The 72,089-nt window shown below is 48.6% G+C and overlaps 1 protein-coding gene across 1 annotated transcript; it reads right to left on the bottom strand.

The window, feature by feature from the left end:
- Positions 1-16,778: 16,778 nt before the first annotated feature.
- On the bottom strand, positions 16,779-70,786 carry PRKAR2A (protein kinase cAMP-dependent type II regulatory subunit alpha). The gene is made up of 11 exons (XM_083155593.1): positions 70,274-70,786; positions 42,747-42,782; positions 36,975-37,027; positions 33,537-33,620; positions 33,334-33,440; positions 32,409-32,562; positions 25,086-25,187; positions 24,899-24,973; positions 24,757-24,822; positions 20,413-20,551; positions 16,779-19,800 (listed from the first exon to the last, which is right to left on the bottom strand). The coding sequence occupies exons 1-11, from the start codon at positions 70,536-70,538 to the stop codon at positions 19,667-19,669; spliced, it is 1,215 nt and encodes a 404-aa protein (XP_083011719.1). The 5' UTR covers positions 70,539-70,786; the 3' UTR covers positions 16,779-19,666.
- Positions 70,787-72,089: the final 1,303 nt, after the last annotated feature.

The raw sequence follows: 72,089 nt of genomic DNA, 5'->3' as shown, positions 1-72,089 counted from the left end.
GCGAATCGTGGGAGGGGTGTTTTGCCGCGAATCGCGGGAGGGGGGTCGCGGGGGGGGGGTGTTTGCCGCGAATCGCGGGAGGGGATCTTTTTGTCGTGAATCGCGGGAGGGGGGGTCGCGGGGGGTGTTTTTGCCGCGAATCGCAAATCACGGGGGGGGGTGCGGCGGGGGCGCTCACCTGGTGGCTGTGGAGTAGCAGTGCTGGGCAGCATGGAGAGGCAGAGGGTGTCTGGCACTGTCTGTGGGCTCACTGGGCTGGTTCTCTGTCATGTGAGTCAGAGGCTCCACCCAGCGTTATACACACACTCACACATTTTGAGTGACAGATGTAGCCAAATATATAAGAGATTGGTGCGGTGTGAGTGGAAGCGGACAAGGGGTGAGATTTAATAGGATGAGAGACAGGGCCGGCGCTAGCCACTCAGCAGCTCCTGCAGTGCAGGGAGGCGCCGAGCTGAAGAGGCGCCGAGCTGCAGTGACTGCCACTCTGAGAGCAAACTATGCTTATTCATCATAGGAAGAACTCGGGGCAGGGCTTCCGTTGCTGGTGCACTTGCCTCCCTCCCCCGGCAGCAGCCCCACCACCTCGTCCTGCTGCTGGAGGCTGTGCAGGGAGGAGGTGTATACGAGACTGAGCACACCCTGCGGTGCGCATGCGCGTGCATGCGTGCGCGTGCGGGGGGGGTGACAAGTGAACAGGCTGCGCTTCCGGGAACACGGACTGCCTGCTCAATCAGGAAGGAGAAGCTAGGCAGGCTGGGGAAAGGGGGAGGCTTAGGAAGGATCAGCGGGTGCTGGAGGTCAGACCTAAGAGGTAGGAGGAGGAGAAGACCCCGGGCTGCAGTGACTGAGAGCTGGCCGCCAGCGTCTCAGGTAGGAGATGCTCCAGCCATGGATGGGGTTGCCTGGGGATATATAATAGAGTATGTCACACTGCCTTAGACTTCCTGGGGACTAGCTCCAACATTGCACTGTAGAACCCAGTTAAACGGATTTAAGCATGAAATAATTAATAATTACAAAACATATAGCAGGCAGCCCACATAGATCAGCAGTTATGTATGTGCAACTGCATGTAACTGTGGGTGTTAGCAGCGCTACTACTGTCGGTAAGTGTGGGAGTTATGTATAAGCCGCACTACTACTGTGGGTATATGCAGAAGTGCTCAGGGCATTACGTGTAGAATAATGTGTGTCATAATGTCATTATTGTGTGCAGCATATTGTGTAAGGGGCATCATGATGTGTTGCATAATATATAATGGGAATTACTGTGGGTTGAATAATGTGTGTAGCATTACGGTGTTATTGGTACTTTTATATGGCCACGCCGCTTCCCCATAAAGCCACATTACTAAATTTTTGCCGCGCGCCTTAGGTGAGCACTCTACCAGTTTTTACTGTAGTGGTGGGGCAGTCACCAATTGCCACAGGGCACCACAATGACTAGTTACAGCACTGGTAATGTGAATAAGATTGTGCTACTGTGTGGTGTCATTTGGAATGGGGTACTATTGTGTGGCCATGCGCTGTCCCTTTGTGAAGTATGAGAGGGCGCAAATTTATAGTTTTCAGGAAGGCGCCGAACACCCTAGCACCGGCCCTGATGAGAGATTCAGAAAGTGAGAGATTTGGGGGGTTATTCTAGTCCATTCTTTCTGACAAAATCCTTCTTAGATGGACAAAACCATGTGCACTGCGGGTGGGGCAGATGTAACTTGTGCAGAGAGAATTAGATTTTGGGTGGGGTTTTTCTTCAAAGTGAGATCTATATTGAAGTGTAAAATCATGCAGTCAGTATTTTCCCTGCACAGAAACAAAATAACTCACCCAAATCTAATTCTCTCTGCACATGTTACATCTGCCCCCCTGCAGTGCACATGGTTTTGTCCATCTAAGAAGGATTTTGTCAGAAAGAATGAACTAGAATAAACCCCTTGGTGAGAAATCTCCAGTTTTTTTTAAAGCGGCAATCATTTACACTGCAAAACCAGTTTGATTTTGCAGTGTAAATGATTGCCGCTTTAAAAAAACTGGAGATTTCTCACCAAATCTCTCACTTTCTGAATCTCTCATACTATTAAATCTCACCCAAGGGATCTACAGCAAAAAGGTTGACAACTATTAGGTCGACAAGCAAAAAAGGTCGACATGCAAAAAGGTCGACATTAGCATTAGGTCAACAGTGTCTAGTTCGACGGTCAAAAGGTTGACATGGGTTTTTTCACCCGAACGTCAACACAGTCAACATGGACACAGTTGGAAGCGAACCACACTATTTTATTCTCCCACCACGCCCTAGTGGATGGTAGGGCATGAAATACCGCCTGTCGGCACAAGAAACAGTGAAAAACCCCATGTCGACCTTTTGACTGTCAACCTAGACACTGTTCACCTAATTCTAGTGCCAACCTTTTTGTATGTCAACCTTTATGCATGGCGACCTTTTTGCTGTAAACCCATTGTCCGGATCCCCTGTGAGCCCCCCTCTGAGGCCCCTGGTAACGTAATACACACCAAACAAGCATTATTATAGAGACACATAGAGCCGTAATGGTAGAAATGAGAGTTGTAGGATCCTGTAGGGCCACACGCTGAGCAATGTAAGTGCCAGTTATACAGCAGCAGCCGATGTACAGACTGCAGTCAGCGAGTTCAGCGCCCCTCCCGTCTCTGTCCTGGCTCAGTGATGCCGGCTCTATGTACTGACACACACTGTGCTCCCTCTGCTCTGTGTGTACAGGCCACGGGCTGCCACTGCCCGGAGGTGACCTGGGGACAGCTGATCACAGACAGTGCCTAGGTAGACAGTGAATAAGTCAACACCAAGAGGTCAACACTGATAAAAGATCGACACAAACAAAAGGTTGACAGGTTTTCAATGTTGACACCTGAGAGCATGGTGTGGTCAAATTTGAGATGTTGACGGTTTGCATGCTTACCTGGCACCTCAAATTTAGGGGTGAGATCCACCAAATCTTGGAGAGGGATAAAGTACCAAACAATAGCTCCTGTCACTTACAGGTCGTGTTTGAGAAATGACAGTTGGTGGTTTATCTTTCCCTAAACTTTGATTAACCTCCACCATAAACACAAAGGGGGAAATGTACTAAGAAAGGAGTCCTATGGAAGATGTGATGTTGCCCATAGCAACCAATCAGATTCTATCTATTATCTTCTAGAAGGTGCTAAATAAATTAGAAGTAGAATCTGGTTGGTTGCTTCAATAGAAGCCCCAATAGGATGGAGGTAAGTGTGTAGACAGGTACAGTAGTTGGGTGCGGTCCGGTTACTATTTCTTAGCGTCCATTAAGTTATAGAGCTGGGTTTGGCTTACAATTGATTAATTTAAATTTAAAGGGTCAAAAACTGACAAAACTGCACCAGTTCTGTAACCCCTGGAATCTGTCGCATACAGGAGTGCCGACACAGTGGCATAACTATGGTGTGGCAGCCCCAGCTGTGGCTTGGGGGAGCCAGCGGTCTCGGGGCGCACTATAAAATCCTGCTGTCCTTACGAATACACAGTTTGCTGTCACTCAGTAGTAGTGGGCAGCGGTGGCTGTGTACTGTATCTGCGTACTGTAGGTGACAGCGCCCCCCCCCCCCAGTATCCTCTGCGCCTGGGGGCAGCCGGTGTCACTACCCGCACACACTTCCGCTAGTATCCCCAGTCGGTCCTTGGAAGCTGAGGCTGGTGATAGAAGGCTACAGTGAGGCTGTGTACACACGGGGGCGATTATGTCTAATATCGTGGGCAATAATGCCCGCGATGGGAGTGTGCACCGGCGATATATCGCCGGGTGTGCGCTCCCGTTTTCTCCCCCGTAGTGATCGCTGGTCGCAGGAACATGCTCCTGCGACCAGCTGATTACCACGGCCGGGCTCCCCCGGCAGTTTCTTTATCATCAGCGACCATCTCTGGTCGCTGATGCAAATGGGACACTGAGCAATATATCGCTCATCGTGTGTACGGGGCTTATGTCAGCGGACGGGATGTCCTCCCTGTTACGCCGCATGGGCGCACGTCACTCCTGGAGAGCTGCAGCACTACACATGGCGGTGCACAGTGGCCCAGGTAACCAGTCTGCATCATTGTCATGTTTTACAAAAGAAGGGGGGCACACATTTTTTGGCAGGGGGGAGCTAAATTTATAGTTACGTCACTGTGCCGACAGGTCGACCAGGCCCCAGCAAAATGGAGGGGTGTGGCCACCTGGAAGGTCGTGAACTGTGGGAGAGACATGGTCACACCCCTGTGAAAAACAATGAAGGAGAGAAAGAGAAGGCAGGCTGCCGCTGCAGGTGTCTCTCTCCCCAGCTCAGCACATGGCACTGGGCAGCGTGTGCTGGGGAGAGAGGCTGTGCTGCCGCTGCAGGTGTCTCTCTCCCCAGCGCTCAGCACATGGCACTGGGCAGCGTGTGCTGGGGAGAGAGGCTGTGCTGCCCCTTCAGGTGTCTCTCTCCCCCAGCTCAGCACATGGCACTGAGCGGCAGCGTGTGCTGAGTTGGGGAGAGAGGCTGTGCTGCAGCGGCGGCCTGTCATCTCTCTCCCCAGCTCAGCAAATGGCACTGAGCAGCAGTGTCTGCTGAGCTGGGGAGAGAGGCTGTGCTGCAGCAGCATGTCCTCTCTCTCCCCCACTGCCCAGCTCCCTGCAACGGAGGAGGAGGGAGCAGGTCCCGTGCCCCTCCAGCAGACCCAGGCTCGGGTAAAATGTCCCCACCTACCTCTCGCAGTGAGGCATAAGGCATCTCTTCTGCCACTATCAGCTGAAGCCTTTGTACGACTTAATAAAGGAATACACTAAATAAAACCTGCAAATATTTGAAGAGTGACTGTCGGTGTAGGATCTATACCGTCACCTGATAGGAGAGGCGGCTGTTACTGAGCGCGGCCTGCAGATTAGATTTCGCTTGGAGATTACGAGGTGAGCTGTCAGTATGTCACACCACCAGATAGGCTGGCTATTAGCATTGCCCTGTACACAGCAATGAGTAGATTATGGGCATGAGTCGGATACGTTTTTTGCCGCAGATGCATTTATGACTTATGCAGAGGGCACCACAAAGCCCCCTCTCAGTGCACATCTGCATGCCCAAAATTGCAAGGGTGAGACACCCGCTGTGAGCATCCACAGATTCCAAAATTCTCCCGGATTTGGTGGCAACCCTCCCGGAGGCTGTGTGCTGCATGCCGCCGCTGCGGAGCTGCCTGCCATGCCAGGCGCACTTGCGAGATGATGATGTCATCCCACCGCTGGTGATCGGGTGTGGCTCCCAGCGGGTCTATCTCTCACTCTGGTCCGCATCCTCCTCCTGCCAGCTGCCCTGCCCAGCGCGTGTGCCATAATTGCTTAGGTAAAGCAAGCAACCCATGTTCATGTACAATGGCAATCAATGACTGAAGATATATAAGTATATAGTATAACAGTAAGTGTAATGGACAATAGGTTCTTTCAGACGATCCGGGATCGTGTGCGCATTAGGATGAGGGATCTCCAGGAATCGATGATGAGTGAGGTGGCAACCCTAACCCCGGGGGTATGCAGTGGTAGCCCCATGCTCAGCAGCTTGACTTAGGGAGCCCATAGACTGCACTGATGATCCTATGATCCCCATAACCGCTGACACCCTCATTCGGCTGACTGGATGCACCAATAGGCGATCCGTCAGCAGATCGGGGATATTAAGCATGTAAAAATAATCCCCAATTTCGCAATCCTCACTAGGATCGGGAAATAGGGATTTATAAGCATATTTCCAATCCCCAGGTCAGGTAGATCGGAGGATTGCCCCGATACGCTGTAGGTGTATGGGCCCCATTACTGTTAGTGCAGGGTTCCCCTGTACCCCTATGGGCCAGTCAGGCGCTGCATACAGAATGGTTTCAAAATCCTTTTAGATTTTCTTTTTAGAATTTCGAAAGGTGCAATCCCAGATGCTAAGGAATCAATTCAATTGTTTTTTTGTTTTTTTTAAATGACGGGAGATGGTAGGGTGTAATTCAAATAGGGGTTTCATTTTGTGCACATCGATCCCAAAGAGATCCAGTTTAGCCTTGTAAACCCATCGGAACTAATAGGTGAGATATAGAAAGTTCTGTCCGGGCGCCAAACAGACGATTATCTTTACACATTTCCACTATTCATGCCTGAAATAAACAACAATTGAATTGCTCTATCGGGTGCCACATACATACAAACAAAACAAAAACTGTTGGAAGCCAGGATTATCCGAAATATTCTATTTCCAAACAAATTGGTAATTAAGTAAAATTGTCCAAAATAGAAGCGATATCCTACTTCTATGTAAAACCTTATTTTCCTTTGATGCTCTCATTTCTGGTTAGCTACGGGCAAATCTAACAGCATTCCTCCACGTAGCAAATGTCGTATACAAAAACTACCAAGGTGGATATGTAATTTGCAGAATTATAATTAACGGAATGTTAGGAAACGAAGCGTGTGAACACCAAAACGGCTCTGTCCCATAAACAGCATCATGCGGCGCGGCAGAACAGCTGCAGGGCCCTCGGCCTTTCTTGTGGTGGGAGAGCCGGGAGCTTCTACTGGGAAGGCAACACGAAGATAACCGGATAAAGGCGGTGAAACTCGTCGCTACGGTGGTCATTCATCAAACGTATTAGCCATGGGAAGGATTAAACAAGCAGGAAGTGGCATTTGGATACTGATGAAAGCAAAAATTTATTCACTCATGAAACGCAAACAACCTTCAAAAATATAAAGTAAAGTTATAGCACAACGCAAATAGAAACAGTATCTATAGAAACAGCGGCAAAATAACTACCCAGGAATTTGATTTCCAGTCAGAGTGTTCTGGTAATCAGCACAGAGATCTCTAATTATACCAGCAAGATGCCCATGCTTTGCAGTGATGTGATTGTGTATCAGGATGGCCATTTTGTTGCCTTTGCCATTTGATGGTAGGAAACCATTTGGTTCTCCCCCATCGATGTCAAAACTATTTGACATCGGCCATAAACCATCAATGATTTCTAGTCATCGATGGTCAATGGCCATCCCTAATTTTATGTAGCTGGTCCCCTACAAGTCAGGTCAGCGGTGCCTGTGTAGGTCCCCAAGGGGGTCCTGACAGAAGTGCAGCAATGTCCCCTGCAACACTGTGACCCTACGTCCGGTTACCAGAAAGCTCCCACTCTCTGAGCATTTGTCCGGGCCCCTGAGCGCGTGACAAGGCCCCCGGGCATTTATTGTGAGCGTGTGGTGGTGGCGGTCACAGGCGCCTGTAGGTGTCCCCCAGTTTTTGTACAGGGAGGAGACAAGGTCCCCCCTAACCCTCCTTGTAGCAGTCTAATCGTACCGCTCCTGCATGCCGGCTGTTGGTATTCCAGTGTCAGCATCTCATGTCTTCTGAAGACAGTAGGGATGCTGGCATCGGTATAATGACTGCCAGCTGCCGGAGCGCACCTAGATCTAGCATTACCTCATAAACAATGATCACCGCAGTGCTACGTGAGTCTGTCCTCATTAATATTTTGTTTCTGGGCATCGTCGAGTTCTTTTGCTAGCTCATCTTAGCCAGGTAACCACTGGTTCTATGCAGGAAAGCAGAAGAGATTGTGTTGGACATGTAACAGGGGGGGAGGCGGATTTAGCAAGAGGAGCATTTGAAGGCCTCACATTTCTCACCAATAGATTCCACCTTCCAAAGTGAGGATACATCATGATATTAGTCTGAGTAGATGGTGGCTGTTTTTGTGGCCAAGACTGGCCATGTAGCTACCGTACCACTAATGCAGCAGGGCACCATCACTGGGGACTGATCCGCTAATCAGTGCCTGACGCAAACGCTGGAAGCCATTTGTAAATAAGTATATTATTTTGTGCCTCCGGAAACGTATTGAACACTCCTCGTATTTTGCTTGCGGGAATTGAATTAGAAAAACTAGACTAACTCGAAAATGTTACCAACGGCACAAACCGTTCACTGAAATACGAAATATATAAAGAATGGCAAAGTTCAATCACATTTACCGAAAGCAGCATTTATATAGTTTTGTCTGTGAAACGCTTCGGATCTTTACCAGGAAATCCCGCGGCTTGGCCATTAGGCAGAGACAGGGCCAGTGGTAGGGTGTTTGGCATCCCCCTGCTTTTCTGTGACAATTACTGTGCAGGGCCAAAGTGAAATCTTTCAGTGGTCTCCAACCTTCTAATGTTTTCTTTCCCCTTTGATTCTATCATTATAGCGCACGCAATAATATACCTTGGTTACATAGTGATGGAATAGCGCCACCTATTGTTCATAAAATGTATATGCGCTTGATTCATTTAGTGACAAAAAAAATCTATTGCAAATAGCATCGTGCATATATATCTATATCTCCGGCATATTCCATGGCACTTTGCAACAGTGAATCAGGATTTTTACGCATATTTAATATCACCGATCCCCTGGCACAACGGTCTGAATGACCCCGACTGTTGCTTGCAGCGATAAGGAGCTGAGAGTAGTTTTATGCAAATGTTGTCGCTGTAACGAGAGCAATTCACCTGTCATTGAATTGATTCCTGTGATGATTAGGGCACCTGCCGCAGGATTCTCAGTTAATGTGTTTATAAAAGGGGTGATTTGTTGTTTTTTTGGGGGGGGTTCTATTTCCTAACAAAGCGAACTACTTCTCTAAGGCTTCTCTATGCTGGATATGAAGTGATGGGGAAAATCTCTGTACCAAGGACGACTGGACACTTCAGCAATCAAATGCACAAAGCGCGCAAATATGGGTCGCACAAAACACAACAACCCTAATGAGCGGCCATCCTAAGGCACAAGTGTGAAATCACTGGGTAATGCTGGGTACAAACTAGAACGATTTGGGCTCAATTCACCCGAATTTGATGCAATTTCAACCGATTGTATGTAAAAAAAAAATTAATAAGCAGAACTGGGCATGTTTTCAATGCGGTTCCGATCCAATGCTCATGGTCATTGTAAGAGGCAATGCCAGTGCTGGTGGCTGCCAATCATAAAATATTTGTATAAACAGAAGCAAATCTTGTCCATCGCCATATAATGGACCACATAAGGATGACATTTAAACACAAGTTACTTAATTTAATATTTGTTTCAGAATTTTTCTAAAAGAAATATTTGGCCTAGGGGTGCCTTGCCCAAATTTTGATGCTCTAGGGTGCAGTGAATAAAAAAAGTTTGGGAACAATTGTTGTATAGCAGTGGTAGCCAACTACGGTCCCTGAGAGCTACCAACAGTTCACATTTTCCAGACAACCTAGCTGCTGCAAAGGTGCACTCATTACTAGCTGAGACAGTTTCAAAGATCCACAGGTGGAGCTAATTACTTCACTTGTGATTCTGTGAGGAGACCTGGAAAACATTAACTGTTGGTAGCTCTCAAGGACTGGAGTTGGCTACCCCAGGTGTATAGTACCCTGTTTCCCCGATAATAAGACCTACCCTGATAATAAGCCCTACCCTCATTTCTGGACAACGATCTAGAATAAGCCCTACCCCTAAAATAAGCCCTAGCTAAATCCCCATTTTTGGGTCAGTGGCTCCCCACTGGCGGAGGTCACGACACAGGAAAACAGGAGGCTGGGTAGTAATAGGGGTGTGTGGGCATAAGGGGGACTAAAGAGGAGGGTGGGAGACACTGTGCAGCTTCTGCCAGTGGGTGAGGGTCCAGCGTGGCAGCACAGAAGTACAGGGCGGTGGCCCTGAGTCAGTGTCTCCTCCTACTGCGTCGGAGTTGGGGTGCATGAGAGCAGGAGGCTGGGCTATGAGGCACGATAGGGGTATGTGGGCAACACAGCGTCAGCAACTCCCCAGTGGTGGAAGTTACGGTTCAGGAGAGCAGGAAGCTGGGTAATGATAGGGGTGTGTAGGCATAAGGGGGACTAAAGAGGAGGGTGGGGGACACTGTGCAGCTTCTGCCGGTGGGTGAGGGTCCAGCGTGGCAGCACAGAACGGTGCCCCTGAGTCAGTGTCTCCTCCTACTGGGTGGGAGTTAGGGTGCATGAGAGCAGGAGGCTGGGTGGTAAAGCATGATAGGGGAATGTGGGCAACACAGGGTGAGCGGGTCCCCACTGGTGGAAGTTACGGAGCAGGAGAACAGGAGGCAGGGCAGTGATAGAGGTGTGTGGGCATGATGGGTAGTAAAGGTTTTTGCCTGTTGCAGAGTAGGGATGGGCATTGGTGCAGACACCATCGATGGTTGGCATTGATGGCGATTTTGCACCCTGCCATCGATGGTTATCCAAGTAATATTTTATTACTATCGATTGTTGTAGCTATCGATGGTCATCCATTATATCTGACTGAATAGGCCGTGGGACAATCAGAACTTGGTGGCAGGACTGTCGGGTGTGGGGGGCGGAGCTACGCTCGGTCACGGCACCATAAAAAAAATTGAATCTTGATCAGTTCTCCTTTGCCATCGATGTAGGGAAACCATCTGGTCCTCCCACATCGATGGCAAAAGCATTCAGCATCGGCCATAAACCATCAATGATTTGAAACCATTGATGGTCGATGGGCATCCCTAGAACTGGAGGAGGGTGGAGGACAGTATGCAGCTCCTCCCACTGGGGGGGGGGGGGAGTAAGGGGGTGTATGAGAGCAGGAGGCTGTATAATAGTGGTATGTGGGCAAGACATTGATAAAAGTTGTGGCGCTGGTGCAGAGGACCGTGGGGACACTTCTGGCAGTGGGGAAACCTGCAGTGCGGCAGCCAGGGCCAGATTTCCCACCTAGGGGCGGCACCTACTTGTGGCAGTACAGGATCCCCCATTTTCACGGGGGTATGTGAAATGCGGGAGAGGGGTCACGGGGGTCCGCTGGGGGGTGGAATTGCTGGAAGGGGGTCAGGGGGGGAATGCAAATTGTGGGAGGGGGGGCGCGGGTATCCACAAATTGCGGGAGGGTGCAGGGTTCTGCAAAACGCGGGAAGGGGGGTTGTGGTGTTCAGTGAATTGTGGGAGGGGGGGTGCAGGCAGAGGGGGGGGGGGGGGGGGTGTGCAGGCAGACCTGCCGCTCACCTGGCGGCTGTGGAGTAGCAGTGTCTTTGCCTGGAAGCATGGGGAGGCAGAGGGTGTCTGGCACTGTGGGCTGGTTCTCTGTCACTATGTGAGTGTGTGTGGGCGGAGTCAGAGGCACCACCCAGCGTTAGACACACTCACACATTGAGTGACAGATGTGGCCAAATATAGGAGATGTAGCACATTTTGAGCTTGAATCAGTTTGTTAGCAAAGAAAAAAGTACACAAATGAGCAAATCGATGCTGCACTGCAGGAGGGTAAGATGTAACGGGTGCCAGTCAGGATCCCAACGGTCAAAACACTGACAGCTGGGTTACCGACCGCCGTCGGCTATTTTCCCTCGTGGAGGTCCATGACCCCCATAGAGGGAGAATAGAATATGTGGCTCGTCCGTGCCCGCAGCGTGGCGAGCCCGCAAGGGGCTTTGTTGCGCTCGCCATGCTGTCTGGGTCCGGCCAGTCGGGATCCCGATACCACACCCGATGTAACATTTGCAGAAAGTTAGATGTGGGTGGGGTGTGTTCAAACTGGAATCTAAAGTGCTGTGTAAAAATAAAGTTCTGTAACCTGTGGGCTACATGCAAAAGCAGCCAGTATTTACCCTGCACAGGAACAATAAGTGTTTTTGCTTCTCTTGCCTAGAAACATAGTTTGTTCCAGACAGGTACAGGTGAGAGATGTGAGGAAAACATTCCTTAAGTCAGTGGTTTACAAACTACAGTATCAGAAGCTTTTCACAAAACCTAGGCCTAAAGTTTATAGTAAAAAATGGGGTCAGTTATGTGGTGAGCAACTGGATTCACTTGTCGCCTACATATTTTATGATGGGAAACTACAAGCACTGGGTTGCCTTTTAATTTAGCCACAATTTATTGAAATTATAACATATTGTAGTAACATAGTGATTAAGACGTTAGTCCATCGAGTTCACCCTATCTGACCTGTAACTACTGACTGGAGTAAGTCATATCTATAGGATTCCCTTAGTGGCCATTAATGTATCCAGTTTTGATGTATATTCAGTAACAGTAGTTGCTGTAATCACCCAATCAGCAATTTTACCTATAATGACCCGCAAGTCATTCTCTACAGCAGAATTTACTATAATAACTCCATTTAGCCTATAAGTAGCTTTTTTAATTTGTTCCCATAATGAATTATGCTGCTTTCCCACTGCCTACACGGGTAATGACCCGTTTTTTTTAAACGGGTCTTTAAACGGGTAAGAGCCATAAAGACTCTTTCCCACTGCAGCTTTTAAACGGTAAATTACCGTTTAAAAGCTGTTTTTGTCACATTCCCACTTACCCGTTTAAAAACCCGTTTAAGCAGTGTAAAGATAGGGGGGGGAAGGGGGAGGGGGGGGGGGGGGGGGATTAAAAAAAAAAACGGCGTGGGATCCCCCCCACTGCCGTAACCAGCACCAGGCTGAAAGAGCCGGGGCTGGTATTAAAAAAAATCAGGAAACCCGACAAATAGGGGTTCCCTGCTTTTTTACAACCAGCCCCAGGCTCCAGGTCCGGGGCTGGTTCCCAAAATACGGGGGACAAAATGACTAGGGGTCCCCCGTATTTTAAGAACCAGCCAGCAGGGTAATGCCACAGCCGGGGGACACTTATGATATAAGTTCCCGCGGCCAAAGCATTAACCCTACCGACCAGTCAGCCTGGCCAGGGGCCCTGGGGGAGTGGGGACCCCCCCAATAAAGGGGTCCCCCCCCTCCAGGACTTACCTGACCAGGCTGAAGCCTGGTGCTGTCCTCGATGCCCCTGGGCGGTGGGCATCGAGCTGATGGTATGGTGTAAAAAAATAGAATAAAAACCATTGTCTTTTACTGGTGAACTATGAGTCCCAGCAAGCCTCCCCCGCAAGCTGGGACTTGGAGAACCACAAGTCCCAGCCTGCGGGGCATTAAAGGGCCCGCTGGGTCTTGTAGTTCCACAGTAAAAGAAAGAGTTAAATAAACACACTGACACACGTGAAAAATAAAAGTTTAATACATACATAACACATACATACTGATACTTACCTATCTTGAGCCCGTAGGTAGCCCTGGTCCTGATGTCCTGGTCCGTGTCGGCGTCTGTATCCATGTCGGCATCCCTGTCGGCGGTCCGGAGTCCGAAGAAATCCATTTGGGAAGCTGTGGAAGGAAACCATACTCACCTGTCCCAGCGCGACGTAGTCCAGGTAAGGTCTTTGCAAAAAAAAAAAAAAAAAACGAACACCCGAACCAAGCGGACAGCTGAGAGACGCACGGTGTGTTTACATCGTGCGGCTCCGCCCCCGAATGCCGCTATTGGCCGCCTTGCGGCCTAGCGGCCAATCAGGAGCCGCTAGGCCGCAAGGTGGCCAATAGCGGCATTCGGGAGGCGGAGCCGCACGATGTAAACAAACACACGTGCGTCTCCGTCAGTCCGGTCTGGTTTCGGGGTGTCGGTTTGTTTTTTTGCAAAGACCTTACCTGGACTACGTCGCGCTGGGACAGGTGAGTATGGTTTCCTTCCACAGCTTCCCAAATTGATTTCTTCGGACTCCGGACCGCCGACAGGGATGCCGACATGGATACAGACGCCGACACGGACCAGGACATCAGGACCAGGGCTACCTACGGGCTCAAGATAGGTAAGTATCAGTATGTATGTGTTATGTATGTATTAAACTTTTATTTTTCACGTGTGTCAGTGTGTTTATTTAACTCTTTCTTTTACTGTGGAACTACAAGACCCAGCGGGCCCTTTAATGCCCCGCAGGCTGGGACTTGTGGTTCTCCAAGTCCCAGCTTGCGGGGGAGGCTTGCTGGGACTCATAGTTCACCAGTAAAAGACAATGGTTTTTATTCTATTTTTTACACCATACCATCAGCTCGATGCCCACCGCCCAGGGGCATCGAGGACAGCACCAGGCTTCAGCCTGGTCAGGTAAGTCCTGGAGGGGGGGGGACCCCTTTATTGGGGGGGTCCCCACTCCCCCAGGGCCCCTGGCCAGGCTGACTGGTCGGTAGGGTTAATGCTTTGGCCGCGGGAACTTATATCATAAGTGTCCCCCGGCTGTGGCATTACCCTGCTGGCTGGTTGTGCCTGGGGCTGGTTCTTAAAATACGGGGGACCCCTAGTCATTTTGTCCCCCGTATTTTGAGAACCAGCCCCGGACCTGGAGCTGGTTGTAAAAAATCAGGGAACCCCTATTTGTCGGGTTTCCTGATTTTTTTAATACCAGCCCCGGCTCCTTCAGCCTGGTGCTGGTTACGGCAGTGGGGGGGGACCCCATGCCGTTTTTTTTTTTTAACGTGTAAAGGGCTACCCCTTTCCCACTGCCGAAAAAACGGCTCTTACACGTTAAAAACACTGCTTTTTACACGGGTAACAAAAACCGGTATTTGTTACCCGTGTAAAGCAACCTGGAGCTTTCCCACTGCAGCTCTAGCCGTTTAAAAAAAAACGGCATTTACACGTGTAAAGCCTGCAGTGGGAAAGGGGCATTACTTTACATTTTTCAACGTTAAACTGCATTTTCCACCTTTCCAGTTTAAGTCACTTTGTAGTGTGTCCACATACTCTCCTGAGTTAATTTCCTTACTCAACTTCATGTCGTCCGCAAATATTGAAATTTTACTCACTATGTCACTTCCAATATCATTAATGAATATATTAAACAAGGAGGGTCCCAATATTGAACCTTGCGGGACTCCACTTTGGACCTTACCCCAGCCGGAATGTATGCCATTTTCCACCACTCTCTGTCCCCGATTGTGCAACCGGTTTTTATTCCAATTACAAATTTTATCACCTAACCCTAAATTACACAGTTTCATTAATAACCTTTTATGAGGCACCGTGTCAAAAGCTTTAGCGAAATCAAGCAGTATTACAACAACAGATTGGTACTACGTTAGCTATGCGCCAGTCCCTTGGTACCGTCTCCGAGTTTTTTGATTCCTCGAATATCAGATATAATGGTAGTGCTATGACAGAACTCAATTCTTTTAGAAACCTAGGGTGTATTTCATCCGGGCCAGGAGATTTGTTACTATTTAGGTTCTGTAATCTATTTTTTACTATTTCTTCACTTAAACATATAGTTTGGGAGCCATCAAGAGCAGAGCATTTAATCAAATTGAGATCTTCTGAAGAGTCTTCCCTTGTAAATACCGAAGCAAAAAAATCATTAATTCTGCTTTCTCTTTTCCTTTCTATTACCAAGGTACCCTTTTTTAATGGGCCAATATTTTCGTTCCTTAACGGTTTCCAATTTATATTACTAGAATTTTTTGGGATTAGATTTGCTATCTGCCGCTATTTTACGTTCGGTCTCTAATTTTGCCATCTCGATTGTATTTTTACATTTCTTATTACATTCTTTATATGCGGCAAATGATTTTGGTGTCCCAACGTTTTGAACGCCCTCCTTTTTTTAGCCATTTCAAATTTGACTTTGCTGTTAATCCATATAGGTTTCCTTCTGACATTTGTTTTTATTTACCCTAGGAATAAATTTATCAGTGCCCTCCAGCTGTATTTTTTTTAAAGTTTGCCACCTTTTAGTAGTATCTATACCTCTAAATAATCCCTTCCAGTTTATATACTTTAAGGACTCCTCAAACTCACCAAACTTTGCTTTTCTTAAATCTAAGGACCTAGTTGCTCCAATATAATTAATTATCTTTGTTCAAATTTAAATAATTGTAAAGAAATTTTTTCTTCTAGATTAACAAAATCTTTCAGTCAGAGCAGTCAAACTTTGGAACTCTCTTCCTGGAGAAGTGTTGTCGGCAGACACTATAAATACGTTTAAAATAAGGTTGGATAAACATTTATTGGTTAAAAACATCTATGGGTACGAATAAGTAACATCATCGGTCTTTAAAATATCAGAACATACTATACAACAAGGGATAAGCTACTATAAACCTAGGTTGAACTAGATGGACGCAAGTCTTTATTCAGCCTCACCTACTATGTAACTATGTGATCATACTGTGATTTCCTAATGTCTCCCTTATGGTTATGTTAGTAAGAATGTCCCCATTGTTGCTTATCAAGAGATCCAGGATATTGTTATTTCTGGTCTGACTTTCAATAAATTGATACAAATCGTGGTCATTTAGAGCATCCAATAAAACATTTCCCTTAGTTGTACTACTTGACCTATCCTTCCAATGTATTTCTGGGTAGTTAAGTCACCCATAATAATAATGTCCCCCAAGCTGGCTGCTTTTCCCACCTGTAGCGAGAGGTCTTTTTCCTCCTCCGTATGTATGTTGGGTGGTTTAGAACATGTTCCTACTATAAGTTTTTTAGCCCCTGTAATATTACCTGTGATTTCTACCCAGACCGTTTCTACTGACTCCATTGCGCTCTCGTTTATGTCATGTAAATATACCTCCTCCCCTTCTACCTGTGTTTTTTCTAAACAGACTATAACCTTCTATGTTAGCCTCCCACTCATGTGATTCATTCCACCAAGTTTCAGTAATACCTAGGAGATCAAAATCTTCCTCCTAAACTAGGGTCTCTAGTTCCCCCAATTTACCAGTTAAACTCCTAGCATTCAGATAAAGGCATTTCAGATCTCGTCTTTCCTTTGCCTGCGTCATGTTACCTGTTACAGTTGCAGAAGGTTCCTGAGACGATAAATCCGTATCAAGGACAATATTTGTACTTGGATGTGTGTCATAAGATTTGGTAACTCTTCATTTATTAACACAGTAACTGCGATCAGAACAAACACCAGGCAACATCTAGATAAGAATCTTGTCATTTATTAATAATAAAACATCAGTTTAAATAGGTGAAATCCCGCTGGAAGGAGTCTATCCGTGTAATGTGACAGGGAGGCTTCAGTGAAATACTGTTGGAGTGTCTAAGAACAAGGGAATCCCAAACAGACAGAAACAAAAGCTTGCGCTGTGCGCTAGTCACCTACACCCAGGGCGCAATGTCATTCCGCGGGCTGATAACACTATGAAGGATACATAGACTCCCTAGGGAGCTGCCCCTAATGTCTAATGATTCAGCACACAGAATGGCACCACTGAGTGTAAGTGACCGGCACATTTCAACATAACAGAGAACCAGTAGTAACACGTGGAGAGGGGAAAGGGGGGTTCGCGGGTAACAGGTGAAAGATCTGCAAAGCACTTAACACCTTGAGGTAGCTTCTTCAGGCAGAAATACATTGGTGTTGGTGTAACGGGGTAAAAACGTGTGCGCCTTTAACGCACACCGGACTGCTTGAGACGAAGGGCATCTCAGGCGTTCCTCAATATAGCCCTGTAGCGTGAAATAAAACATTATCTGTATAAACCAAAAGGAAGGCCTCAAGGGAAAAAAAGGGAACAGGATGCATGTGACAACACAGGAAGATCAGACCTAGGAATCCCGCAGCAGGAAGCACGCGAGATCTTCTGCCGACTAATGAGTAACAGAAAGCAGAAATACAGGTCATTATTTGGGGGGGGTGGGGGGGGGGGGGGGGGGGGGGTGGGCTTTTAAAAAAACAAAACTGTATTTTGGCAAAACTGCTTTACATACACATGTCAGTAACAAAAGTCACAAGTTCAACTGCAAACAGAGGAAAACAATGGAAGGTGACATTCAAAGATATTTTTTTTGTTTAGTTTTTTTGTTGAACTGTGCAGAACAGTTGTGTGTTATAACAAGAGCAATTTTTATATATACTGTATATAACTTTTAAAATGTGAAATTTGTGCTGTGACATAAAAACAAAAGAACGGTCGGCCAGGATGCTTGTGACCATTAGGAAACTCTCCTGTCACCAACAGCACGACTACAAAGCGAGACTAGGAAAGGGACGTACAACCCCAAGTGTCTCACCGGACGTGGCCCCATCAGGCACTGTGCTGCTGAGCTCTCTTATTACACCTCTCTGGCTTGGGTTTCACCCACGCGCGGCCTAATTGATTCATAATTTACTTATTACGGCTGCAAATAAAGACGTGAAATTACTAATAATGGTCCTACACGTATCATCTGGTGGTAGCATATGATATTTGATAAAAAAAATCTAGGAAAAGGAAGGCAGATTAAGATGTGGTACTAGGGAAAGATCAGCAACGGATAATTGTACCTACAAAGAAGGGTTATACGTATCCTGATGAGGCGGAGGGGGGAGCCACTGACACCAGGAACCTCACCCCAAAGCATACGGCAGTCCCTGCACAAGTTCACAAGCAATATCCACTAAATGGAGATCTCCTTTAATTGTCCTATTAAGAGGAGAATAAACATAGATCAGTAATGACATTTAATGTCAATCTGTGCCTGTCATTATATAACCCGTGTTACGGATATACAGGGGACGCAACATTCAGAGAAATAGAGGGGGTCAGGGCTGCTATATAAATGTAATGTAATTGGGGCAGTGGAGGGGCTGATTCTAGAAATGGAATGAAACTTTCTCTAGAAAATCCTGAAAAAAATGTGTGCCATATATAAATAATATCAGGATAGAGAAACCTACGGGAGCAACAAATGTCAACTGCATAAATAAACTCTAGATAAAAGTGTTCTAGAGCAAGTATACCAACCACCAGGGGGTAGGGGAGACACGCTAGCAGCCACCCTGCTGTTCGGAATGGTGGAGCAGCCACCCAAGCAGCAATTGGCTCACTCAGTTCGCAGGTGCAGCCATTGCACAGTACCCAATGACAACCTGAATATATGTCCATAGTTACAGTCCCAAAGCTCAACAGGTCAAGCAAACCAGAGCGGGGCCAAGGTATTAATACTTCCAGCAGAGGCGTTTGGCCGGGGACTGGTAACATTGCTGATGGAAGGTTTATGTTTCACATGGTACTCAATTTAGTATTGAGGAGGCTAAAAAGCAACAACAATAAGTGATGTAAATATCTACAGCATGAAGGTGTCAGTCAGAAATCAAGCGAAGAGACCTTATCTCGCCAAAAAGCAAGGGGAAAAACCGAGAGGAAACCAAGGTCGGATATTAAAGTTAGAAAGTTTCAAAAATACTACAAAAGAAAAGAAAACCCACAATCATTATCGGTCAGGCTTGCTGCATATTCCAGGTCTATTATTTATCTTTCTAAAGTTGTGTCCACCCAGGCCGATCCGGCGGCAGCAGGACCGGCCGTTAGGATGGCGGTGGCCCTTGATCTGAGATATTACAAATACACTTTGCTGCACTGTCTACTTTGACATTGGATTCCGATGCTGCGGGGCAGTGCATGGAGATCGGGTGCTGCATAGCACGGTGCTATTTGCACTATGAGATGTACAAATCACAGCGTGTGGACACGCCATAAGAAAGGGGAGGTCAATGATGAATATGTTATTCTAGGTGTACTTCGGAGCCTCTTATGCCAAGTATGCCATTCTTAACCAGGAAAGTATAAAAGAAAGGCACATTATTATATTTAGAAGGTCTAATAATGGGATCTCAGCAGCAAGCCGATGGCATACATTGCATTTCTACCTGGCCTCTGGTGCTGAATACTTTATTCATTTACTAAAAAAAAAAAAAAAAAAAGAATTTTCCTCCAAGACAACAGCAGCAGTGACTGTTCGGCGCCCCCTTGTGTGCGCTGCGTACATGACAGGTGGTGCCTGGCTGTGTCTTGGACAGAGAAGGCACTAAGGTCACAAGGTGCCTACTTTCCTGGATCTCTAAGGTCCATGCTGGAACCAAATAACGCCACCAGCTGCTCCTCATAATGGGTGATGTTTCGCTTCATAATGTCCATGCAATTGCCCAGTAGTCGCTCAAAGGCTTGTACATCCATAACTGAAATAAAGCAGAGGAGACATAAGTGATCTATACATCCTCTCAGGTGCCCCGCCACACCCGTCCTGCATAGAATAGGAAGAGCTAAGGGCCTTTGCAGAGTCCATCAGTCGTCCGCTTTCTGCACAAGTTGTTAAGGTTAATGTACAGGAATGTATGCGTCAGCTTCACTCTCTAGCTGCAACTATAGCGCCAATTTACTTGCATACGTCTGTAGTACCCAGACTCTGCTCCTACAGACATGGAACGGTGGGGAGCTCTGCTACAGGATGTGATGCACCCCAGGAGCAGGAGAACCACCGGTCATTTCTACCCCTCTTACCTGAAAACTAAACCCTAAGCACCAGGCATTCTGCTTATCCGTTCCCACCACCACAGATTTATCACACAAGCCAAATACTTCATATCGCTATGTAGCTCCAGGACACAGGGGGCAACAGGACATCAAATAACAATGTCATTAACTCAACCACCGTTCAAAATAACCTTCAAACAATAAAACAAGGGGCAGCCAACAGTTCATATCCAGTCACACAACCTGCAGGTTCTACCTGTAGTCCGTGGCACACATAGGGACTGTCCGCTATGGGGGAGCATGAGGAATATTATTACCTAAACACTTTACATCCTGCACTGCATATGCAGATGCCGCTCTGGGCTTGTTGGTAACAAGAGCGAGTTCTCCAAAATACTGTCCACGTTTACATCGCGTTATCTCTACTTCCTGGTTACTTTCGTGGCCGGTCTTCGTCTACGGAGCAGAAGAGAAAGTTACAATAATATCAGTTCAAGAAGAGCTGTAGCACAGGGTACTGGAGCGGTACAGGGTCTTGTGTCTGCCATGCTCAGTGTGGCACAGGGTACTGGAGCGGTACAGGGTCTTGTGTCTGCCATGCTCAGTGTGGCACAGGGTACTGGAGCGGTACAGGGTCTTGTGTCTGCCATGCTCAGTGTGGCACAGGGTACTGGAGCGGTACAGGGTCTTGTGTTTGCCATGCTCAGGGTGGCACAGGGTACTGGAGCTCTGACATACAGGGTCTTGTGTTGGCCATGCTTAGGGTGGTACAGGGTACTGGAGCTGTACAGGGTCTTGTGTTTGCCATGCTCAGGGTGGCACAGGGTACTGGAGCTGTAGCACAGGGTACTGGAGCGGTACAGGGTCTTGTGTCTGCCATGCTCCGTGTGGCACAGGGTACTGGAGCGGTACAGGGTCTTGTGTCTGCCATGCTCAGGGTGGCACAGGGTACTGGAGCGGTACAGGGTCTAGTGTTTGCCATGCTCGGGGTGGCATAGGGTACTGGAGCGGTACAGGGTCTAGTGTTTGCCATGCTCGGGGTGGCATAGGGTACTGGAGCGGTACAGGGTCTTGTGTCTGCCATGCTCCGTGTGGCACAGGGTACTGGAGCGGTACAGGGTCTTGTGTCTGCCATGCTCAGTGTGGCACAGGGTACTGGAGCGGTACAGGGTCTTGTGTCTGCCATGCTCAGGGTGGCACAGGGTACTGGAGCGGTACAGGGTCTAGTGTTTGCCATGCTCGGGGTGGCATAGGGTACTGGAGCGGTACAGGGTCTTGTGTTTGCCATGCTCAGGGTGGCACAGGGTACTGGAGCTGTGATGTACAGGGTCTTGTGTTGGCCATGCTTAGGGTGGCACAGGGTACTGGAGCTGTGATGTACAGGGTCTTGTGTTTGCCATGCTTAGGATGGTACTGGAGCTGTGATGTGCAGGGTCTTGTGTTGGCCATGCTCAGGGTGGCACAGGGTACTGGAGCTGTACAGGGTCTTGTGTTTGCCATGCTCAGGGTGGCACAGGGTACTGGAGCTGTACAGGGTCTTGTGTTTGCCATGCTCAGTGTTGCACAGGGTACTGGAGCTGTACATGGTCTTGTGTCTGCCATGCTCAGGGTGGCACAGGGTACTGGAGCTGTACAGGGTCTTGTGTTTGCCATGCTCAGTGTTGCACAGGGTACTGGAGCTGTACATGGTCTTGTGTCTGCCATGCTTAGGATGGTACAGGGTACTGGAGCGGTACAGGGTCTTGTGTTTGCCATGCTCAGGGTGGCACAGGGTACTGGAGCTGTACAGGGTCTAGTGTTTGCCATGCTCAGGGTGGCACAGGGTACTGGAGCTCTGACATACAGGGTCTTGTGTTGGCCATGCTTAGGGTGGTACAGGGTACTGGAGCTGTACAGGGTCTTGTGTTTGCCATGCTCAGGGTGGCACAGGGTACTGGAGCTGTAGCACAGGGTACTGGAGCTGTACAGGGTCTTGTGTCTGCCATGCTCAGGGTGGCACAGGGTACTGGAGCTGTGATGTACAGGGTCTTGTGTTTGCCATGCTCAGGGTGGCACAGGGTACTGGAGCTGTACAGGGTCTTGTGTTTGCCATGCTCAGGGTGGCACAGGGTACTGGAGCTGTACAGGGTCTTGTGTTTGCCATGCTCAGGGTGGCACAGGGTACTGGAGCTGTATGGGGTCTTGTGTTTGCCATGCTCAGGGTGGCACAGGGTAGTGGAGCGGTACAGGGTCTTGTGTTTGCCATGCTCAGGGTGGCACAGGGTACTGGAGCGGTACAGGGTCTTGTGTTTGCCATGCTCAGGGTGGCACAGGGTACAGGAGCGGTACAGGGTCTTGTGTTTGCCATGCTCAGGGTGGCACAGGGTACTAGAGCTGTACAGGGTCTTGTGTTTGCCATGCTCAGGGTGGCACAGGGTACTGGAGCTGTGATGTGCAGGGTCTTGTGTTTGCCATGCTCAGGGTGGCACAGGGTACTGGAGCGGTACAGGGTCTTGTGTTTGCCATGCTCAGGGTGGCACAGGGTACTGGAGCGGTACAGGGTCTTGTGTTTGCCATGCTCAGGGTGGCACAGGGTACTAGAGCTGTACAGGGTCTTGTGTTTGCCATGCTCAGGGTGGCACAGGGTACTGGAGCTGTGATGTGCAGGGTCTTGTGTTTGCCATGCTCAGGGTGGCACAGGGTACTGGAGCGGTACAGGGTCTTGTGTTTGCCATGCTCAGGGTGGCACAGGGTACTAGAGCTGTACAGGGTCTTGTGTTTGCCATGCTCAGGGTGGCACAGGGTACTGGAGCTGTGATGTGCAGGGTCTTGTGTTTGCCATGCTCAGGGTGGCACAGGGTACTGGAGCTGTGATGTACAGGGTCTAGTGTTTGCCATGCTCAGGGTGGCACAGGGTACTGGAGCTCTGACATACAGGGTCTTGTGTTGGCCATGCTTAGGGTGGTACAGGGTACTGGAGCTGTACAGGGTCTTGTGTTTGCCATGCTCAGGGTGGCACAGGGTACTGGAGCTCTGACATACAGGGTCTTGTGTTGGCCATGCTTAGGGTGGTACAGGGTACTGGAGCTGTACAGGGTCTTGTGACTGCCATGCTCAGGGTGGCACAGGGTACTGGAGCTGTATGGGGTCTTGTGTCTGCCCTGTTCAGGGTGGCACAGGGTACTGGAGCTGTACATGGTCTTGTGTCTGCCATGCTTAGGATGGTACAGGGTACAGGAGCTGTGATGTACAGGGCCTTGTGTTTGCCATGCTCAGGGTGGCACAGGGTACTGGAGCTGTGACGTACAGGGTCTTGTGTTTGCCATGCTCAGGGTGGCAAAGGGTACTAGCGCTGTACAAAGTCTTGTGTTTGCCCTGTTCAGGGTGGCACAGGGTACTGGAGCTGTACAGGGTCTTGTTTGCGCCCTGTTCAGGGTGGCACAGGGTACTGGAGCTGTGATGTACAGAGTCTTGTGTTTGCCATGCTCAGGGTGGCACAGGGTACTGGAGCTGTACAGGGTCTTGTGTTTGCCATGCTCAGGGTGGCACAGGGTACTGGAGCTGTACAGGGTCTTGTGTTTGCCCTGTTCAGGGTGGCACAGGGTACTGGAGCTGTGATGTACAGGGTCTTGTGTTTGCCATGCTCAGTGTGGCACAGGATACTGGAGCTGTGACGTACAGGGTCTTGTGTTTGCCATGCTCAGGGTGGCACAGGGTACTGGAGCTGTACAGGGTCTTGTGTTTGCCATGCTCAGTGTGGCACAGGGTACTGGAGCTGTACATGGTCTTGTGTCTGCCATGCTTAGGATGGTACAGAGTTCTGGAACTGTGATGTACAGGGTCTTGTGTTTGCCATGCTCAGGGTGGCACAGGGTACTGGAGCTGTACAGGGTCTTGTGTTTGCCATGCTCAGTGTGGCACAGGGTACTGGAGCTGTACATGGTCTTGTGTCTGCCATGCTTAGGATGGTACAGGGTACTGGAGCTGTGATGTACAGGGTCTTGTGTTTGCCATGCTCAGGGTGGCACAGGGTACTGGAGCTGTACATGGTCTTGTGTCTGCCATGCTTAGGATGGTACAGGGTACTGGAGCTGTGATGTACAGGGTCTTGTGTTTGCCATGCTCAGGGTGGCACAGGGTACTGGAGCTGTGATGTACAGGGTCTTGTGTTTGCCATGCTCAGGGTGGCACAGGGTACTGGAGCTGTACAGGGTCTTGTGTTTGCCCGGCAAGGGCAGACACATAAATGAATGACAGACATTACAAACAGCAAAAAAAAGAAAAAAGGTACTGGTGTAGTTTCATGGCGGCAGCTCTATGCTACGTTGACAATGTAGCCGGCGCCGTGAAACAAAACAATGGCTCCCCCCACTCCCGGCTGTGTACCGCCGGCCGCATCTCCCCCTGCTCCCGGCTGTGTGACGCCGGTATCCGCATCCGCTCGCCACACTTTATAAAATCAACTCCACGCCGACGTGGACACTGGGGATAGGACGTGGATACTGGGGGTAGGACGTGGACACTGGGGGAAAAGATCCCACTCCGAACAGAAATAATTTTTGCACTTGGATTCTATGTATAAATATTACTGTAGCCGCTACTAAAAATGGATAATACTTTTTTTCATTAAAACGCTTAAAAGAAAACCAAAAAAATGAGAAAAATTAAATAAATATACATACCTTGCTTTTCATCATGATTTTTACTTCTCCAGATTCAACAATGTAAAAACAGTCTGCCATATCCCCCTAAGGAACAAACACCACGTTACAGTATACACTACAGCTACTGTATACGCTGCACCACCACCCCACACTTTCTTACCTGCGCAATTATACGATCTCCATCCTTATAATTCTTTTCGCCTATAACATCGACAATTTTCATTCGCTCAGAAAGCTAAAAAACACAAAACAGCATCTGGTCACACAATACGCCCCCCACGTACTACTTACAGTAACAGAATATTCCAACCACACAGCAAGCTTAGGAGTCAGTCCCCCGGCCTCACCTCTAAGGACTTCAGGACGGGTACAGATTCTATAAAGATCTCGTACATCTTTCGTTTTTTGGCATTGTTTTTAAGAATTATTCTTCTGAAGGTGACTCGGTCCTGAAACACAGAATGACCAGTGATGGTGAGAGCATACACACAATGACAGATATACATTATGCATTAGGGGTTAGGTTTCTAGAAGCGAAGGGGATTCCTAGATGTATTGTACACTCCTCGTCTACCTCACTGCCTGCCTGTTGGTCTAGCAGCATTTCCCCTATTCCAGTGATGGCTAACCTTGACACTCCAGCTGTTGTTGAACTACACATCCCAGCATGCCCTGCTACAGTTTTACTATTTGGCCATGCTAAAACTGATGCAGGGCATGCTGGGATGTGCAGTTAAACAGCTGGAGTGTCAAGGTTAGCCATCACTTCCCTATTCCCTCCTCCAAAAATTCCCCCATTTCTAACTCAAATCCTTATCTAGGTCAAGCACTGACAAAACAAGTGGTCTTTGGTGCACTGCTCCCTTTTTTCACTTTCAATGCTTCCCACTAAGTGTTAACGTTGCCCATTAGGTGGCGCTGTAGCACCATACACTGCAGAACTACCACATTCCACACAGCCAATACAAACAGCTGCGACTGCTCATGTACACCGCCACAGCCACAATGTACAAGGCTGCTAAAACAAAAGCATCTCTACCAATGTACATACAACCGCCAGGTGTCTATCAATCCCAGCTAAGCACTAAGATGCCGGCACAGGTCACGCGGGGTCCTAAAAGCCCCAGTTACATTATTCAAGGTAAAAAACGTAACCAGCATGCAGACATTGATGAAACGGAACCTGACCCAATGGAGTCATAAAACAGCTTCTACTAGTTTTATCATCCCCTGTCCACAAGGGCTCGTTACATGTGAGAAGGATATTACCATTATCACTATACGGGATTAGAATCCTTCAGACACCACAATACAGATAAATATACGCACTCCTCATGCAGCAACAATGTACGTGTGGAGGGGGGGGGGGGTACAACAATTAGTGCGTGTTTTTAGTGCGCCGTCATACATTCACCACTTCACACAGGGCGATAGTCAGTGTTGTGACCACATAGACCGGGGTACAGATGCATTAAGCCAGTGGTTGCGACACTTTTTTGAATCATGGCACCCCTGAGTATCAGAATTTTTGTTCACGGCACCCCTAGGGCAAAAGCTTCCCATTGATAAAGAAAACAGAAACAAAATATTTAAGTAAATTGTATTTCTCCTCCTCAGTGCCAGGTATGTGGTGGGGGACAGGATTCACTTCTGTTTGTCCACAATTTGCCTATTTCATTTGTCAAATAATTTTTAACCCTAGGGAGCCACGGCATTAGTGCCAGCGCATCCGATGTAAAGTGTAGGACACAGAAAAGGACAATGTGCGACGAACCACACTTCTGTACACCGCATAACAATAATGGGGGTCTGCGATAGTCACAACCGATAGGAGAGATCCCCGAATTCTCCTCATACACATTCTTCATTTAAACCTAACCATACTAATGTCTATGTATTCTGTAGCAGAATAAATGACAACTCAAATGGTGTAAGCTCGTGGTTGGACGGGAACAGTTCCCTCTGGGGCTATAAAGCCATAACTCATAACAGGGTGGCAAATAATAACAAGTGGTCCAGGCAAAAGGCTTACGGGCACGTGTGGGAAGACAAAGCCACTATTATTATTATTGTGAGCCACGCATCAAGGGGAAAATACAGCTGGAACACAGAGCTGGCACCAGGAAATGATCCGCTTTATATCTACCCACCTACTGTATAAATCTTGTATACAGGAGAGACAATGTATCCACCTCAGCTACAGGGGAACCCCACACAGTGTATCCGCCTCAGCTACAGGGGAACCACACACAGTGTATCCGCCTCAGCTACAGGGGAACCACACACACAGTATATCCGCCTCAGCTACAGGGGAACCACACACACAGTATATCCGCCTCAGCTACAGGGGAACCACACACACAGTATATCCGCCTCAGCTACAGGGGAACCACACACACAGTATATCCGCCTCAGCTACAGGGGAACCACACACACAGTATATCCGCCTCAGCTACAGGGGAACCACACACACAGTATATCCGCCTCAGCTACAGGGGAACCACACACACAGTATATCCGCCTCAGCTACAGGGGAACCACACACAGTATATCCACCTCAGCTACAGGGGAACCACACACATAGTATATCCGCCTCAGCTACAGGGGAACCACACACAGTATATCCGCCTCAGCTACAGAGGAAGCACACACAGTATATCCGCCTCAGCTACAGGGGAACCACACACAGTATATCCGCCTCAGCTACAGGGGAACCACACACAGTATATCCGCCTCGGCTACAGGGGAACCACACACAGTATATCCGCCTCGGCTACAGGGGAACCACACACAGTATATCCGCCTCGGCTACAGGGGAACCACACACAGTATATCCACCTCAGCTACAGGGGAACCACACACACACATAGTATATCCGCCTCAGCTACAGGGGAACCACACACAGTATATCCGCCTCAGCTACAGAGGAAGCACACACAGTATATCCGCCTCAGCTACAGGGGAACCACACACAGTATATCCGCCTCAGCTACAGGGGAACCACACACAGTATATCCGCCTCAGCTACAGGGGAACCACACACAGTATATCCGCCTCGGCTACAGGGGAACCACACACAGTATATCCGCCTCGGCTACAGGGGAACCACACACAGTATATCCACCTCGGCTACAGGGGAACCACACACACAGTATATCCGCCTCGGCTACAGGGGAACCACACACACAGTATATCCGCCTCGGCTACAGGGGAACCACACACACACACACACACAGTATATCCGCCTCAGCTACAGGGGAACCACACACAGTATATCCGCCTCAGCTACAGGGGAACCACACACAGTATATCCGCCTCAGCTACAGGGGAACCACACACAGTATATCCGCCTCAGCTACAGGGGAACCACACACAGTATATCCGCCTCAGCTACAGGGGAACCACACACAGTGTATCCGCCTCAGCTACAGGGGAACCACACACACACAGTATATCCACCTCAGCTACAGGGGAACCACACACACAGTGTATCCGCCTCAGCTACAGGGGAACCACACACACCGTATATCCGCCTCAGCTACAGGGGAACCACACACACCGTATATCCGCCTCAGCTACAGGGGAACCACACACACCGTATATCCCCCTCAGCTACAGGGGAACCACACACACCGTATATCCCCCTCAGCTACAGGGGAACCACACACACCGTATATCGGCCTCAGCTACAGGGTAACCACACACACACAGTATATCCGCCTCAGCTACAGGGAAACCACACACACACACAGTATATCCACCTCAGCTACAGGGGAACCACACACACAGTATATCCGCCTCAGCTACAGGGGAACCACACACAGTATATCCGTCTCAGCTACAGGGGAACCACACACACAGTATATCCGCCTCAGCTACAGGGGAACCACACACACAGTATATCCGCCTCAGCTACAGGGGAACCACACACAGTATATCCGTCTCAGCTACAGGGGAACCACACACACAGTATATCCGCCTCAGCTACAGGGGAACCACACACACAGTATATCCGCCTCAGCTACAGAGGAACCACACACACACAGTATATCCGCCTCAGCTACAGGGGAACCACACACACCGTATATCCGCCTCAGCTACAGGGGAACCACACACACCGTATATCGGCCTCAGCTACAGGGTAACCACACACACACACACACACACACACACACACACACAGTATATCCGCCTCAGCTACAGGGAAACCACACACACACAGTATATCCGCCTCAGCTACAGGGGAACCACACACACCGTATATCGGCCTCAGCTACAGGGTAACCACACACACACACACAGTATATCCGCCTCAGCTACAGGGGAACCACACACACACAGTATATCCGCCTCAGCTACAGGGGAACCACACACAGTGTATCCGCCTCAGCTACAGGGGAACCACACACACAGTATATCCACCTCAGCTACAGGGGAACCACACACACAGTGTATCCGCCTCAGCTACAGGGGAACCACACACACCGTATATCCGCCTCAGCTACAGGGGAACCACACACACCGTATATCCGCCTCAGCTACAGGGGAACCACACACACCGTATATCCGCCTCAGCTACAGGGGAACCACACACACCGTATATCCCCCTCAGCTACAGGGGAACCACACACACCGTATATCGGCCTCAGCTACAGGGTAACCACACACACACAGTATATCCGCCTCAGCTACAGGGAAACCACACACACATAGTATATCCACCTCAGCTACAGGGGAACCACACACACAGTATATCCGCCTCAGCTACAGGGGAACCACACACAGTGTATCCGCCTCAGCTACAGGGGAACCACACACACACACAGTATATCCGCCTCAGCTACAGGGGAACCACACACACCGTATATCCGCCTCAGCTACAGGGGAACCACACACACACAGTATATCCGCCTCAGCTACAGGGGAACCACACACAGTGTATCCGCCTCAGCTATAGGGTAACCACACACACACACACACACACACACAGTATATCCGCCTCAGCTACAGGGGAACCACACACACAGTGTATCCGCCTCAGCTACAGGGGAACCACACACAGTATATCCGCCTCAGCTACAGGGGAACCACACACACACACACACACACACACACACAGACAGTATATCCGCCTCAGCTACAGGGGAACCACACACACCGTATATCCGCCTCAGCTATAGGGTAACCACACACACACACACACACACAGTATATCCACCTCAGCTACAGGGGAACCACACACACAGTATATCCGCCTCAGCTACAGGGGAACCACACACAGTGTATCCGCCTCAGCTACAGGGGAACCACACACACAGTATATCCGCCTCAGCTACAGGGGAACCACACACACACAGTATATCCGCCTCAGCTACAGGGGAACCACACACACACAGTATATCCGCCTCAGCTACAGGGGAACCACACACACCGTATATCCGCCTCAGCTACAGGGGAACCACACACACCGTATATCGGCCTCAGCTACAGGGTAACCACACACACACACAGTATATCCGCCTCAGCTACAGGGAAACCACACACACACAGTATATCCGCCTCAGCTACAGGGGAACCACACACACACCGTATATCGGCCTCAGCTACAGGGGAACCACACACACACACACACACACACAGTATATCCGCCTCAGCTACAGGGGAACCACACACACAGGGTACAGGGTTCGCAAAAACGCGCTATACCGCGTATTTTACCCCAAATTGGCACCCGAGGACTCAGTTTCTAAAACTGAAGGAGTCCCCGGGGACGCGATGTGCTGCAGCCGAGAACCGCCCATGAGCCAATCACTGGTCAGCGGCTGCCGGGACCAATCATTGTGACGGCAGCCAATCACAGGTGGCTTGTTTTACACGTTGCTACGCTCTGCGCAGGTCCGCCCCCGCCACGCTGTGTACGTAAGTACAGTCTGTTTGCTGCAGTGCGGAGAGGCGAGCAGGGGTGGAACGGGACTGGATGGGATGTAACAGCAGACAGCCGCTCTCAGCAGGAGAGGTGAGCGGGCTGTCTGCGTGGGGGGGGACTGGATCATACCCTCCCCCCCCCCCACACCGTTCCCAGTACAGACTTGCGGTGCCTCTGCGTCATGACGTTAGCTAAGCCCGCGGTCCCGCTCCCGCAGAGCTATCCACACAGAGGTCGCCCGCTGGCATGTATCCAATATCTGGATGCCGCCACCAGTCTAGAGCTTTAAGCCGCGCCAAATGACCTGTGGCTGTCTGACTGCAAGGACGACGCTGCTGCTGCCACCACCGGAGCGATCTGTGAGCATGAGCAGTCTGGTGGTGAGTGGTGACCAGGCACTATTGTCAGTCACTCGGACTGCACAGCAGCCTAGTCATGGGGCTGTCTCACCCTCATAATTTATGGTGGCAATGTTCTGTATAAAATTGTTTGCACAGATGATGTGACTATGCAGAATATAATGATTCTGAAATGTAATGATTCCCAAACATGGCCATGTCCCCTTTACCTGTGGCCACTCCCCCTTTTTGATTGTGTACCGTTTTCTGCCCTCCAAATGTTGGAGGGTATGCTGGATGTGGCTGGAAGAGCTGACATGCTGCTCAATTCAGAGCAGCACATCAGCTATTTCAGCCGCATCTCATCCCCCGCCGCGCAGACAGCCCGCTCACCTACTCTGCTGAGCGCCTTGTAAGCATTTCCAGCCCCCTGGACAACGAGCATGAAATGCCCCCTTTGCAACCAGCATGAAATGCCCCCTTTGCAACCAGCATACAAACACCCCCACCCCCACGTGGCAACCAGCATGTAACTCCTACAACCAGCATGTAGGTAAGCAGCACTTATCTGGTTTAATATGTACTGGGCACTGTGTTCTATAATGTGTACTGGGTATAGCGGTGTGTTCTATAATGTGTACTGGGCACTACGGTGTGTGCTATAATGTGTACTGGGTATAGCGGTGTGTGCTATAATGTGTACTGGGTATAGCGGTGTGTGCTATAATGTGTACTGGGCATTACGGTGTGTGCTATAATGTGTACTGGGTATGGCGGTGTGTGCTATGTGTACTGGGTATAGCGGTGTGTGCTATAATGTGTACTCAACATAACGGTGTGCCATAATGTGTACTGGGCATAACGGTGTGTGCTGTAATGTATACTGGGCATTACGGTGTGTGCTGTAATGTGAATTGGTACTACTATGCAACCACACTACTTCCCCCAAAAAACCCAGCCCTAATTTTTTAGCGCGCGCCTTCGGCGCGCACTGTCCCTATTTTCGGATTTATATACTTTCTAGTATTTATGTACCTTTTATGCAAGTGGGCCAATTGATACTTCTCCCCCGGCCCACATGTGCCATGCTGTGGAGAAGGGGAGAGGAGGCTTTATTCCGTTGGGACCCAGAAAAGGTTAGGTAGGACCCCAATTTTTAGAAGTGAAGGGTCCCCGGGACCCACTTTTTTGGGTGGTTTTCGCGAACACTGGCGGTATATCCACCTCAGCTACAGGGGAACCACACACACAGTATATCCGCCTCAGCTACAGGGGAACCACACACACACAGACAGTATATCCGCCTCAGCTACAGGGGAACCACACACACAGTATATCCGCCTCAGCTACAGGGGAACCACACACACAGTATATCCGCCTCAGCTACAGGGGAACCACACACTTACCAGTCCCCAAAGTGCTCCATCGGATGTGGCAACAATCGTTGCAGCCCTGGGAGTATTGTACATCAGAGCCAGCTCCCCAAAACTGCCATGGTTATCATACGTGCCCACACAGCGGGACTGCCCATCTCTGGCCACCAAAATGTCGTACCGTCCTCTAAAAGAATATGGAGACAATTGTGAGACTTTATATAAAAAAGTGTGTGTGTGTGTGTGTGTGTGTGTGTGTGTGTGTGTGTGTGTGTGTGTGTGTGTGTGTGTGTGTGTGTGTGTGTGTGTGTGTGTGTGTGTGTGTGTTGGTGGTGGGGTTGATCATACCCTGGAGAGAAATAAAGTATCAACAGGCCAGAGCGTGTTGTACTTTATCTCTTCACAGTTTGATAAATCTCCCACTAAAGGAGAAATGCAATCAGTGCAAACTTTTGGCTGCAGGATTTGAAAGTGAATTCTTTAAATAAATAAAATAACCTATATTAAAATCAGGTGGTTAAACCACAGGAAATAATCAGTTCTGGAGCAATCTGAGCGAGCGGACGCTGCGGGATACGCCATTCATTACAATTAAGTGCTGTACATTGTTTTCTGCCTGATCACTGACACAAATGTTTTCTCCCCTGTACTTTCAGGTTTCGCCCACAGAATAAATCACACATATCAGGCATGAGAATCCTTCTCCATGGAGAATTAGCAACAGAACCTCCAAACTAGACACGGGGGAGTCTTTACAATGACCAGCGATTACTGCTGGACTTGGGGATTTTGCAGGGCTGCGGGAGATATCCGGCCTCGGGTCCCTATACCAATAAGTGCAGCGATGCGTCAGTTCTGCCTTCTCCGCTCCAATGTCACTGCCATCACTAAAGTGACAAATGGTCTAGACTCTATAGCTAATTGGTGTGAATAAACGCATGATGGCGTGTGCAGTTACCGTTCTATAACGTAGAAGTTATCCCCGTCGTCTCCCTGGTCAATAACGTGCTCCTGAGGTTTTACGATCAGCTCAAACATCGCATCAAGAACCTGAGACAGCTGTTCCTGAAAGAGAACACCACAAGGACCTGAGTACATTGTCCAGGCGACTACAGGAACAGAAAGGACGTACCGTTACGGAAATTGGGAAGGGGCTCTTACCTGGTCAAGGTTTTTAAAGAGTAAAATGTCTTTGCAGGATTCTTGTAGCCTACTCCGCTGCTCATCTGATTTCGGGTGAACTACCTGTAAGACAAGTCGTGCGGTAAGGAAAACGTATCAACTTAAAGAAGTCCCTAGCAGGCAGTCCCGGGGCACTGCTCGTGGACAGGACTACGGAAACATGGCGGAGCTCACTACAGAGAGGACACAATAGTAAAGAACATAAAGAAGTCCCTAGCAGGCAGTCCCGGGGCACTGCTCGTGGACAGGACTACGGAAACATGGCGGAGCTCACCGCAGAAAGGACACATTAGTAAAGAACATAAAGAAGTCCCTAGCAGGCAGTCCCGGGGCACTGCTCGTGGACAGGACTACGGAAACATGGCGGAGCTCACTACAGAGAGGACACAATAGTAAAGAACATAAAGAAGTCCCTAGCAGGCAGTCCCGGGCACTGCTCGTGGACAGGACTACGGAAACATGGCGGAGCTCACTACAGAAAGGACACAATAGTAAAGAACATAAAGAAGTCCCTTGCAGGCAGTCCCGGGGCACTGCTCGTGGACAGGACTACGGAAACATGGCGGAGCTCACTACAGAAAGGACACAATAGTAAAGAACATAAAGAAGTCCCTAGCAGGCAGTCCCGGGGCACTGCTCGTGGACAGGACTACGGAAACATGGCGGAGCTCACCACAGAAAGGACACAATAGTAAAGAACATAAAGAAGTCCCTAGCAGGCAGTCCCGGGCACTGCTCGTGGACAGGACTACGGAAACATGGCGGAGCTCACCGCAGAAAGGACACAATAGTAAAGAACATAAAGAAGTCCCTTGCAGGCAGTCCCGGGGCACTGCTCGTGGACAGGACTACGGAAACATGGCGGAGCTCACTACAGAAAGGACACAATAGTAAAGAACATAAAGAAGTCCCTAGCAGGCAGTCCCGGGGCACTGCTCGTGGACAGGACTACGGAAACATGGCGGAGCTCACTACAGAAAGGACACAATAGTAAAGAACATAAAGAAGTCCCTAGCAGGCAGTCCCGGGGCACTGCTCGTGGACAGGACTACGGAAACATGGCGGAGCTCACCGCAGAAAGGACACAATAGTAAAGAACATAAAGACGTCCCTAGCAGGCAGTCCCGGGGCACTGCTCGTGGACAGGACTACGGAAACATGGCGGAGCTCACCGCAGAAAGGACACAATAGTAAAGAACATAAAGACGTCCCTAGCAGGCAGTCCCGGGGCACTGCTCGTGGACAGGACTACGGAAACATGGCGGAGCTCACCGCAGAAAGGACACAATAGTAAAGAACATAAAGAAGTCCCTAGCAGGCAGTCCCGGGGCACTGCTCGTGGACAGGACTACGGAAACATGGCGGAGCTCACCGCAGAAAGGACACAATGGTAAAGAACATAAAGAAGTCCCTAGCAGGCAGTCCCGGGGCACTGCTCGTGGACAGGACTACGGAAACATGGCGGAGCTCACCGCAGAAAGGACACAATGGTAAAGAACATAAAGAAGTCCCTAGCAGGCAGTCCCGGGGCACTGCTCGTGGACAGGACTACGGAAACATGGCGGAGCTCACCGCAGAAAGGACACAATAGTAAAGAACATAAAGAAGTCCCTAGCAGGCAGTCCCGGGGCACTGCTCGTGGACAGGACTACGGAAACATGGCGGAGCTCACCGCAGAAAGGACACAATAGTAAAGAACATAAAGACGTCCCTAGCAGGCAGTCCCGGGGCACTGCTCGTGGACAGGACTACGGAAACATGGCGGAGCTCACTACAGAAAGGACACAATAGTAAAGAACATAAAGAAGTCCCTAGCAGGCAGTCCCGGGGCACTGCTCGTGGACAGGACTACGGAAACATGGCGGAGCTCAACGCAGAAAGGACACAATAGTAAAGAACATAAAGAAGTCCCTAGCAGGCAGTCCCGGGGCACTGCTCGTGGACAGGACTACGGAAACATGGCGGAGCTCACCACAGAAAGGACACAATAGTAAAGAACATAAAGAAGTCCCTAGCAGGCAGTCCCGGGGCACTGCTCGTGGACAGGACTACGGAAACATGGCGGAGCTCACTACAGAAAGGACACAATAGTAAAGAACATAAAGACGTCCCTAGCAGGCAGTCCCGGGGCACTGCTCGTGGACAGGACTACGGAAACATGGCGGAGCTCACCACAGAAAGGACACAATAGTAAAGAACATAAAGAAGTCCCTAGCAGGCAGTCCCGGGGCACTGCTCGTGGACAGGACTACGGAAACATGGCGGAGCTCACCGCAGAAAGGACACAATAGTAAAGAACATAAAGAAGTCCCTTGCAGGCAGTCCCGGGGCACTGCTCGTGGACAGGACTACAGAAACATGGCGGAGCTCACCGCAGAAAGGACACAATAGTAAAGAACATAAAGACGTCCCTAGCAGGCAGTCCCGGGGCACTGCTCGTGGACAGGACTACGGAAACATGGCGGAGCTCACTACAGAAAGGACACAATAGTAAAGAACATAAAGAAGTCCCTAGCAGGCAGTCCCGGGGCACTGCTCGTGGACAGGACTACGGAAACATGGCGGAGCTCACCGCAGAAAGGACACAATAGTAAAGAACATAAAGAAGTCCCTAGCAGGCAGTCCCGGGGCACTGCTCGTGGACAGGACTACGGAAACATGGCGGAGCTCACCACATACAGGACACAATGGTATAGAACATAAAGAAGTCCCTTGCAGGCAGTCCCGGGGCACTGCTCGTGGACAGGACTACGGAAACATGGCGGAGCTCACTACAGAAAGGACACAATAGTAAAGAACATAAAGAAGTCCCTAGCAGGCAGTCCCGGGGCACTGCTCGTGGACAGGACTACGGAAACATGGCGGAGCTCACCACATACAGGACACAATGGTATAGAACATAAAGAAGTCCCTTGCAGGCAGTCCCGGGGCACTGCTCGTGGACAGGACTACGGAAACATGGCGGAGCTCACTACAGAAAGGACACAATAGTAAAGAACATAAAGAAGTCCCTAGCAGGCAGTCCCGGGGCACTGCTCGTGGACAGGACTACGGAAACATGGCGGAGCTCACCGCAGAAAGGACACAATAGTAAAGAACATAAAGAAGTCCCTAGCAGGCAGTCCCGGGGCACTGCTCGTGGACAGGACTACGGAAACATGGCGGAGCTCACTGCAGAAAGGACACAATAGTAAAGAACATAAAGAAGTCCCTAGCAGGCAGTCCCGGGGCACTGCTCGTGGACAGGACTACGGAAACATGGCGGAGCTCACCGCAGAAAGGACACAATAGTAAAGAACATAAAGAAGTCCCTAGCAGGCAGTCCCGGGGCACTGCTCGTGGACAGGACTACGGAAACATGGCGGAGCTCACTACAGAAAGGACACAATAGTAAAGAACATAAAGAAGTTTAGTTACCCTGGGCTCAGCGTCATCCTCATCTTCATCTGGGTTAAAGGCTTCAGCACATACTAGTGAAGAGAAAGAGATTTATTAATGTACAATCCATATACACAGATACTTGTAATCTCTCCATCGCACGGTATGAGACGATGACTGCTGGGAACTATCTCTACGTGATCCGGTTACACACACGGCACTATCTCTACGTGATCCGGTTACACACACGGCACTATCTCTACGTGATCCGGTTACACACACGGCACTATCTCTACGTGATCCGGTTACACACACGGCACTATCTCTACGTGATCCGGTTACACACACGGCACTATCTCTACGTGATCCGGTTACACACACGGCACTATCTCTACGTGATCCGGTTACACACACGGCACTATCTCTACGTGATCCGGTTACACACACGGCACTATCTCTACGTGATCCGGTTACACACACGGCACTATCTCTACGTGATCCGGTTACACACACGGCACTATCTCTACGTGATCCGGTTACACACACGGCAGTCCCAGCTCTTAATGATTTAATCCTGGTGATTACTCTGGTTTGGGTCATAGGGTTGACACTATGAAGGGCGACCACTAAAGGTTGACAGGGTCGCAAGGTCAACACAAGCATTAGGATGACAATGGGAAGGTCGACATGAGGTCTATCAGTAGCGTAAGCGTTAGTCACAGTGTTCTATTCTCCCTCCGCGCCCCCTGGTGGACGGTCGGGTACACAACATATGCCCGAAGCTTCATTTCTATTCTCCCTCCGCGCCCCCTGGTGGACGGTCAGGTACACAACATATGCCCGAAGCTTCATTTCTATTCTCCCTCCGCGCCCCCTGGTGGACGGTCGGGTACACAACATATGCCCGAAGCTTCATTTCTATTCTCCCTCCGCGCCCCCCTGGTGGACGGTCAGGTACACAACATATGCCCGAAGCTTCATTTCTATTCTCCCTCCGTGCCCCCTGGTGGACGGTCGGGTACACAACATATGCCCGAAGCTTCATTTCTATTCTCCCTCCGCGCCCCCCTGGTGAACGGTCGGGTACACAACATATGCCCGAAGCTTCATTTCTATTCTCCCTCCGCGCCCCCCTGGTGAACGGTCGGGTACACAACATAAGCCCGAAGCTTCATTTCTATTCTCCCTCCGCGCCCCCTGGTGAACGCTCAGGTACACAACATATGCCCGAAGCTTCATTTCTATTCTCCCTCCGCGCCCCCCTGGTGGACGGTCAGGTACACAACATATCCCTCCGCGCCCCCTGGTGAACGCTCAGGTACACAACATATGCCCGAAGCTTCATTTCTATTCTCCCTCCGCGCCCCCCTGGTGGACGGTCAGGTACACAACATATGCCCGAAGCTTCATTTCTATTCTCCCTCCGCGCCCCCTGGTGGACGGTCGGGTACACAACATATGTCCGAAGCTTCATTTCTATTCTCCCTCCGCGCCCCCCTGGTGGACGGTCAGGTACACAACATATGTCCGAAGCTTCATTTCTATTCTCCCTCCGCGCCCCCTGGTGGACGGTCAGGTACACAACATATGCCCGAAGCTTCATTTCTATTCTCCCTCCGCGCCCCCCTGGTGGACGGTCAGGTACACAACATATGCCCGAAGCTTCATTTCTATTCTCCGTCCGCGCCCCCCTGGTGAACGGTCGGGTACACAACATATGCCCGAAGCTTCATTTCTATTCTCCCTCCGCGCCCCCTGGTGGACGGTCAGGTACACAACATATGCCCGAAGCTTCATTTCTATTCTCCCTCCGCGCCCCCTGGTGGACGGTCAGGTACACAACATATGCCCGAAGCTTCATTTCTATTCTCCCTCCGCGCCCCCTGGTGAACGGTCGGGTACACAACATATGCCCGAAGCTTCATTTCTATTCTCCCTCCGCGCCCCCTGGTGGACGGTCAGGTACACAACATATGCCCGAAGCTTCATTTCTATTCTCCCTCCGTGCCCCCTGGTGGACGGTCGGGTACACAACATATGCCCGAAGCTTCATTTCTATTCTCCCTCCGCGCCCCCCTGGTGGACGGTCAGGTACACAACATATGCCCGAAGCTTCATTTCTATTCTCCCTCCGCGCCCCCTGGTGAACGGTCGGGTACACAACATATGCCCGAAGCTTCATTTCTATTCTCCCTCCGCGCCCCCTGGTGAACGGTCGGGTACACAACATATGCCCGAAGCTTCATTTCTATTCTCCCTCCGCGCCCCCTGGTGGACGGTCAGGTACACAACATATGCCCGAAGCTTCATTTCTATTCTCCCTCCGCGCCCCCTGGTGAACGGTCGGGTACACAACATATGCCCGAAGCTTCATTTCTATTCTCCCTCCGCGCCCCCTGGTGGACGGTCAGGTACACAACATATGCCCGAAGCTTCATTTCTATTCTCCCTCCGTGCCCCCCTGGTGAACGGTCAGGTACACAACATATGCCCGAAGCTTCATTTCTATTCTCCCTCCGCGCCCCCTGGTGGACGGTCGGGTACACAACATATGCCCGAAGCTTCATTTCTATTCTCCCTCCGCGCCCCCCTGGTGAACGGTCGGGTACACAACATATGCCCGAAGCTTCATTTCTATTCTCCCTCCGCGCCCCCCTGGTGAACGGTCGGGTACACAACATATGCCCGAAGCTTCATTTCTATTCTGCCTCCGCACCCCCCCCCCCCCTGGTGAACGGTCGGGTACACAACATATGCCCGAAGCTTCATTTCTATTCTCCGTCCGCGCCCCCCTGGTGAACGGTCGGGTACACAACATATGCCCAAAGTTTCATTTCTATTCTCCCTCCGCACCCCCCCCCCCCCCCCTGGTGAACGGTCGGGTACACAACATATGTCCGAAGCTTCATTTCTATTCTCCCTCCGCGCCCCCCTGGTGAACGGTCGGGTACACAACATATGCCCAAAGCTTCATTTCTATTCTCCCTCCGCACCCCCCCCCCTGGTGAACGGTCGGGTACACAACATATGCCCGAAGCTTCATTTCTATTCTCCCTCCGAGCCCCCCTGGTGGACGGTCGGGTACACAACATATGCCCGAAGCTTCATTTCTATTCTCCCTCCGCGCCCCCCTGGTGAACGGTCGGGTACACAACATATGTCCAAAGCTTCATGTCTATTCTCCCTCCACCCCCCCCCCCCTGGTGAACGGTCGGGTACACAACATATGCCCGAAGCTTCATTTCTATTCTCCCTCCGCACCCCCACCCCCCCTGGTGAACGGTCGGGTTCACAACATATGTCCGAAGCTTCATTTCTATTCTCCCTCCGCGCCCCCCTGGTGAACGGTCGGGTACACAACATATGCCCAAAGCTTAATTTCTATTCTCCCTCCGCGCCCCCCTGGAGAACGGTCGGGTACACAACATATGCCCGAAGCTTCATTTCTATTCCCCCTCCGCGCCCCCCTGGTGAACGGTCGGGTACACAACATATGCCCGAAGCTTAATTTCTATTCTCCCTCCGCGCCCCCCTGGTGAACGGTCGGGTACACAACATATGCCCGAAGCTTCATTTCTATTCCCCCTCCGCGCCTTAGGACAAGTCGCCCCCGACTTCCCCCTGAGCTTTCCCGGCTGCTCCCCGGGGGAGCTTGATTAGATTGGCACTTGATGTGCCATTTTTTACATGTGATAAATCGTCTCGATTTATCACATGTAAAAAACCCGGGGAGCAGGGGGGGGGGGGGGCTACAGAGCAGGGCTGCTGGTGGGAGCAGGGGGGGGCTGGGGACGCTGCGGGGGACACAGGCGGCATAGATCTGGGCAGAGGGAGCCGGGAGCTGTCAGTGCTAGAAAAAAAAGCCTATACAATGAATGGGCAGCCTGTGATTGGCTGAGCGCTCTCTCAGCCAATTGCTGACTGGCTGAGAGAGCGCTCAGCCAATCACAGGCCGCCCATTCATTGTATGGGCTTTTTTTTTTTTTTTTTATTTAGTACTGACAGCTCCCGGCTCCCCCTGCCCGGCTCTATGCCGCCTGTGTCCCCCGCAGCGTCCCCAGCCCCCTCCACCGCCGCGCCGCCCCACTAAGTCCCAAGTCGGGTGGTCGGACGTGCAGCAGGTCCGAAGACCCGACACAGATCCGATGCGCACGGGACCGCGCATCGGATCTAAGGGGACATCAAAACTAGCCGATTTTGGCCAGATCCGACTGATCTGGCTGAAATCTGACCAAAATCGGCTAGTGTATGGGGGCCTTTAGTCTATGAGGCAGAGTGCACCAGAAGAATGAAGAACTTCAGATCATACGGTGCCCGCCCGGGCCCCCAACTTCTAGACTCATTAATAAAGAGGCAACTATCCATTATACAGAGATAACAGTATTCTGGTGCAGGTGGTGGACAATGCTACATACCACTAAAGCAGCAAATTCAATTCAGAGTATACATCAGTTATGTGACAAGTGGATTTCCAGCTGGTGAACTACAATCATCAGCACTACCAGCCAGACAAGAGCGCGGGGGAACATGCCTGATCCTGCAGAACAGAAGCCACGCCCCTAGCGTTCCATTCTGCCGGGATGATGATGATGATTTGCGGTTACTGAGATGATGCAGTGTACAACAGTCCCTCTAACAAAGCAGCAATGACAGAGTTCCCCGGTACCGGTACCGAACGCATGAGACTTGTGATTGTCACACGGGTCCCTTTATCAGAGGCCTTGCAGGAATGGAAGGTCACAGCGCCTGTTATCACAACCGCCCTGTATTCCACAGCTACAGAACAAATTCTTGTTTTTTTGTAGGAGCCTTGAAAAAGGAAGAAAGGTCAAAATAGAACTAAAATGTGCCGAGTATTGCTTCATCCTCTTGTAAAGCACTGGAAGGGGCGCACTTCTTACACACACTGGCTTTCTGGCTTTTAATGAAAAATACATTGCTGTAAGAGTATAAGCCCCTTCAGGTGCGGACAGCTGATTAAAGGTCGTAGGTCAATGCCTGACCGAGCACCAAATCTGCCAATGAGCGAATAAACTATGTTCATTAACGCAAGATAAATTCGATGTATCCTAAGTGCAGAGTTCCAGCAACATTTAGGGGGGTATTCAATCCCTGCCGCTATTTCCGACAGGTGACTATGCCCAGCAGCATTGAAGAGGCAGCCGACTGTAAAAGCTGTCAGGCCCATTCTGCCGATCACAAGCCACAGCGGTTTATGCAGACACGCCCTCTGATTGCAGTCAGGCAGGACATCGATTCCTGTCTGGCGATATTTGGTCCAGCAAAATGAAAATGGTCACGGCTGTCAGGATGGATCGACAGTCGTGACCCGGTATTGAATCCCCCCCCCTAGTGTGAAAAAGCCATAAACAGGTGGGATGCTACCAAATAACTCCCCAATAACAGATTAATATGAAGCCAGGGATAGTGCAGATAATTATACGGAATGGAAGGGTTTCTTTTCTTCATTTCTCAGTCCACCAATTAGACACAGATGTTATAACCCCAAACGAATCTTGTCGCACAGTCATACCCTCTTTGGCCAAACTGTAGCAGATGCAGGCACACATACTGCCCGAGATTGCAGCATCATTAACAGGAATAACTGCGCACTTGTCCTACTTCCACTATTACAGCACCACCTGTAAACAAGTCCAACCGTATCGCTCACTGACAGCAGCCACTCCAGCCACTTGTCCCACAGAGTCCTGTTTTGGATTATACCTATTTGCATTCCGTTTAGCATTATATGTATATGGTTGATAAGTGATCACTGTGTGATAGTAATTGTATAATACTGAAATAACTCACCAGACACCCTCCGGTTGAATCTATTGATGACAGGAGCTGTAAACAGAAAAGAGAAGTGGTGTTAACTTCGCAACATATGTAAATATAATAGAATAGCACTGAGGAATAACAAGAACCATCCAAGTCAGTATAACACCCAAACAGAAAGGAACCTATAGCTGGGTAACACAAACCTAAGGGTATAAGATGTCACGGTAGTATAGAAGGCTGTTAATGGCCGCAAGCGTCTGGTATAATGTTTGACTGCTTGCAAAAAATATTAACAGTGGAAAAAGGGTTTTGTTTTTCAAGCAAATTAAAGCCCTGTAATCATTGTGGGATACATTAAATGCCTATACGGTGATTTTAAGACGTGTGTACCTGCCAGCTGCAAATCGTATATGTCTCCTCTATACAACACCCCCACATCACTTATCCATTATTCAGCAGAAGATTAACTGAAAACTGACGTGTCCTTATAGGCAAGATTTTCCTATTTAATGACTTCTGTGCCTCAATCATTAGGGGTGTATCGGATATTCTGAACCAAGCCCTGACAGAACTGGGATTTCATTCCTACTTTGCACCAAACAAAAAAGGTGCAAAATAAAGTCCACATAAGAACATGGATTTAGAACAGAGCAGCAAACCTGGCGGCCACAGGAGTTTCACCCACGGTAACAGAACCCAACAGCAGCTCCAACAGAGCAAGGGAACCTTGGCTCACGGTGATCAGGGGTGGCTGGTTTAAACCAGATTTAAGACAAAATGGTTTTTAAAAAAATTAAACATTATTATATTTTTCAATATGCTGTAACTACAGGCACAAGACCAGGACTTCTTTAAAATATATATATATATATATTATAAGGCATCTCTGGTATTACACATTCTTCTTGTTTGTGGTATTTATTTTTAAATCAGCTAAACCAATGCAGTAAATCTCACACACACCAAAAAGATATAGGGGCGCATTTATCAACATATTGCGATGCCGGCGCAGTGGCATCACATTGCGGTGTTGAAGTACACCGCCTGAATGTATCATTAAAAGGGCGCAGGGACAGGGCTCCGAAAGGAGCCCGTCACTGCGAAGCCCTGACCCGGAAGCCGGGGGGGGGGTCAGCGCATGCGCAGTAATGCGCTGACCCCTGCCGACCCCTGTGACCGCACTGCCATACTCGGGCAGTGCGATCCCGCAGCCATAGGCTGCAATGGGCTATCACCATATCAGAATGGCAATAGCCCAGGGGTGCGAAGCCGGGCTGCCCGATGTTAATACATCGGGCAGCTTCGCATCCCCCTTAGAAACCTATAGGGGATGCGGCCAGCAGCGGTGCAGGGGGGATCGCAGCAGGGATCGGAGATCCCTGCTGCGGTCCCCCTTTGATACATTTAAGAGATACTTAATATTTGCGGCTAAACCCCGAAAACGGGTGATTTAGCCGCAAATATGGTTTGATAAATGGGCCCCATAGGGAGGTGAATCAGATGAGAGGTGTTAAATCTGCCGTGGCGAGCGCAGCGAGCCCTGCAAGGGGACGCGTAATACATGTAAAGTATTACGCGTCCGCTCGCCACGCTTCGGGCTCGGTGGCACGCTGCGCTCGCCACACTATATAAAATCAACTCCGTGCCGACATGGATAGAGGGGGTATGAAAAGGTCGGAGGACGCGTACCGCTGCGCTCGCCACACTTCGGGATGGCGTTGATAGTGGGGGTGGCGTGGGGGTGCATTTAACATTGTAAGCACCCATTAGGGTGCTTATACAATTAAAAATCTTATAGGGGGGCCAATTGACCTTGAAAGCACCCATTAGTGTGCTTATACAATTTAAAATCTCATCTCATCGTATGCCATATACAATGGTATACAATTTTAAATTGTATAAGATCCTATAAGATCGTGGGAGCCGTGATACACAAGTACCAAACTATGAATCTGGAAAAGGTCTCCTCTTACAGTGCGTCACATCATACCAGGGCAAAAAGCTGCAGTCATAAAGCACACACACACACACACACTGAACTGGAAGGCAGCATATACCACATCACCGCTGTGGATTACAGAGCAGTGGAAAGCAATCGCTTGGAACAGATAGGAAGTTATCGGCCATTACATCTGCTGACCTGATTATGATGCAGGAATTCAGGAGACCTGGTGGCACATTAATACGTTTATTGCTTTTCCACCCCTAGGTCCACTTTCCTTAATGAATCAAAGGCTTAAAATATTATCCAATATTGCACAGCAGCTAATGGCCTACTACGGCCAAACAGTAGCACACCGCTATTTCAGATGTTAGAACTATGAGGAGAATCAAGGAAATGCCAAGAACTGAGCCCTCATTAGCATCAATGACACCAGCAGCAGCTCCGCTTCATGTAACAAAATGCTGACTTAACCCTTTTAGAACCTCATCCTGCACCTCTGAGCCAGGCACAAAGGACCCATCTACATGATATGACTGTGGAAGCGTGGTCTCATATTGGAGCTACCACCAATTTCATATTCAAGCTTTACAATGTGTACATATCTGTCCATCACGTAAATAACCCCTGTGAGCCTTCACATATAGGGGGTGATTCAATTGTGCCGCTTCAGAGAAAAGTCCATAGTTCGGGGGCACAATGCTGGACTTTACACACCAAAATGAGTACGTTAGACAGGTTTAGCCACCCTTTCAGGTGCACTAAATGGTAATGGACGTCTTATCGGATCAATAATTAAATAACTCCGATAGAGAACAATTCATAAGGGGTGTACACACGGTGAGATTTTGACTAGTCAAAATCTCCTAGAAGGTTAGCAAAAATCTCCCTATTTTTCTCCTGCTTAAGGAGGCCACACACGCACCGATGCAGGCTCCCGCGGCACCCCATCGCACAGTACAAAAAGTATGTGCTGCACATACTTTTTGTACTAGCTTTTTCTAGCACAGCATCGCATGCACATTGTATGCACAAGGCATACGATGCGATGCTATGTGTGCTGGTTAAGCCCACAACGCACGCCGGGATCGGTGCGTGTGTGGGCTGCTTTAGTCAGTATTGTCTAGCAGAGATTGCTTAGCATAGATAGACTGTGCAGGCAATTTTGACTAGATCATAGACTTATTATTATTATTATGACAAAATCGCTTAGTCAAAATCTCTTAAAATTGCTTAGTCAAAATTGTCCATTAGCCAAAATCTCCGTGTGTGTGTACATCCCTATAGAGACACCCAGGTGGGGTTGCGTGACCGTTGAATCCATTATTATTACTGGGAAATGTTTGTTTATTGTGTGGAGATAACGCGCTGCTCTGTTTGGATGTGAATAGCCGCAGTTACTCGTGGATTGGGGAGAACCACGTGGTGGCCCAAGCAGCACTTTCCTTTGTGCCCATTCATGGACAGAGCCCATAACAAATGGGCATCCGCAACAATCAGGCCTGAACGGAGCAACAAGTGAATTGCACCACATTTAGGGGTGGAGGTGTAATATAGGAACATGTGGAGTGTACAAAGCAATCAGATGCAGTTTCACAGGAACATATTTTACTTACAAAAAAAAAGGAAATCCAGGATAAATTAATTCACAGCCACATTTAAAGGTCAACATAATTGAAAGAACATTACATGTGCGACACATTTGCTGTCCGCCAAGTGCAAGCTACTATTCCCGGTTATCAGTTGTGCTCAGGATAAGAGTGGCTGACTACATTGTCCTTCAGCAAACCCACTGTACACTAGGAAACATACTGATTAGATACATAGGAGGGAACCAGAAATGTGTAACTAGAGGAAAATGATCTGGCAGTAAACAGTGTCAAACTAAAAATTCCCAGCAAAACATTCAAAAGGCCAAATAATAAAGCAAATCAAATAGGATAACAGACGTCACATTATAGGTAAGCAGAACGGAACACGAAAGTGCTTTACAGGAGACTTTCTACAGCAAGAATTCTTTTTCAGATTAAAATTAATGTGTCGTGTTCTTTGTTCACCACAGAAACACCATGTCTGACATAACCATGACATGGGAAGAAAGAAATAAGTGAAAATATAATTGCACCATTTGCAGTTAATGAGTCACATCAAACGATGGGAAGGATGACTGAAATGACGTGGTGTAATTACAGGGGCGGGGAGAGACCACTCTCTTGTAGGTGTAAAGAGGATAGATGCTGTGGATACTGGAAATATACACCTGTCGTCCCGTCCCCCGCGCACACACCATACCCCCAGCCTATTAACCACAGGCACAGATGCAATACAGCAAATCTGTACTGTGAAAAGAAGCATTCTATTAAGCTCCGCTGAACCTTAATCCAAGGGTGATTCGTCTGCCTCATTTCCTACCGGAACTTATAGGGGTGGTGGACATAATCAACACTCAATGTCAACGCTGACAAAAAGTCAACCTGTTCAATATTTATCAGGGACGTCAAGGAGAAAGTCACTCATTTTAGCTGACCCCCAACGTCACTCGTCGACTTTCTCACTGTTGACAATGTTAGGGTCAACATTTTGAATGTCGAAATTCTGACCATGCCAACATAGTCGACACAAAGACTAGATCCCATTATCAATTTCATGTTTTAGTAAAATTAACAATTTTTTTCATTTTGTATATTTTAATAAAAAATAAAATTACATGGTAAATAAATAATAAAAACATGGGATTGGCAGGTTTCTTATTGTTATCAGTAATACAGCAATGTCTATAGACGTCATCTAGGGTATTGATATTTGGTGAATCACAGTGACATAATGATTGGGTTAGCCCTCCAGGTTTGAGCCAATATAACAAGCAACATAGCGGATTATGCACCAAGCAGTGAAAAGACTGGATAGACTGGATGCCAATCACTTAAGTTGTGTTTTGCCACTTATTATTTGTATAAAAAAAATACAAACAAACTATTTAAGAACACAAAGATTTACAAATGGAATATATATACACACATACACATAAATAAAACGGTTTCTCACTAATTTTAATTCCAGAAGCATTGCAACTATTTCTTAAACTCACACACATGCACAGAAGTAGATGAACCAGACTAAATCTTGATTAGTTTTTCTGCCTTCGTCTACAGACTATTAGTGGTTATATAACTACTACTCTGGAACACTGAGATACGGCCTTAATTCCACTGAACGTGGTGCGATTACGTTAAATGGATTACTAGGAGAGATGCATTACACTTACATTTTCATTAGGGGCAAGTACGTAACTTTCACATCATACAAATGTTACTGATCGCCACATAAATACTGCAAAGGATTTGGTTATTCCGGTTTTCTGTCGCTGTGGAGCATTTTCATCGGATATTTTGAGGATCTCTCACAGCAACGGTTTGACTTGGTGGGAAATCTGCCCTGAACAGAGCATCGGACATAACTTCAGTAAGATGACCGCTAAATATATTAACTGATTGTTTACTTAATAGTCTCCAAAAATGTGTTTTAAATAAATTACATTAGGACAGATTAATAAAAATACATATTTAGCATTATCCGGATTAGGATATAATCACTACAGACAGGAGAAAACATCCAGGAGAGAAAAATAAACAATTTATTAAAGTAAAAAATAAAAATAAATAAAAAACAATAAATATGGGCAGACGTGATGATAAAAAACCACAACAATTTCCTCCTGCTGGTTCAGCTGCTATCGCTAGTACAGAAGAACAGAGAGATGCCGCAGAAGAACAGGGGACAGCCCGACCATCCTGTGCTACTGTTCCTAGGAAGCCAACATCCCGAAATGTGTTGAAGAGCACTATTTCAAACCTTGATGGCTAACCTTGACACTCCAGCTGTTGTTGAACTACACATCCCAGCATGCCCTGCAACAGTTTTAGCATGGCCAAATAGTAAAACTGTAGCAGGGCATGCTGGGATGTGTAGTTCGGCCACTAAAGGTCAACACCTCAAACAGGTCGGCATGCTTAAGGTCTACATGGTTGGAAGGTCAACACAAGCATTAGGTCAACAGTGAAAAGGATCGACAGGGGTTTTTGTTTTTATAGCCGACATATGCCGAAAGGCGGTAATTTATGCCCTACCATCCACTAGGGCAATGGTTCCCAACCCTGGTCCTCAAGAACCCCCAACAGTACATGTTTTCCAGGTCATCCTGCAGGTGCACTCATTATTCAAACACATTTTAAAAGATCACAGGTGGAGCTAATTATGTCACCTGTGATTCTGTGTGGAGACCTGGAAAACATGCACTGTTGGGGGTACTCGAGGACCAGGGTTGGGAACTAGGGGGGAGAGGGTGTGTCATTCGCACAAGACAAGGATAGTGACCGGACCCCTTATATGTCCTTTATTAATTGGACACGGCAGAATTGGAAGAAAGAAGAGAAACGAGTGTCCTTTTGTTGGTGCACCTCTAATTAACAAACATTAAAAATTAACCTTTATTGATTTATTTTTTAAAAGGCTGCAAATATTATTAAAAAACATATATCGACATACACAGTTGGGATGACACACATAAAACAAAGGTGGCGGGCAGGGATTGCTCTATGTTCAGTCTTTATTCAAAGATATGTTAGGTGTTTTAAACAGTGTGTGGATAACCTGATCCGTGCAGTGGATTAGGAGTTTAACCAATTCTGCTCCAATCTCTTCCTGCTACCTGGATCCTTATAATAACTTATCTGGACTGGGTAATCATGCTCCAATTTGTCACAGTTAACTTCAAATGATTTATCAGGTGTGGAAAGTAAAGGTTGTCACCCAGATGCTGCACCCTGTATGGTGGGGTGCACACTGGTAAATCAACCCAGGTATCCCAGATGGAAGTGGTCTGGGGTGTCCCTCTGTTTATTACTAGAGGTACCTCAACCCCAACAGTTGGCCCAAATACAGACTATCCTGGCACCGTCTCTGTTAGTCAAACATACTGACACCATATATGGTAATCTGCCCGCGCACCGCTGGCCGGCACGTGCTTCGCAGTTTAGCTTCCTCAGGGCCTGAGGAAGCTGAACTGCGAAGCACGTGCCGGCCAGCGGTGCGCGGGCAGATGTGATCGCTCTTTTCTTTATTTTCTATATACTGCATTTTGATTATGTGTTACAGCAGTGACTTGTCACTGAAGCCCTTGTAAGGGCTCTAACTCCCTGGTGTGCCCCCAGAGATATACCCGGAGACGTGTCTCCAGGGGTTGAGGTTCCCCTGTAACTACACAGAGGGACACCACATTAAATATCCTGTAGTGGTAACTTTGCCTTGTTTAAACTCACCTATCTGCAGATTACCATTTATGGTGGCAGTATTCGTGAGAAACGGAACTGGTCCCACCAATTCATCCGGTGTTGAGACACTGTGCTCTATTAAGCTCGCCAATCTGCAGATTACCATATATGGTGGCAGTATGTGTGACTAACAGAGACGGTGCCAGGATAGTCTGTATTTGGGCCAACTGTTGGGGTTGAGGTACCTCTAGTAATAAACAGAGGGACACCCCAGACCACTTCCATCTGGGATACCTGGGTTGATTTACCAGTGTGCACCCCACCATACAGGGTGCAGCATCTGGGTGACAACCTTTACTTTCCACACCTGATAAATCATTTGAAGTTAACTGTGACAAATTGGAGCATGATTACCCAGTCCAGATAAGTTATTATAAGGATCCAGGTAGCAGGAAGAGATTGAAGCAGAATTGGTTAAACTCCTAATCCACTGCACGGATCAGGTTATCCACACTGTTTAAAACACCTAACATATCTTTGAATAAAGACTGAACATAGAGCAATCCCTGCCCGCCACCTTTGTTTTATGTGTGTCATCCCAACTGTGTATGTCGATATATGTTTTTTAATAATTTTCGCAGCCTTTTAAAAAAAATCAATCAATAAAGGTTTATTTTTAATGTTCGTTAATTAGAGGTGCACCAACAAAAGGACACTTTTCTCTTCTTTCTTCCAGGGTTGGGAACCACTGCACTAGGGCATGGAGGTTGAACAGAATAGCGAGGGGAGCGCAGCGAGTCATGTGGTGCCCTGATACGATGTCCATGTCAACAATCGGGACAAAAAGTGAAATAACCCGTGTCTACGTGCAGCACAGTTCACTGAACCCACCTACACCTGTAGTAAAAAAAAAAAAAAAAAAGTTGAATAAAAACCCTGAAAACCGTTATTGGTGACAATATTGTTACTGTTTCGCAAAACCAGGGAGCACACTTCGCACTGGACGTGAAAAATGATCAATTATTACAGAATACAGATCACCACTGTTAGTGACAGCTAAGAAAATGAAACCAAAGAGATTATGTCGAGAGACTTATTCCGTGAGTCATTTCCCTTATTTACACTATATTGCAATCTCGAGATTTTCCTTGCGAGACATTTTAAAAGTACAAGTTTTGTAATGGATGGAATTACACTTTGAATAAACATTCCAAATGCTGGCTAACAGTTACATATCACATATGTCACGTACAAGCAGAATATTACCACTAGACCGAGTGCTAAGATGTTACATGTTCCCCAAAATGACAAACAAATAATCCTCCCATCACTAATATACAATCCTAAGATTAGCTTTGAGCTATTAGGGGGCAATTCAATTAAACATGAGAGCACGTCTTCATTGCAGTTTGAAGGTTGCAAGAAAATTAACATGGGGTTAATCGAATATAAATACCATATATACTCGAGTATAAGCATATTTTTTTCAGAACATTTTTTATGCTGAAAAGGCTTAAACTCGAGTGAGGGTCCCACTTGAGTCAATAAGTTTTCCCAGTTTGTTGTTGTAAAATTAGGTGCCCCGGCTTATAATCGGGTCGACTTATACTCGAGTATATACGGTAAACTAAACGATACACACAGCCTCCACCCCTTTACTGGAAAAAGCTTTTGGGGACCTTCGCAAAACTCGCCTTATAAAATTCAGTATCGATGATATAGAATAAGTTAGGACATATCTGAAGAGCCACCGATGGGAAGCAAAGTACGGATTCTTACCCGTTAATACGCTTTCCTCTACTCCACCATGGCAGCTGCACTATGGGTTCTCCCCCTCATTAGGTAGGTCTGGAAAGGAAAAAAAGACACAACACTGCCCCTATATAAGGACCGCCCCTACAGAGGCTCAGTGTCTTGATTATCAGCGAATATGCACTCATATATTAACTTAAATTAACATCTTATATTGCATCATATATCCCAAGGGAGGGAATAATGCTGCCATGGTGGAGTAGAGGAAAGCGTATTAACGGGTAAGAATCCGTACTTTCCTCTACCTCCCCATGGCAGCTGCACTATGGGTAGTACCATAGCAGTGTAAAAGAAAAAAATTTTTTTGGGTGGGGCCGAATCAGAGAGTAATACCTCATACTGAAGTAGGTTGTAGTCACCTACATGTAGGTCCCTTGAACTAACATTCTTCCCCTTATTAGGAGTTTTTTATGTCTGTCCTTATATTACTGCGCTCAGTATCTTCCTGCCTAGTTTCGCGTCACTGGAGGACTCGATATCCAAACTGTAATGTCTAGCAAAAGTGTGGACTGATGCCCAGCAGGCTGCTTTACAAAGTTCTTCTAGGGAAGCTGCTCCCTTCCTGGCCCAGGAGGATCCTACGGCTCTGGTGGAGTGAGCTTTTAAGCTTTGTGGCACTTCCTTGTTGTTTATCTTGTAAGCTTCCCCTATACATGTCCTGATCCATCTGGCGATGGTAGCTTTTGAGGCTCCAAGCCCCTTATTCTTGCCTTCTGTTACAACGAAGAGCCTTTTTGTTCTCCTCCAGCTCTCAACCCTTTGTAAGTAAATGGTTAGCGCTCTTTTCACATCTAGCTTGTGAAGCCTCCGTTCTTTCTCATTAGTTGGTTTTGCACAGAAAGACGGTAGTACTATCTCTTGGTTGATGTGGAACGATGAGACTACCTTGGGCAGGAAGTGAGGGTTTGTCCTTAGGACAACTTTGTTCTCAAAAAAGTTCAGGAATGGCTCTTCTGCCCAGAGGGCCTGCAACTCCGATACCCTTCTTGTGGATGTTACTGCCACCAGGAATGCTACTTTGGTCGTTAGCCACTTCACCGGCACCTCTTCTAGGGGCTCGAAGGGGCTCTCGGTTAGCGCATTTAGCACTAAATTGAGGTCCCATGGTGTGGTTGGGCTACGAAATTCTGGCCTTATCCTCTTGGATGCTTGTATGAACCTTTGTACATACTTATCTTCTGCGATTCTCCTGTCTAGTATGGCACCTAGCGCAGAGACCTGGACTTTTAATGTACTAACCGATAACTTCTTATCTAGGCCCGACTGGAGGAAGTCAAGTACTGTTGGTATGGCCCTATGATCCTTCCTCTGGGTTATACAGAATTGTGTGTATGTTTTCCAAATTCTGTAATATGTGCCTGATGTTGAGCTCTTCCTGGCCCTTAGCAAGGTCTTCACTACCTTAGAAGAGAAGCCCCTATTTAGCAGGGTTCTGGTTTCAGCAACCATGCCGCTAGGTTCCAGTCTCTGGGTTGATGTTGCGTATATCTTCCCTGCCATAGCAGGTCTTCTTGGTCCGGTAGTTTCCATGGCCCTGCTACTGCCATCCTGACCAGTTTCTGGAACCAGGCCCTCCTTGGCCATGTGGGCACAATGATTATTACCATTGCCTTTTCCTTCTGTATTTTGTTCAGTATCCTCGATATAACCGGGAAGGGAGGAAACACATACATCAGGCCTTGCTCCCACTGACACGTCAGTGCGTCCGTGTCCCAGGACCCTTCTTCCCAGTGTCTGGATATGAACTTCTCTACCTTCCTGTTGCCTCTGGTTGCCATGAGATCTATCCTTGGATAGCCCCATCTCTGAGCTATCTCTTCGAATACTCCTTGGGATAATTCCCACTCCCCTGGGTTTATCTGCTTCCTGCTCAGGGCATCCGCTTGCTGGTTTTCTCTTCCTGCTATAAATACTGCTGCGAGACTGCTCGTCCAGGCTTCCGCCCAGCTCAGCACCATTGCTGCTGCTGTCATCATCGCTCTGCTCCTTGTACCTCCCTGCTTGTTGAGGTACGCTACTGCTACCGCGTTGTCTGTTCTGATTATTATGTCTCTCTGATATAGTTGGGATTGGAAGTACTGACACGCCTCTCTCACTGCGTTCCATCTCCCTGATGTTCGAGTGAAGTGCTCCTTCCTGCCTTGACCACTGTCCTTGGGCTGCTGTCCCCTCGCATACTGCCCCCCAGCCTGCCATGCTGGCATCGGTTGTTATTAGCACCTGTTCTCCTGTGGTGAAGGACTTGCCTTGTCCCAGTCTTCCTCTTGACCCCCACCAGAGCAGGTCTTGCTTGGCTCCTTTTGACAGTATGATTCTCTGTGTGGTCCTCTTGCTGTCTCCGTTCCACGGAGACAGAAAGCAGTTTTGTATGCCTCTTGTGTGGAACCTTGCCCAGTTTACAGTATCTGATGCTGCCGACATTAGGCCCAGTAGCCTTAGGCAGTCTGCTGAACTGACTGTTCTTCTTACTTGGAAGTAGTTTATTTCCTGTTTTAGCTTTGCTATTCTTTCCTGCGTCAGTATTGCCTTCATTGTTATTGAGTCTATAACGACCCCCAGATATTTCACCGCTGTTGTGGGCTGAAGCTGGCTTTTGTCTAGATTTATAATCCAGCCATGTTCTTGGAGAAATTCCATTACTCTGTGAGTGTGGCTTACTGCTTGATCCTCTGACCGAGCCATTACTAATAGGTCGTCCAAGTACGCCCATACTGTGATGCCTTCTTCTCTTAACTTTGCCACCAGCACCACCAGGATCTTGGTGAATGTCCTTGGGGATGTTGACAGGCCGAACGGCAGAGCTGTGAACTGGTAGGTTACGCCTGATATGCGGAATCTTAAGAATTTTTGGTGTTCTGAGTAAATCGGTATGTGAAGGTAGGCATCCCTGAGATCTATCGTAGTCAAGAATGCGTTTCTCTTTATATCCGGGAGTATCGTTCTGAGAGACTCCATCTTGAATTTTCTTGCTACCACGTATGCATTCAGCCTTCTCAGATCCAGAATGGTCCTGAATCCTCCCGATTGTTTCTTGACCACAAAAAACCTTGATTGCCAACCCGTCATCTCTTGTCCTTTGGGGACCACCACCACTACTCCTTGTGCTATCATGTTTTTTAGGCTCTGCTTTAGTGCCCGCCTTTCTTCTTTGTCCTTTGGTATGGGTGACTCTTCCAGCCATACTCCAGGGTCTTGTAAAAATTCTATTTTGTATCCTGATGATACTGCTTCCATCACCCACTTGTCTTTGGTAGATTGGGCCCAGACTGAGTGGAATTTTTTCAGTCTGCCCCCTACCTTCTGCTTGGCGTCATTGTGTTTGTCTGTATCCAAACCTTCCATCTCTGCCCCTTTGGCCACGAAAGGAGCTCCTTCCACCGGACCAGGGTCTCCTATACCCCCTGCCCGGCCTGTATGTTCTTGCCTCCTTAAAGTCTTGGAACTGGGGTCTTTGTGATCTGTTTGGTGGTTTCTTAAACCCTCTGTCTTGAGGGAGCCACGTCGATTTTCCCCCTGTCGTTTTTGAGATGATGTCATCTAAGCCTTTCCCGAATAGGTAATCACCTTGGAACGGGAGTGAAACCAGCTTGTTTTTGGACTGGGCGTCAGCCGACCATGACTTGAGCCACAGTGCTCTCCTGGTTACTGCGGTACTTGCGTTTGACCTGGCTGCCAGTCTGACCGCATCCAATGACGCATCGCAGATAAACTCAACGGCAATTTGCACGTTCTGTATTATTTTAAGGAGTTCTGACCTTTTCACTCCGTCCAGTAAGTCAGACTCTAAGGGCCTTATTCAGATCTGAGCGCAGTACAAATTTGTTTGGAAAATGGGCAAAACCATGTGCACTGCAGGTGGGGCAGATGTAACATGTATAGAGAGAGTTAGATTTGTGTGAGTTATTTTGTTTCTGTGCAGGGTAAATACTGGCTGCATTATTTTTACACTGCAATTTAGATTTCAGTTTCAGCACCCCCCACCCAAATTTAACTCTCTTTGCACAGGTTACATCTGCTCCACCTGCAGTGCACATGGTTTTGCCCATTTTCCAAACAAATTTTTACTGAGATCAGATCTGAATAAGGCCCTAAGTCCTGACACCAGGATCTCAATACCCTCGAGGTCACTGCTATCGCCGAGGATGATTTAATGGAGGCCCCTGACGTAATGTGCTGCTTACGCAGGCTCATCTCCATCTTCCTTTCCATTGCGTCTTTAAACGCATTGGCGTCTTCAAGTGGTAGAGTAGTTTTCCTTGCCAGTCTGGCAATGGCTGAATCTACTTTGGGAGCCGTCTCCCATTTCTTCACTTGCTCCGTGTCAAATGGGTACATTTTGTTAACCCTAAGCGGCACGGCTATTTTCTTATCCGGATTAGCCCATTCTTCCTCCACTATGTCCTGCAGTGGTTTGGATAGGGGAAAAGACTTGGGTTTTTTCTTTTTATCTTTGAAGAGAAGGTCTTGTAACCTCCCTTCCTCTTGTGGATCCTCAATGCTGAGTGATTTGTTTATTAGAGTAAGTAGGCTATTAAGGAGATCTGGATTAAAATCCAGCTCCATTTTCTCCTGTGTCACTTCCCCTTCTTCCACTTCCTCTTGTGGATCAATAGCGGGCCCTTCCCCTGGGTCAGAATCCTCGGAAGGTGGTTCCCTGGGCCTTTTGTGTGACCCCTTCTTCAGATCTTCCTTTGTAACAAAGGTGTCTGCTAAGGAAGTTTTTAACATGGCTACCAGGTCCGCCATCTGTTCTGGCCTCATTATGGGGGCTTTTTTACAGTTATCACACACCGTGCCCTTGCATTTCTCTGGCAGGGGCGCATCACACACCGAGCATTTAGACGTATGTAATTTTTTATGCTTCTGTTTAAGCTCCAATTTATCCTTGCTTGATTCTGACCTGTAAACACATAAGCCCTTACTTAATGGCTGTCCATTTACATGCATTTCCTTACATTTTCCTCTTGGCTTACCCCGATTTCCCCTGCTGCTTTTTATCATCCTCCATAACTGCAATCACTGTAGCACAAGATAAGGTAATCAGTAAAATGCCTGATAAAATTGCAGTATAGTGCTCCGTTAGCAAGCTAACATTGGAGCCTTACCCGGTGTCAGTCTGGTTTTGGTGAGTATCAGCAGCGTTTTCCGGCCGGCTGCGGCGCCATTTTAAGTCCTGGCATGTTTGTCAGAGAGGTGCGCCCTGCGTTCCCTGATGACCTCACACTACCCATAAATCCGCTCCGTGCGCGCGCGTCCTCGTGCACCCGCCGACGCCAGACGCCGCGTCTGACGTTGCCTCCGGCGCTTCCTGTGCTCGTGCTCCGTGTGAGAGGAGAGATGCTGTACAGCATGGCGCACGAGTCCTGCTGTAATTCACTGTGTTCCGGACAGACAGTAGGTATGTTTGCGGGGATTTTGCCCATAACCCCCAGCCACATTAGCGGAGGGGGGTTCACCAGACAGGTGTCCCAACTACTCTAGGTAGCGGGTAGCCTTCTTTTCGCCTAAACCCCAACTGCACTAGGCAGCGGGGAAGGTAGCAGCATTGTGGGGTAAGCCTCCTCTACCTGGAAAGGAAAAAAAGACACTGAGCCTCTGTAGGGGCGGTCCTTATATAGGGGCAGTGTTGTGTCTTTTTTTCCTTTCCAGACCTACCTAATGAGGGGGAGAACCCATAGTGCAGCTGCCATGGGGAGGTAGAGGAAAGCTTGTTAAGTTCTAGTGACCAAAGCTCTGGAACCTCTGCTTTGTAGACAGCATTTTCTGACTAATGTGCTGGAAACAATGCTGTTACCACAAAAGGGATAACACAATAACCCCAAGGCACTGGTTAGCGCAGATTTCTGATCACATCCCAGGAAGATGCAATCATAAATCCACCAGTTGCCAGTTTACAGCGTGACAATTGAATAGCACCAGGCACTCATTCCGGGAGCCTCAAACTCACACTGCATTGGATTCCCCTATTTAATATTCAGTCGGGTTTTAAAAGAGCTGCTGAACATATTAACATTATAGGAATACTGTTAACCCAAGTAACAGGATTCCACATGGATTAGTTTCTTAGGCCTTGTACCTAGAAGAAAATAGATCTGCCTGGTCCAACTAATTGGCTTCTACAGCTGAGCCTGGAGCACAGACAAAGCTGCTCTGCCAGTATGACAGGTGGGAGACTAATACTGGGTGCACCTCCATTATACATAAAGAAGAAACCCCTCAAGGCTCCTAGATTTACTGGTCCCATTCCTGGGTTCTACATTATTCTGAGAGATCTGAATGACCAACCAGTAGGGGCCGCACTCACCCCCTCTATAACAATGTGTGTGTTTGTATAATAAGGAGTCGTCCCAGTTGGCACAAACAAACTGGCAAAACCTGTACATTTGGATGGAGACGCCAGTTAGGTTGCATAAGGTCTCGTGAACAGAATTAATGTATTGCTTCGTTTAATATATACTAACACTACTCGGCTGACTCAATGGGGGTGTGGCCAGGTGCCCGTCCCAGTGCCAGCTTGCAGATCAGAAGTGAGTACAAGACTCTTGGGGAATAGAGCGGTCATCTACTAACCAGGGATATGCAGGAGTCTGGGCTCGTCCTGCAGCTAACCTGGGTGCATGATAAATAATGTGTCCAATCAGGTGGCCATAACTTATGGTCGCCCAAAAACAACAGAATTCCACCAATTAGCTGTAAGTTGTTGCTTAGATTTAAAACTAATGCGGTGTACACATGGTGCGATTGTGACAAACTTTCTATTTGATTTGACTATACAGGTCGAGTATCCCGTATCCGAATATCCGTTATCCGAATTATTCCGAAATACGGACATTCCAGAAAGTGAAAAATTTTTTTTTTTTTTGCTAAAAACTCACTGGGGACATTTGTAACAGCATCACTGGGGACATGATATGTAACTGGCACTATATATGTGCAAGACAATGATTGCTTGGCATTCAAATTCAGTGCTGAGATAGTACACACAATTTGTTTCACGTTTTGAAACCTTGTTTTTTGAACAAATAAAATATATTTGTGTGTATTTTATGTGGTAATAAAATATATTTGTGTGTATATTATGTGTTTGTACAGCATAAATGCAAGATACTTCAAAATACATAATTGAAATATTAAAATATTCCAAAATACGGAATAATCCGTTATCCAAAATTCTCCTGGTCCCGAGCATTTTGGATAAGGGATACTCAACCTGTATAATCAGAATCACAGTGTTAGCCGCTGTCGGCCCTGACGCGTGGCCACGTGGCAGCGCTGACAAGTCTATTTCTGCTTCCATTTGCTAGAGGGAAAAGAAGGCCATGCTGCTCAATGACCCCTCCCCCCCAGTGCCCGGCGGCCGCAAATATCAAATCAATATCGGTGACCACCACATCGCACCGTGTGTCGTGTCATGGTTTAAAAATCCCTATTTTAAAGTAAAAATGTCACTGATCCAATGCAGGACCTCTGGTTAACCCTTTCTATACTTGCTGGCTATCATGTTTCATATCCCAGCCTGTGACAACAGCCCTACAGTATATGACCACTACACCTTTGCAGAATGAATGCCGTGTGAGATGACCACAAATAACTTTATCCATAATAGTGGAAGGTTAACAAATGACTACTCCAGCAGCCAACGGACCACACTGGTCACTGACCACGCACACGTGTAGACAGGTTTTACACTACAGCTGCGAAATCCTGAGCAGTAACCGAATAGAATCAGATAAATTTCGGACCTATATCACCAATGTATTCTGATCACTTTCCTACTAGCAGAATTCTCCTTAGAGACTGACACATGTGGAACATAATAGAATGCGGACACACCAATGAAGTAGACATCTCCCAGATGATAGAACTAGGTCAAAACTGGACCTACCATACGTATATGAGGAGAGGGGACATCATTTCATACCTGTCAGACAGGAGACTGTTCTATTATAAGGGGCTGCACTATCGCCTGCCTTATAGAATTTATTAGAGAAAAGGATTTTTTTTTTGTAATTCTGGAAATTGCTAATCAATTTGATGACATATTAACTAGAGCACAGCACCAGTAGCACATATTATGCATTGTCATTCGGCGTCAGGCCCCCAGCATGCCCCAGGTCACCCTGTACCAGTCATGCCTTCCATCGCCTGCAGGTGCTGCATTGGTGACTATAACTTTACTACTACTTACCGTATATACTCGAGTATAAGTCGACCCGAATATAAGCCGAGGCACCTAATTTCACAACAAAAAACTGGGAAAACTTATTGACTCAAGTGGGACCCTCACTTGAGTATAAGCCGGGGGGCTTTTTCAGCATAAAAAATGTTCTGAAAAAGTAAGCTTATACTCGAGTATATATGGTACATCTAAAAAGGAGTGTACACACTTTATGGCACTATAGCAATATGCACGATAATGATACCGTTATCGGTACTATAAAGGGTCAGGCATGTCAAAACTATGGCCCCCCAGCTATTGTGAAACTAAAAGTCCCATCATGCCTTGCCAGTTTTGCTATTAAGGAATTCTAAAAACTATGGCAAGGCATGCTGGGATGTGTAGTTTCACAACAGCTGAAGGGCCAGAGTTTGGCCATGCCTGGTGTACTGTGTATGCATTATATTGTTAATGTTGCACAACTCCGCTGGTCGTTATGACCCCCCTATCTTAGTATGCAAGACTCATCAGCAAGAGCTATGGATCTCTCTTGGAAGTGGCTGCTGAAGGATATCATTACCTAGGAGCATAGGATGTGCAAGAGTAAAACGGTGAATGCTATCATGTAGGGTGTATGCACCTTTAGTGTGGACAACAGTGATGCAAGCAGCTCTTTACACAGGATCTTGAAGGGTTTTTTGCAAGTGTTATGCATTAAGCTCTCCCCACCACCTGGGCCAGTAAAACATTACAATTCAGTAGTTAAACATCCATCTGCACAGAACATGTGGGGAGGAGGCCCAGTCATACAGGAGGAGGCTGTGACGGTATCTAATCACCACATGGCATATAACCCATATGGGAGCATTCTGATTCGCTACCAGCGTTACTTTGCCGATTGTGGCTATGGAGCTGCGGGCCGGTAAGAGTCCATATAATAAGGGGAACGGTGACCAATATAAGATTACATTATGTTTGTCCCCAGTCTGCCTGCATCCAGCAAAGTGGCATCACATGGATTTGGAAGCCTTGGTTGTGCATCACTGTGTTAAAGGCCGCAAAGAATTAAAGAGCAGCTGCAATGCATTACTACTATCCAATACTAGCACCCACTGGAGGAAAGATCTCTGCAACATGTATCTGACTGCATGGACAGTACACATTATCTGCTCATCTTCTACCCAGTTCTCATGCGGCGCAATAGATGCCATGAACAATTGAATGGGCACAATGTTTTCATTTTTTTTTTTTTAAACCCCTGCACAGTACAATAATGCCACACTTGTCCCACAGAGGGAAATGGGGAGTGTGCTCATGCGCTCAGTGGCTCCAAACGTCATAAGCAGCCCAGGCTCCCAGTTACTTTGGTAGCCTGGGCCGCTCAGCTCATGTGCGGTCTGCTGATCATGCATGTGCGGTGGTCACGTGAATCAAACAGCCGCCATAAACCCCTTTGGGTGCTGCAGCAGCTGTAGGAAATGCTGCTTTGTACGTTATGGGGATCCCCAATATTTGCTGTTACCCCCTGGGAGCAGCTGTTTTGGGGCTGTGCCACAGCTCAGTGATAAATAGGCCTCCAGCTGTTGTGAGCTAGCCCATTCCTCTGTCACTACACACAATCTGGCAAGCAGCCATGCTTATAGTTTATTACTGGGTTACTCTTCCTGCGGCATTAATAAATCAGCAGAAAGTATCTGAACCCCTGTTCTCATACAGACCACACTGCAATGTCTGATACAGGACAGCCAGACGATCCCCATCACAGTGACGTGCATAGTGCTGTATATTGATCGGCTTCATCTCCAGACCAGTACTCCTGGAAGTGCACTTGTTTTCTGGTCAGACGCCCATTACGGCTCCATTACAGACTTTAATAATTGTTTCTCACACTGGAGGCTGTGAGAGAAAAACACATTGAATGCCACGGGTGATGGACGTGTGATCAGAGCAGCAATTGAACAGCTCCGATAGATGCTCATTGCTGTAGATGGCCAGCAGGAGACACTCAGACGAATTAAGTCCACCTCCCCCTTCATTCTTAATCAGTGGCGGTTTTTACCTATGGGCTGAAGGACTGCAGCCCCTCCCTGATAAAATCTGCCACCTCCTCAGCATTGGTGAGGCCAGTGACTTGACGGTGACTTGCATTGGGAGGTGTTCCCTCTCTCCGGGACTGTCAGTCTGTGCTGCGATAGGCAGAGAGCCAAGTTCCTGTAGGAAGCCCCTCCCTACCTTATACAGAGGCGACACAGCCCACAGAAGCCAGGCTTTTGCGCACACGCCTGACAACTGTATAGTACAGACGGCTAAACCATGGCGGTCGAGATGGGCAGAGGGGACCGGCACAAACCCAGCTGCTTGCCCCTCCTACTCTCAGATAGGAGCTGCCACTGGTCTTAATGCAGATACCACAGCAGCAGGTTACACTGCACCTCTTTCACATATATTTAAATACTGCCAGGAAGGTATGAGCAAATAAGAGAAGCGGTGCACGAACGAACGCAAACAATCTGCAGCACCAAAATACAAGCAACACAATATTTAAAAACTGTCAATGGCTAGGACTGAACTCAAAACGAAATCTAAATGTCTATCAGATAATCCATTTAATAGGATACGGGAAACATGGTCATTACATACAAGAGAAGAAATGGAAACATATTAAAAAGTACATAATGCCCCCAATTACTGAAGTATAATAAACTTCTGTTCCTCAATTACGGCTCAGTGATGACCCCAATTCTATGCGTCATAGTTGTCAATAAGATAAGTGAGCTTTGCCACACTGGATCGTAGCCGAATATGGGGAGAAGAAAAGTGCCCTTGCTGGGTCAAGAATATAGGAGCAGAGATCGCGTCTCACTGGTAATGCTCCGGTTCTCCAGTAGCAGAGCCAACAGTCTGGTCTGGAGTTGGATTGCAAACTCAAACCCATGACTACAAACGTGGCCCATTTTGTTGCATCTGGCGAAGGAACAATGTCACTCTTCCAATCTTTAAACAGGCCAGCTGCTACTCCTTGGGATATACTGGGAGAACTGGACAGACAAGCCTCATACACACTGCTAAACTGGTCTGGTGATTAACAATCCAATCTCCCAATTTTTTCAGCAGGCTTCAAAAACTTTTCACAAAACCAGGCGACCGACACCAGGCGACCAAAACCGGACGACCGACACCAGGCGACCAAAACCGGACGACCGACACCAGGGGCAGCCCAAATCCTATCATAGAAACTAAGCAGCAGCCCATTGTGCACTTGCTCACCAGCTACCTCATTTAGTCCGCTGTGCTCCGAGTAGGACAGGGGAAGGTTGTGAGTCTGCAGTGCTTGCATCCAGTGCAGTGTGAGATGGGGTCTAAAGACTGCGTCCCCCCCGGATCCCCAATGGCATTTGTTAATCACACTTCTGTGACCCTGAGGGCCTGATGCCGCAACTCCCCAACTGTCATCTGGCCTATGTAAGAACTATGCCAGGTGTTGCGCCCACATACTAAGACCCTGGGGAAGACACTGTAGAGAGAAATGGCATGTTCCGTAACCTGTAGTCATGCACAAACATGATTCAAACAACATCTGCAGAAGGGCGGTCTGACAGATCGAACATGTCTGAAAATGAAATGTACATAATCGTTTTATGACATTTGGTCGTTTGCCAATCAGTGAGAATACCGTAAACCAGCCAATTCATTGTATCTCTATGTATGGCTCTGTGTATGGACAAGAGGCACAGGGCAGGTGAGCAGAAAGTGTGTGAGCAGGGGCCAGATGGTCCTGGATGCTGCAGACAGGGGAGAAATGGGCCATTTCAATTGTGCCTCCTACTGAGCGTCTATAGCAATGTGCAAATATCCGAGCAATTCAATTGTTGCTCCAAACATTGCTCATAACGCACATTTTTTACAAAGCCTCTGGAGGTGCGATAACAAAATTTCCATAGTTTGGGTGCCACAACGCCCAAGCAGGAACATTACCCACACAAATGGCCACGGAAATGGCTGTCTGATCAGAGCAACAATTAAATAGCTCCAATATATTCCCATGCTATAAAAGCCCAGCAGGGGGCGCAGGAAACGACTGAACCAGCCCCAGCATAAGAGCATTCATTGTAAAATGTGCCTATTGGAGGTAAATCTAATCTCATTAGGCGATATACTGTAAATTCATCTCTATTAACTGTAACCAATCCCAGATGTTGTTCTCCATGCATCATTTCACAGAGTGTAAGCTGCAGACAGGCTGGCAACCAAGTGTGACATCGGCAAACAATGATTCCTGCTATGGGCAGTGATTAATCTCTGCTCATACAGTGTACCCATATACTAAGCTCCAGTGTCAGCAGCGCTGCCTGACTGCTCGTACAGCGTACCCGTATACTAAGTTCCAGTGTCAGCAGCGCTGCCTGACTGCTTGTACAGCGTACCCGTATACTAAGCTCCAGTGTCAGCAGCGCTGCCTGACCGCTCATACAGTGTACCCATATACTAAGCTCCAGTGTCAGCAGCGCTGCCTGGCGGCTCATACAGCGTACCCGTATACTAAGTTCCAGTGTCAGCAGCGCTGCCTGACGGCTCATACAGCGTACCCGTACACTAAGCTCCAGTATCAGCAGAGCTGCCTGACTGCTCATACAGTGTACCTGTATACTAAGTTCCAGTGTCAGCAGCGCTGCCTGACGGCTCATACAGCGTACCCGTATACCAAGCTCCAGTGTCAGCAGCGATGCCTGACTGCTTGTACAGCGTACCCGTATACTAAGCTCCAGTGTCAGCAGCGCTGCCTGACCGCTCATACAGTGTACCCGTATACCAAGCTCCAGTGTCAGCAGCGCTGCCTGACCGCTCATACAGTGTACCTGTATACTAAGCTCCAGTGTCAGCAGCGCTGCCTGACCGCTCATACAGCGTACCCGTATACTAAGCTCCAGTGTCAGCAGCGCTGCCTGACGGCTCATACAGTGTACCTGTATACTAAGCTCCAGTGTCAGCAGCGCTGCCTGACCGCTCATACAGTGTACCCGTATACCAAGCTCCAGTGTCAGCAGCGCTGCCTGACCGCTCATACAGCGTACCCGTATACTAAGCTCCAGTGTCAGCAGCGCTGCCTGACCGCTCATACAGTGTACCTGTATACTAAGCTCCAGTGTCAGCAGCGCTGCCTGACCGCTCATACAGTGTACCTGTATACTAAGCTCCAGTGTCAGCAGCGCAGGGATCATGGCTTTCATTCTAATAAATCTGTGTGGAGTTTGTATATGCCACCGACATTTTCTCCACAATCTGGGAACTGCGATTTCTTCCCGCAAATATATGTTAAAGAACTACTGGCTGAATTAACGTGGGTGCTCAGCATACTTTACTGATGCTGCTGTTCCATACCTCCCCCTAACAGCCACCTACTGCCCCGTAGCACCGTCCACCCCCTGGAAGCACGGCCAGGTATCCGAGAGCGGGAGAGAGCTGCAGTGGTGACCTTTAGGCGTTTTCTCTTTCTACCAATTTGCTCCACGGCTTCCTCATTGCCATGGCGATGGCAGAGCTTTTCCTGCACCATGAAAGCTGGGAATGTAATGAGGTCAGGAAGTGCAGGGAAGATGGAAACATGGCGTGATTAAAGCACAAGTTCTCAGCTTTCTGAAACAAAGGGAAGCGACAGGGACACGATGATCAGCACCAGCCAATATTAGTGGTGTAGGGACAACATTATTTTATCTTCTGGATTGTAATATTATCTAATGAGCGCTGAGGTTTAGTTAACAGTCAGACAAGTGATGGGCAATAAGCAGCCGTGTCGTAGAACTACACACCCCAGCAAACCCCGTCAGTTTCTCCATTCAGTCATGCTAAACTGTTGCAGGGCATGCTTGGAGGTATGGGTCAGGAGGTCGACACCTCAAATAGGTCAACATGCTTAAGGACAACATGGTGGGAACGCCAACACAAACATTAGGCTGACAATCAAAAGGTCAATGTGGGTTTTTCACTGTTTTTGTCCCGAATGTCGACATGGACACGGTATCGGTGCTATGTTCTAGTGCAGTGACGGCTAACCTTGTCAACTACACATCCCAGCATGGCCTGCATCAGTTTTAGCATGGCCAAATAGCAAAACTGTAGCAGAGCATGCTGGGATGTGTAGTTCAACAACATCTGGAGGGTCAAGGTTAGCCATCAAGGTTCTAGTGGATAGTAGGGCATGAAATACCTCCTGTCAGCACAAAAGGTGAAAAACATCTGTCGACCTGAAACCTCAAAGCCAATATCTGAAACATAAGTTATAGGGGAAACTTAGGTGTAGGGGAGGTTAGGGTTAGATGGGGGGGGGGGGGGGGGGGGGGTAGGTGGAGGTAAAAGAAGGGAGGTTACATACTTAACCATAAGTGTCAGGCTCCTGGCAGTCAGGATACCAGTTACAGTCTTTGACCACCAGCTCTCTAAACGGACGGATTCTGTACCCAAACCCTGGGTTGTTTGGATCAATCCCAACCCTGCTCTAAATGTATCAAGAGGTCACAACTTACAAACTACACAATAAGCAGACACCTAATACCCTCATCTGTATCACCCACATTGCCAGACGTCAGTGTGGCATTGCTTCATGGCACAAGCGATACTGAATGATCTCAACTCCAGGTTCCACACCCACAAGAGGTTTCTGGCCTCCGGGAAGCTCCGTGCACAGACAGCATGAACCTTTGTATATATAAACTTGCTGGTAGAGTTTACACATTACAGCCAGATATTACCTGCAGCAAGACATTACCCAGCTGACCCCAGATAACCCAATCATTTCAAGGCTTTCATAATAAAGGTTTAAAAATCCCTCTGCTATGACCTCAGAGTGAAAAATGTGTAATATAGAGAAAGCATGGGAGGCGCTGGGCAAGTCACACACACTCCTATGCCAGCCTTTATCCTTTCATGCACTCACCTCCTGCTGACGTAGAGGAGAGGATGTGCAGGGCACGCCAGGATGCCAACCATGAGATACTGCTCTATAGAGAGCCGAAACACTAACATGCAGGCCCTGGATGTCAGCGCCATTTACAACGCCAGTGGAGTACATTAAATGGCAGAAAAGCCCCTTCGCAGTCATGTCATCCAATGCCAGCAGCATTCATACACAGCCAATAACATCTGATAAGACAACTAAATAATCCTAAACTGCTATGTTAGTATTAATTACATAGAGCTGTTGCTGTGTGCGATACACGTATCTATATACACACCCACCTCCTATATAATTATACACATAACGTTACCTTATAAGGAATCATACAGTCTGTAGTTACACGCACTCACTCTGCACAATTACTACCAGAAAGATTGCAGAAGCCAGAATGGAAGAAGTAAAATAGGCATCTTCCTTATTCCAGGGCTCTGCTGGATTCCACGGATAGGTCGGGGTCTGGGAGCTGGGGCACCAAAACTTTTATCCCTTCCAACTCAAAAGAGATCAAGTAACCAATCAGAAGCTTTCTGGCCAGCTGCACTGCACAATGAGGTCCAACGTGCCAGTCTGGATGTGCCAGGCACTGAGATGATGAATTAAACAGATCTCCAATAATAAACAGTACTATACTAAAAGGCCAATTAAGCCTCACATTTACTACATCAATGGTAAAGACATTACCCTGGGATTAACAAACATGTACAAGGCACTTTGATAAAGGCGGGAGTACCATAGATAACAGCAGCAATTCACAAATGTGCCAAACGCATTTCAGCTGCTGGTTACAAGCGGGGGCATTGCGTTACTTCCAGGTAAAATCCATTCTTTCTTCATTAGATCAAGGCCGGTGCACGTCACAGCACTCCACATGATGCATGGCAGCTGCTACTACAAGGGCCAAAACTCTGTTTGTCCACATATATTATGATTGGCAGCCACCAGCCCCGGTTTTGCCTGTTACATTGACCATTAATAATAAGAATTGATCCTGGTCCACCAACCCAAGGCACCCCTGCAAGTGTCCTGAGGCACCCCAGGGAGCCTAGGCACACAGTTTGGGAACCACTGTACTACTGTATATAATGTCTTCCCATTCATAGCACCACTGACAGTTATTGGTATTATCACGTTTACAGAGGGGGGGGTGTTATGGTGACTACCACATATACAGGAGATAGGATGGACAGTTATTGTTTATCACCTATATCAAGGGAAGCCAACTCCAGTCCTCGAGAGTTAACAGTGCACGTTTTCCAGGTCTCCTCACAGAATCATAAGTGAAGTAATTAGCTCCACCTGTGGATCTTTTAAAATGTGTTAAACTGGCCATACATCTACAGATCGATTGTCAGATTGGTCTGGTTGGAACAAAATCCTGGTTATGGATGAGAGCAAATGACAGTTGACCATTTGCTTTAAAATGCTGGAAAACTGCCAAAAACTGTCAGATATTACCAGGTTTTTGTTCCAACCAGCCCAATCTGACAATGGATCTGTAGATGTATGGCCAGCTTTAGTCAGTAATGAGTGCAGCTGTGCACCTGATCCGGAAAACGTGAGCTGTTGGTAGCTCTCGAGGACTGGAGTTGGCTACCCTGACCTATAGATAGAGGGGGGCAGTTATTGGTGATTAGCACACATACAAGAGCAGGTCACAGGCGGGGGCGCAGTATTAGTGACCGGCACACACACAGGAGGTGGGGGGGCAGCACCTATACAGGAGAGAGGGGGGGCAGTATTGCTGACCAGCACATATACAGGAGAGGGGGGGGCAGTATTGGTGACCAGCACATATACAGGTGAGGGGGGGGGGGCCAGTATTGGTGACCAGCACCTATACAGGAGGGGGGGGGCAGTATTGGTGACCAGCACATATACAGGAGAGAGAGGGGGGGGCAGTATTGGTGACCAGCACATATACAGGAGAGAGAGGGGGGGCAGTATTGGTGACCAGCACCTATACAGGAGAGAGAGGGGGGGCAGTATTGGTGACCAGCACCTATACAGGAGAGGGGGGGGCAGTATTGGTGACCAGCACATATACAGGAGAGAGAGGGGGGGCAGTATTGGTGACCAGCACCTATACAGGAGAGAGAGGGGGGGCAGTATTGGTGACCAGCACCTATACAGGAGAGGGGGGGGGCAGTATTGGTGACCAGCACCTATACAGGAGAGGGGGGGCAGTATTGGTGACCAGCACCTATACAGGAGAGAGAGGGGGGGCAGTATTGGTGACCAGCACCTATACAGGAGAGGGGGGGCAGTATTGGTGACCAGCACCTATACAGGAGAGAGAGGGGGGGCAGTATTGGTGACCAGCACCTATACAGGAGAGAGAGGGGGGGCAGTATTGGTGACCAGCACCTATACAGGAGAGAGAGGGGGGGCAGTATTGGTGACCAGCACCTATACAGGAGAGAGAGGGGGGGCAGTATTGGTGACCAGCACCTATACAGGAGAGGGGGGGGCAGTATTGGTGACCAGCACATATACAGGAGAGAGAGGGGGGGCAGTATTGGTGACCAGCACCTATACAGGAGAGAGAGGGGGGGCAGTATTGGTGACCAGCACCTATACAGGAGAGAGAGGGGGGGCAGTATTGGTGACCAGCACCTATACAGGAGAGAGAGGGGGGGCAGTATTGGTGACCAGCACCTATACAGGAGAGGGGGGGGCAGTATTGGTGACCAGCACATATACAGGAGAGAGAGGGGGGGGCAGTATTGGTGACCAGCACCTATACAGGAGAGAGAGGGGGGGCAGTATTGGTGACCAGCACATATACAGGAGAGAGAGGGGGGGCAGTATTGGTGACCAGCACCTATACAGGAGAGAGAGGGGGGGCAGTATTGGTGACCAGCACCTATACAGGAGAGGGGGGGGGCAGTATTGGTGACCAGCACATATACAGGAGGAGGGGGGGCAGTATTGGTGACCAGCACATATACAGGAGGAGGGGGGGCAGTATTGGTGACCAGCACATATACAGGAGAGGGGGGGGGGGCAGTATTGGTGACAAGCACATATACAGGAGGAGGGGGGGCAGTATTGGTGACCAGCACATATACAGGAGGAGGGGGGGCAGTATTGGTGACCAGCACATATACAGGAGGAGGGGGGGCAGTATTGGTGACCAGCACATATACAGGAGAGTGGGGGGGGGGGCAGTATTGGTGACAAGCACATATACAGGAGTGACCACCCAACTGACAGGTTACCCAATAAAGCAATGCCCTCACCCAGCTGCCACCCTGCTAATGACAGGCCACCCCACCACCACCACACTTCTCCCTTACAGCCAATGAGGTAAACCTGTAGAGGCACTACAAGCCCCAGCATGCACTGGAAGAGCCCCAGGAAGGGGCTGCAGGCCTATGGGCTCCAGGCCGGGGCAGCTCGGAGGGGTAGCAGGCGGCCTCTTACGTTCAAAGTCGGATTCGTCAGACTCGTTGTCGTCGTCCTCCTCCCCGTTGGACTCGGTCTGCATGGGCTCCCCGTCAAAGTTGACCCCGCGGGCGTGAGGCCGGGGAGCCGCGGCGGCCCCGCCGTCATCCTGCAGCCGGTTCTCCCGCAGGCGGGTGAAGTAGTGCACGGCGAACTCCACCAGGTCGTGAGGCCTCTTGCGGAGGACCTCTACCGTGTAGCCCTGCAGCAACTCCGTCAGCCCGGGCGGGATCTCGATGCTCATCGTCCCCCGGGGGGCTCCGTGCCCTCTGGCGGGCACTCACAGCACGGCGGCACGGTGGCGGGGCCCGGGGGGAAGTGTCCGAACGGTCCCCCTCCCTCCCACCCCCCTGACACGCTGCGGCCGCTGCGAGGGAAGCTGCTGAGGCGGCTCCGGCTTCTCCTTCTCCTCACACACACAGGACGCAGGACCGGCACCGCAGCGCAGCGCGCACTGATCCCTCTGCTCGCCGCCGCCGGGAGGAGGAGGGGGTGGGGCGTCAGCAGGGTGCGCGCGCGTCGGGATGGAGGCCGGGCGGGACATTGGTGGGGAGGGCGGGACGCCTCACTGACGTCACAGGCTTTGCTTCCGCTGGGGGATTATTTTATTATTTAGTGCTGTCAGTCACACACCCGGCGCCTGTTTGTTTGGTGTGACATGGCGAGGGGGCGTATCAGGGGGCGGGGACTGAGCTGCATAACAAGTCCCTCCCATCTCACTCTTGACAGCCAATTACAGGGAGACATTTGTAGGTCTTTTGGGGCCACAACAACCCTGGCCTTGACTAGACAGGATGCTGAGGTACTACAAGTCACAGCATGGAATGCAAACAAGTATGGCTGCCAGTAACGAATACTGGTTTAGCAGGCAATGTGATGACAGAGGGCCAGAAGAAATAGAAGATATCACATGGAAAAAAGAGCTCAGAGGGGCTTTCCATAGGGTCTCTGCTCACTATGGGCCACTTGTACTAAGCCTTGTAAGGTGATAAAGTGGTGAGCTATAAAGTACCAGCCAAGCTGCCCCTAACTGTAATGTTTCAAACCCACCCTGTAACATGGCAGTTAGGGTCTGATTGACTTATCGTTGATCTATCTCCACTTCGTGGACAGAATACACTCTTCCCGGCATACTGTTTCCCAGGTGGCCGCATACTAGCAAGTTAATATGGCGGCCCAGCAGCGGGACTCGGGCCCGTGAGTGCTCATCAATTTCCGTGGGTGCTCGGGCCCTTGAGCACCCACAGAATCGGCACCTATGGGTGGCCTTACAGATAGAGGGAGGATCTTCCAGTACAGCACAGGAGAAATCTTGGCATTAGTACAGTGGTTCCCAACCTGGGGTACTCTGCAGACCAGTTGGGGGTACTTGGAAATAATATTGGTAATGGCGGAAGAAGAAAAATTCTCCCAATGGCAAAAGAAGTCTACCATTGCCATTGAAACAAGCCATGTTGTGTCATTTCCAGTTCCATCTGCAGCGTCATCGGCGTCTCCTCGTGCTTTTGCCCAACCAGCAATTCACTGAGAGCTTCCTGTGAACATCTGCCCCGCACTGACATGGGTGGAAGAAGCATTAATCCTACAGGCGTTAGCTGGAACTCTGGAGATAATACACAGCCAGCGGCCAGACAAAGACGGACCTGATTCCTCATCATATACTAGTCCACGGCTAATCCTTAATATTAGGACACGCATGCTGCTCACTTCCACTCATAAGTACTGTGGAAATGTCAAATTGGGAGGAGGGGTACTTATAATGAAAAGCCTAATCAAGGGGTACGTGAGAGGAAAA

Source organism: Crinia signifera, chromosome 8 (genome assembly GCF_055691185.1).
Source record: "Crinia signifera chromosome 8, ASM5569118v1, whole genome shotgun sequence".
NCBI lineage: Eukaryota > Metazoa > Chordata > Amphibia > Anura > Myobatrachidae > Crinia > Crinia signifera.
Note: the sequence above shows the minus strand (reverse complement) of the source record. Positions and strands in the feature narration are given on the sequence as shown.

Bases quoted from the DNA above. Each gene is read 5' to 3' on its own strand.
- PRKAR2A (XM_083155593.1), bottom strand. From the start codon at position 70,538: ATGAGCATCGAGATCCCGCCCGGGCTGACGGAGTTGCTGCAGGGCTAC. The intron at 25,188-32,408 runs GTAAGTGTGTGG...TCTGTGTTTCAG, and splicing joins ATGGAGCACTTTGGGGACTG to GACCGAGTCACCTTCAGAAG. The intron at 20,552-24,756 runs GTATGTATATTT...TCTGCTCCGTAG, and splicing joins AAATCATGATGAAAAGCAAG to ACGAAGACCGGCCACGAAAG.